Source organism: Heptranchias perlo, chromosome 26 (genome assembly GCF_035084215.1).
Source record: "Heptranchias perlo isolate sHepPer1 chromosome 26, sHepPer1.hap1, whole genome shotgun sequence".
NCBI classification, from domain to species: domain Eukaryota; kingdom Metazoa; phylum Chordata; class Chondrichthyes; order Hexanchiformes; family Hexanchidae; genus Heptranchias; species Heptranchias perlo.
In genome coordinates, this window is record NC_090350.1 from 37,246,911 (window position 1) to 37,318,999 (window position 72,089).

Here is a 72,089-nt window from a genome sequence, read left to right on the forward strand (position 1 = left end):
TTATTTTCTCCCCTCCCTTTCTCCTAAAGGCGAGGTGATGGGGGGAGGGAGGAGGGGGCAGAAGTCCTGTCCTAACCCCCCCCACTCTGTTGGCAAAACCACTCAGAGGAGAATTAAGTCCATCATCACTCGCTGGGGTACAGTTCCATGGGATTCAATCACCCTCTGGTACCTCCCTAAGTAACCATTCTTCACATGTGGACCTAGACAGGGACAAATGATTCGACCTTGGGGAAACAATACAGCCAATCTTAATCCTGTCCTTACCCAATACCACACAAATGCACTGACTAGCATGGGTCACTGGACAACGAATGGGAACCCTGGCTAATTTTCCTCTCCTTAGCCCAGGAACATCAAGACCAATTGAAAAGCATCCCTGCTGTTGCCCTGGCTGGTATCAGTTAACCCATCACAGAGTGGGAATTGAAGCTGGGACCTTGTGTGGTTTTTATAACTCAGCAACATGCTGCCTTTACCAATTGAGTCATTGAGGAAGATATGAAGATATCTCTGACATTTCTTTCATTTAAAGTCAACCAAGCTGTGGCTGAAGCATTGTGCTTGACAGCACCACCAATTAGATCAAGTTTGAGACTCGAATTCTTATATCCAAGTGATCAGCTAAAATGATAGGCTACCCCTACAAAGATCTTCTAGAGTTAATGTAATTGTGTCCAAAATAACTCCATAGTTAAAGAGCACATGGCATCCAACCAGTGATTTGTGGCGCCTGCATTGTGCATTATACAGCCAAGACATCATTTTATGGCATTTTTCATGGTGTAGACTAAATGAGACAGAATCAATAGTGGAGGATTTCTGGCACATCCTCATATTGGGAAGTTTAGAAATATTGTGTGACTTAAAGGCCTCAAATTTGAAATTATATCATTTTAATTTTGGAGCTAAAGGACTGATTCTGTGTTGGGTCCTCTCAGCGCAGAATGACTCTCACAGGGAGCGCTCGCTGGGGAAATTAATGGATAGAAAATCAAGCCCTGCGGCCTTGCAGTTTCCCAGCCCGTGTTCCCTGCAAGTGCTGTTTCATGCCAGGATACTAAGCCACCATGCATGTCTTGATTTCTAAATTAAAGAAACACTCACACTATCAATACCTCTTTTGAAAACCAAACAGTTGCAAAGAATTATGAGCAGCTTTTTATTTCCTTTGTTCTATTTTTGTTTATGTTTTGATTATTTTTGCTTAAAACAGTGACTTTTGAGGACATTAGCGGTGGAAGTAGTTTGGAATTACTGAACGCACAGTATGAAATATATATAAGTTGGCACCAGAGGAAATACATTCATTAACTCAGAGTGCTTCAGTAAGCATGTAATTTTGACCAAGTATGTTAATTCAGTCAGCAAAATTAAAAAGTGATCAACATTTGATTGATTTTAAAATCATGAAATGACCTGGACTTGCAAATATATTGCTTGAAAAGAAACAATGCAGCTTTCAGCTGAGTAAAAAGGAAACAAACAATGCTTCTTTTTCACAAATGTAGAAATATCAAGCACATCCAGTGTGATACTGAGCCACATAAACCAGATCTCAGCCAGTGCAACAGTTAGGATGCTACAACTGGCAAAATCAGTTAGAGTTCCTGCATGTAAACAATGTCCAGTTATGCTTGCTGGACAACTAACTTTTGTGGATGTCAGTGAGAACAGGATCGAGGTCTGCTGTGATGCCCTCCACTGTCAAATAGCCAGACAACATTGCTGACACATGGGGCGGGATACCAGACAACTGCCAGGACCTATGGAACTGGCTTCAGCAAAAGTTAGGGAGGGAATTCTAGCTAGTGTGATGATATGGTATAATTTTACACCCCAAAGCACTAGTCATGATAGTTCTTGCAGTAATTATATTGAGATTCTATCTATTGTGCAGGAAAAGAGTTAAAGGCAACGGCCTGTGTACAGTGTAGCAGATCTATTGTAACTGTATTAAGTTTGGCTAAATTTCACCTTACAGAAGAAATGTAAATTGAGAAAGGGTGAAATATATAATCAGGACAAACTGTTTTATTTAAAACAAATACTCATTTAGATGCAGCAGGCATGTTTTGTTATTCGGAACACAAACCAATGGTTTGCTGGTATTTTGCTTGCTTCTATTAAATAAATGGAATAATCTGTACTGCACACAGAACATTCAAGTTAGCTGAGTCATTGGGCTGGGACTCCATCTGTTACTAGTGCCTCTCTACTCAACGGTATAAAATGCAGCCAAGCACACTTAAAAAAAAGAGTACAAAATACATCGCACGTACAAAGAAATATGTTTATAAAAGATCAAGTGCAATGATGTTTTTTAAAAAAGGGTACAGATTGGATTAACTATCCAGGCATTCAAAAGTAAGTCAGTTAAAGCCAAAGTATTGTCTATCTTGAAACATTAACTGTTGTTTCCATCTTCATGTCAGGACGTTATCTGAAATGTTTTTTAAAAATGTCAGTTACTACAATTGATGTTATACAGTTTTATAAGCTGTACATGAACGCTGTTGGTTTACTCATCATATGGACTTGAAACATTGCCAGAATTTTAAAACACTGGGAGGAAATGTTTTTTTTACATCTTGCCTTATCTACACACTGCAGAAGCAAATATTTAATGAGTACAAGGGGCTTTCTGACTCCTTTTTTAAAGGAAACTCTTGCAATGTTTAAAAAAGAAACACATGAAACAGCTTAAAGAGGAACCATCTGCTACAGTTTTAAAATATGGATGAAAAAAGCAAATAGCTTCTCATCTTCTTTCTAATTTATTTATTCAGGACAGCCTAGCTAATACATGTTAGAATGATCTGACTCAAACATATGTAATGAAAATACAAAGAACAAATGGCAATATATATAATATCCCACATTAAAACGCTAGGGGCTAAATGTTCCTGTTGCTGGTAATTTTACCACTGATGTCCCAATTGTTTTACCTGGTGGTAATAGTGTACACTAGGAAGAATCATTTTCTCAATGGTGCACACACTAGTGTTGATGAGATATGGCAGCATGTGTAGAACTTTCCTCTCATTCTTGCTAAGGTCCAAATACACCATCCTACGCCCTGGTCCTTCTTGCTGCGTTTGCACTGTGTTGAAATCAAGGCTAACTGTACTGTCTTCTACTCTGACTTATTGGGGATGATTTTAAACTAACTCACTGGGCAGGAAACCTGTGGGATTGAGTGGAACTCCAGTTTTACACCTAGCCCATTGACTTCAATGGAGAGTAAAATCGAGCCGCGTGTAAAACCAGCGTTGCACCCGACTCCGTCAGTTTCCCAACAGGTGGGTTAGGTTAAAATTGCCCCCATTCTTTCTGTGAACCTCAAAATTCACTTTATTTGGGAGGAGTGGAGAAAAAATCGTAAAACCACCAGCAGGTTATTTGACTATTTAAGTGTTAGCTTTAGCTCAGTGTCACTTTCGCCCCTGAGTCAGAAGGTGGTCGGTTCATGTCCCACTCCAGAGACTTGAGTGCTGTACTGTCAGAGGTGCTGTCTTTCAGATGAGTCATTAATCTGAGGTCTGCCCTCTCAGGTGGATGTAAAAGATCCCAAGTCGGTACTCGGAGAAGAGCAGGGGAATTCTCCTGCTGTCCTGGCCAACATTTAATTCCTCAACCTACATCACTAAAAAACAGCTAATTTGGTCGTTATCTCATTGCTGTTTGTGGGGCCTTGCTGTGTGCAAATTGGATGCTGCATTTCTCCACATTACGGCAGTGAGTACACTTTAAAAGTACTTCAACGGCTGTAAAGTGGTTTGGGACATCCTTAGGTAGTGAAAGGCGCTATATAAATGCAAGTTTTCTTTCTTTCTTAAATCAGAGGCTCACTGGTAGCAGTGGCACCTGAAATGTTTACCACAGGCAGTAGCTTTTACAGAGCTCGTAGTAAGATTACAAGCCAAATCTTTGCAAATTCAATCCATTGTGCCTGCTTCTTTTGGAAGAGTTTCTTGAATTTTCTGCTGGCCAAATAGGTGCAGTTTTAGGTAGAAGCAGGGAGATGGGAAAAACTAATATAACAGTGCCCATTTCAACCTTGCTGGCCAGGTACAGTGGAGTATTTGTGACACTCATGAAGTTTGTTCCCCTGGTCACTGGCGACAGATAGAGAGGGAATTTTTTTTTAGCAAGACTCAGTTCAGTTAAAATTGAATAAACTAAATAATTTAAACATGCCTTAAAGGGATAAAAAATGACAGGAAAATTATTTTGAAGAAACTGTATATGACTTAAGCAAGGTTAGACATGAGAAAAAAAGATTCGCCCGATAGTTAATTGGCACCAATATCCATTGAGGGCAATGATGACATTCAAAATTTTTAACATGGCTTGGGAAGGTAGGGTAAGGAAATTGGTGTTTCCCAAAGTAGGAGATCTACAGGGATGTGGTAGGGAAGTCCTTGATAGAATCACACAGGGACTCTGGATACAGTGGGCTCAATAGACTGAACGTTCTTAACTTTCTCTGGATTTTCTTACGTTCTAGTTTTCAGTGATAGTGAAGTACGAAGGGTATTTTGTTCCTACTCCATCAATTTCTTTCACTAACTTGATACTTAGTACAGATACTGCGTGCCATTTGTTGGAAAGTTTGAGTTGAATTTTCAAAAGAAAAAAAGTGGGAAAACTGGATGATGGGCTAACTCCCATGGCATAGAACACCATTAAAATTGAAAAGAGTAAGACGGAAGATGCAGTAAATCAGGAAGTCTTGATTAGGTGACGCCAAGTTTGGATTTTGAAGGATTGTAGGAGGAAGGAAGGAAAGACAGAGGAAGGGAAGGAATTCTACAGTTTTGAGCTCCTGGGAAAGCACAAGTTGCAGAAGGATATAGAGTGACAGGTCTTTGAATAGTGCGGAGTTATTTATTCTAACTGCACTTTGAAGTAAAACCTGAATTTGATGCAGATCTGGGTTAAAATATTGTTCCATTGTTACTTAAATTCCAATCATCGCTGCCTTTCTCATACACTTGTATTAAACATTTACTGTTTAGATCTTTCAAAACAAACTTCTTTAACACTGCCGATCTCAGAATTCACTACCTGAATTCCACGTAATGTTACGCTCAATTTGAAATGTCTACTTTTCATCTGAGCAACATTTACAGCAGTTATTGACCACTATTACAGTGATAGTAATACTTAAATGCATGGATAGTGAAGCTTAGAGTTGAGTCTTTCCAGGCCTCATTAAAAATACAGTGCAGCATTGTATATATTAAGGATGAATTAAAGGGGCATTGTCTTCATGAAAATAAGTGTTCGGTAATTTTTTCCCCCTCTGTTTGAATAGGGAAAAAAATAACAGAGTTATACTTTTGTCATGATAACAACACCCTGAAGTGATGGAATTAAATAATTAGGTGTGATTTATAACAGCACATTATGGTGCAGATTATCCTCTGCTGGATGCAAAGCAGAGAAAAATAGGGGTGGAAACTCTTAAAATCGGGTTTTGGCCCCCTTTGCGCTTCATGCACACTTCCAGGGGTTTTCCTGAGGGCTGGGCTGACCTTCTGCTTGGAGCAGGCAGAAGCATGTGAATATTATGGTAATGAATCTGGAGTGACGTAAAAAGCTCTTGCTTCATTTTCCTGGGTCTTTGCATGGCGGAGCTCCAAGTGGCAGAAGGACTAAAAGTAGACCTTAGTGGTTGTCAACAGCTACCTCAGATTGGAGATCTTTGAAGGGGCTACCCAGCAACCTTCTTGAATCTCCCATCAGGTAAGTGTTATTTTTGGCAAAAGGAGCAGGGGGAGCCAGAAGGCCCTGAAGCTGCCGCCCCTTAGGCTTTCCTCTTCTGCTTCTGGTCACAAGATCTTTTCAAGGGGTGTTCTTGCACTGGGGAAATGTTGAGGCCATGATAATGACCTGATAACACAAATACAGGTGGATTCAGCTCCTATCAAGCAGAGAGCATTTTTATGTGCTCTTCCTAGGCCCAACGGATGGGCAGGGAGAGGGGAAAGGGAGGAAAATCAGCCTCTATGTGCTTGTGAATAAATTTTTTTAAAAGATTGTCAAATGCTTTTTCATGAGGCCAATTTCCATTTAAAAGCTAGACATGGTTTTTGGAGAGTTAACCTAGGTTACTCTTGTGCACCTCCATGCAGAGAGTTATTATATGCCATTGTCAGAAATCTGTCCTGGGGTTACCCAGCCATGCTCTCAATGATAGAATAGTGTATGATGGCAGACAACTCAAAGAGGGTGGAGGCAAAGTAAATTAAAGGGCAAGGGGAAGCGTTTTTAAATCCTAACATGGCCAAATTGGATCATTTTGAGTTTGTCAGCATATGAAGTTTGCCAGATACAGTAATTTCAAATTTAAGTAGGTTCAATGGTAGCTAGATGGAGGTGCAGAGTTACATGGAGCAGAAAGCCTGCTGAAGACCATAATTGGTCCCTTGGGGAGCAAGTGGTAAGAAAGAAAAGAAAAAAGAAAAAAAAAGTCTTGCATTTATATAGCACCTTTCACAACCTCAGGACATCCCAAAGCACTTTACAGCCAATTAATTACATTTTTAAGTGTAGGCACTGTTGTAATGTAGGAAATGTAGCAGCCAATTTGTGCACAACAAGGTCTCACAAATAGCAATGAGATAATGACCAGATAATCTGTTTTAGGTTTTGCTTGAGGGATAAATGTTGGACACTGGGAGAACTCCCTTGCTCTTCTTCAAATAGGGCCATAGGATCTTTTACATCCACTTGAGAGGGCGGACGTTTAACATCTCGTCCGAAAGACTGCACCTCCGACAGTGCAGCACTCCCTCAGTACTGCATTGGAGTGTCAGCCTGGCTTATGTGCTCAAGTCTCTGGAGTGGGACTTGAACCCATATCAACAACAACATCAACTTGCATTTATATAGTGCTTTTAACGTAGTAAAACATCCCAAGGTGCTTCTCGGAAGCGTTATCAAACAAAATTTGACACCGAGCCACGTATGGAGATATTAGGACAGGTGATCAAAAGCTTGGTCAAAAAGATAGGTTTTAAGGAGCGTCTTAAGGGAAGAGAGTTTGGGGACAGATTTCCAGAGATTAGGGCCTAGGCAGCTGAAGGCATGGCCGCCGATTTAAATCGGGGATGCGCAAGAGGCAACAATTGGAGGAGCTCAGAGATCGCAGAGGGTTGTAGGGCTGGAGGAGGTTATAGAGATAGGGAGTGGTGAGGTCATGGAGGGATTTGAAAATAAGGATGAGAATTTTAAAATCGAGTCGTTCCCGGACGGGGAACCAATGTAAGTCAGCCAGCACAGGGGTGATGGGTGAACGGGACTTGGTGTGGGTTAGGATATGGGCAGCAGAATTTTGGATGAGCTCAAGTTTATGGAGGATGGAAGATGGAAGATGGGAGGCCAGCCAGAACAGCATTGGAATACTGAAGTCTAGAGGTAACAAAAGCATGGATGAAGGTTTTAGCAGCAGATGAGCTGAGGCAGGGGCGGAGACAGGCGACGTTATGGAGGTGGAAGTATCAGTCTCGGTGACGGAGCGGATATGTGGTCAGAAGCTCATCTCAGGGTCAAAGAGGACGCCAAGGTTGCGAACGGTCTGGTTCAGCCTGAGAGAGAGGACAGGGAGAGGGATGGAGTCGGTAGCTAGGGAACGGAGTTTGTAGTGGGGACCGAAGACAATGGCTTTGGTCTTCTCAATATTTAGCTGGAGGAAATTTTTGCTCATCTAGTACTGACAAATGAGAGACAGTGGAGGGGTTGACAGAGGTGAGAGTGCTACCACTGAGCCATGGCTAACATATGATGACTCCTAATATTTTACTATTTAGTGCAACAAGTCATGTTCCCCCAAAAATAAGCACAGATAAGTGCAGAAAGAGTATAAATATAAAGTTGCCATTATATCATACTGACCACCCACACACACACATCTGGATAACAATCCTGCAGCCAGCCTAAGGATAATGTGCAAGATATTATTGATCGCAATGAAATGCTTCAGACTACTAGTCAACTCATGACAATTATGCATCTCTCAACCAGCTCACATACAGGCTGAATGAGGCTATGATTATACACTGCACATGGTGTGTGGGCAAGTGTATTCATAATATTTTCCCTTATTATACTTGATTTCTGTCCATAATTATATCCTTGGATCAGAAGAAAGCATTATTACTATACTCTACACGAAAGGAAATTACATGTAATTGGTGCTACACACACACAGTCATACCGTAACATGAAGTGCCTTTTAGCTCACTTCATTATTTTAATTAGAGTTAAGTTCCTGCTTAACACTTTGAGGACTACTGTACCACTACCGCTTCTCAAACACTGCCAATTATCACAAGAATGTTCTGGGATAGTTGCCAGACTCTACTATAAAACCATCTCTGCCTCTCCCATTCTGTCTCATTCTTCTAATCACTCTTAAACTTTAAAATCTAACTGTGGCATCATTAAGCATTACTTCCCAATTTACCTGGCCTTCCCTTTTACTCTTTTAACCTCGGTGATGTTGCACCCTTGGGCTTTCACCTTGGTTTCTCGGTAGAAATAAACATAGCATTCCTGCTTTAAAATAATTAAAAACATTAATTGAATTACAACAACAACAACGTGCACCTTTAATGTAGAAAATGTCCCAAAGCACTTCAAGGAGATGTAATCAGGGCCTTCTAGCTCCTCCTGCTGAGCCCACGAAGATATTAAGAGGAATGACCAGAGGCTTGGTGGAGAAGTAGAGTTAGGTGTTGTCAGCATACATGTGGAAACTAACCCCATGTCTGCAGATGACGTCGCCAAAGGGCAGCATGCAGATGAGAACCAGGAAAGAGCCAAGGACAGATTGTTGGGAGACTCCAGAGGTAACAGTGCAGGGACAGGAATAGAAGCCATTGCTGGAGATGCTCTGGCTACGATTGGATAGGTAAGAACAGAACCAAGTGACAGCAGCCTCATGGAGCTGGACGATGGAGGAGAGGTGTTGGAGGAGGATGGTGTAGTCGACTATGTCAAAGGCTGCAGAGAGGTTGAGGAAAACTAGAAGGGATAATGCGCCATTGTCACAATTACAGAGAACGTCATTTGTGACTTTGGCCAGGCCATTTAGGTGCTGTAGCTGGGTGGAAACCTAATTGGAGAGATTCAAACATGGAGTTGCGGGAAAGATAGGCATGGATTTGAGAGATGAGAACATTGTCAAGAATGACAAAATATCCTTTGGTTTTGTGCGTTTCTTTAATGTATTGCATAAAATTTATTACAAACATTAGACCATTTATTACTAATGTTGTTTGAAAGAAACACCTGGACCTCCACTGTGGCATTAGAGAATCTGGAGGCCCATGCAGTGCCAGCTGTTGTTGACACTTTGACTGCCAAATCCAGTTGCCTGCAGCCAAAGAACCACTCCCATTTAAGAGATACAGGCTGCCTTTAAATCGCGTCAAGGAGGCCCGATTTCCCCACCCCCAATTAGATGTACTGGCAATGAGCAGCGCGAGTAATGCTGGCAGCTTGCCTGCTTTAACCAAATGAAGCACAAGCATGAAGGTTGCTTGCGCCTCTCACCCACCTGATCGGGCGCACGGAGCAATTGGGCTCCCGTGCATCGAAAACGGACCAAATTCAATTTTACTAAATGTAGTGTTACTTCTTTATGTGTTTCTTTCAAATGTGGCCTTTTCAGATCTCGAGGAATTTGGCTGTTGCTTTGTGCAGGGGAAAGATTTCTGTTGCAGTGATAAGTAGGATCTCCTCTGTTCCTTTTTTCAGCTCTGCTATGTTGATTTTCTTACGTCATTTCACTTTTTATTGCTGAATCTTCCTTCGTCTGGCAGGCTCCATTTGACTTTTAGTTTCTTTGCCATGAATAATAGCCCTTCACATACAATAAATTACTTAGAAGTGCAATGACCATTTTTATGTAAATACATTAGCAATTCTGTGTACAGCAAGATTCCACATGCAGCAATGAGGTGAATAACTAGGTAATCTGTTTTTGCTAGTATTGTTGATGGGAAGAATGTTGGCCAGGACATTAAAAGAACTCAATGTTCTTATTCAAATAGTGCCACTGGCTATTTAACACTCACCCTAATAAAATTGAAGCCAATGGGAATCAGGGGGAAAACTCTCCAGTAGCTGGAGTCATACCTAGCACAAAGGAAGATGGTAGTGGTTGTTGGAGGCCAATCATCTCAGCCCCAGGGCATTGCTGCAGGAGTCCCTCAGGGCAGTGTCCTAGGCCCAACCATCTTCAGCTGCTTCATCAATGACCTTCCCTCCATCATAAGGTCAGAAATGGGGATGTTCGCTGATGACTGCACAGTGTTCAGTTCCATTCGCAACCCCTCAAATAATGAAGCAGTCCGAGCCCGCATGCAGCAAGACCTGGACAACATCCAGGCTTGGGCTGATAAGTGGCAAGTAACGTTCGTGCCAGACAATGACCACCTCCAACAAGAGAGTGTCTAACCACCTCCCGTTGACACTCAACGGCATTACCATCACCAAATCCCCCACCATCAACATCCTGGGGGTACCACTGACCAGAAACTTAACTGGACCAGCCACTTAAATACTGTGGCTACAAGAGCAGGTCAGAGGCTGGGTATTCTGCAGCGAGTGACTCACCTCCTGACTCCCCAAAGCCTTTCCACCATCTACAAGGCTCAAGTCAGGAGCGTGATGGAATACTCTCCACTTGCCTGGATGAGTGCAGCTCCAACACTCAACAAGCTCCACACCATCCAGGACAAAGCAGCCCGCTTGATTGGCACCCCATCCACCACCCTAAACATTCACTCCCTTCACCACTGGCGCACCGTGGCTGCAGTGTGTACCATCCACAGGATGCACTGCAGCAACTCGCAAGGCTTCTTCGACAGCACCTCCCAAACCCTCAACCTCTACCTCCTAGAAGGACAAGGGCAGCAGGCACATGGGAGCAACACCACCTGCACTTTCCCCTCCAAGTCACACCATCCCGACTTGGAAATATATTGCCGTTCCTTCATCGTCGCTGGGTCAAAATCCTGGAACTCCCTTCCTAACAGCACTGTGGGAGAACCTTCACCACACGGACTGCAGCCTTCAAGAAGGCAGCTCACCACCACCTTCAAGGGCAATTAGGGATAGGCAATAAATGCTGGCCTCGCCAGCAATGTCCACATCCCATGAATGAGGAGTGGTCAATCTATGGAACAGACATCTTGGGGAGACGATGGAAGCAGTTAGTATTGATTTATTCAAATGCAACTTACATAGATTTCTTTCAGAAAATAATATTTTGGGATACAGTATATGAGTAATTTGAGAAATGACATGTGGTAAGTATAGCATGCTTGGGAGGAACTGATGACTTGAGATCCATGATTCCCAAAGCTCTCCACCACTGGGGTTTTCCTTGCCTCATGTCTGTGTCCATTGGAGACTAATTGATAGAGATTGTTTGCTATTATTAGTCAACAACTCCTTTATCATTGTATCATGCGACTACCAGGATGGTAGAAGGTGAACTAGATGGACCTTAGTCTTTATTTGTTTAGCAATTCCTATGTTCCTATAATGACCCCCCTGACAATGCAACACTCCTCAGTACTGCACTATAGTGACTTTAAGCCATGAATAATGTTGTTTTTCAGAAACTGAAAAAAGCACATGCAATTTCCTTTTCCCAAGGAACTAATGTTTATACTACTGTCTTTCAGTTTCCATATGACAATTCTAGATATATTCCATTGTGAAAACAAATACCACTCCAGTGATGAAGGAATTTCAGAAAAACAGTTTTTAAAAGTCACTTCCTTAATGCAAAGTGGACCCAGAAGTTAGCTTCATTCAATCTATCAAACTACAACAAAAGCTACTCACACAACAAGCTTCTTCAGAAAAATAACTGGAAAAGATCTTGCTTAATCACTTATTTGCTTAAGGAAAACACTGGGCTTTGGTTGCCTAGGAAATACTTTGGATATTCTGCCTCATGCATTCCAAACAGGCTTTATAGCTGATGATACCCAATGCAACATACAGCAAATGGGTTGGTTATGGTCAATGAGAACATTTAGCAGGGCTTGATGGTGAGCCTGAGGTTAGTACAGCTATGTTTTATGGATGGAAAATTGTGGGGAGGATGCCTGTGATTTCCCAAAATGTGCTCCAGCAGGCAAGGCTCCATGTTAGGAGCTCACACTCGTGAAGTCAGCCCTAATCTCTAAAGTGGCACTGACGTTCCTTAAAATATTTCCTTAATGCACAGTTTGGAGTATCATGATGCTCTATGTAGCTGGTAAAGTTCAAGAGATTACCACATATCTGCTTATTTACATAATGTAGTGCTCCAGTGTTGTAGGATTTCTTTGACCAATCAGATCACAGAACCAAAGGACACTGTCCCTTCAAGTGATGACAACGCACTGAGCCCTGCCCATCCACAGATTGGCAGAAACAGTCAAAGGGTTTTTTCCTTCCTCCCCCCCCACCCCGAGATAAGTGCTGAGCCTGATTGAGGCTTCTCATTGGTATTTAGTGTGTCTGTTTCAAACCAGCATATCCCCCAACTCACTATGAGCAGAACCACAAAACCACAGCACAAAACAAATACAAATGAGGAAAGCCATTCAGACATCTAAACTCATCCATCCTGAAAGAACTTACAATCCCCACCATCATGGCAACTGATTGATTCTTAAATAGTTCCAGGCTTTGCCCTCTACTGCTGTACCTGGAAGTCCATTCCATATGTCGATCACTAAAATTTGCCTTTTGTTAGTTTGAACTTGTGTCCCTTTGTCCTACTCTAATGCTTTAGTTTAGTTTAAAGTAATTTTGAAGATCGACCTTTTCCACACTATTTACTGTCTCAATAGGATAATTTCAGTCACCTCCTTCCGAGTCAAATAGGCCAGGACTCTCCAGCCTTTCCTCTCATGTAAAGGATCAGCCGCTTGGCTTTTCTCTGAATAGGGCCTGAATGTCTAACTTGTATTTTGATCCAGAACTGGACACTGTGCTCAAGGTGATGCCTGACCAGAGCAGAGCATTGTACAGTTTGAGCAAGACTTCTTACCTCTGATTTGTACTTTATTGCTTTGGCTATATAGTTCAGTTCTCTTTGCTTTCATTGGTGTTAAGTGAACAACTAGGCTATGGAGTACATTGTGAATAGGATCCATCATTACAGACTTTTATTTTTTATCAAGCTATGATGATGCACCAACTTGCTCTGCTGTTTTATTGCACCACTTGTATCAGTTAAATGCTGGATTCACATGCAGTTGACTGGTATATTGATCAGATTAGACTGCAATGTGCTGGTACCCATTTAGCATCTGGGTAGATCATAAAAAGCACTTTTAACCCAACCATGAAAAATCATTACAAAGCCACCCCAAAACTAATATATTAGGACTGTCCAGATAAAATTAGGCTCAGTTTCATTAGTGCAAGTAAAGAATAGATGCTGTTTAGTGGGTACGGTAGTGTAGTGGCTTTATTACTAGATCAATAATCCCAGAGAATGTGAGTTCAAATCCCACCATGGCAATTTGAATTCGGTTTATAAAAAAAAAATCTGTAAATTAGAAGCTGATAAAAGTAACCATGAAGTTGTCTGATTGTCACAAAAACCCAACTGGTTCACTAATGTCCTTTAGGAAGGAAACTTGCTGTCCTTACCGGGTCTGGCCTATATGTGACTCCAGTCCCATGCCAATGTGGTTGACTCTTAATGAAGTGGCCTAGCAAGCCACTCAGTTGTCCCAGAGGTTCAAGGAGAAGGCCCACCACCACCTTTGCAGGGCAATTAGGGATGGGCAATAAATGCTGGCCTTGCCAGTGACTTCTACATCAAGAATGATTTTTTTTTTAAAAAGTAAAAGGATAGATGCTTTTTAAGTTAAGTAAGTGGGCCAATGTTTAGGTCTGGGGAATGTCTGATTTGAATTCACATAGACTCAAAATGTTCCTTCTGCAAGTAATCCCTTGAGTGGGGACTCATCTTAATTGGGCTCCAATTTATCCAATTGCTAAGAGTATAGCATTGCTGAGAAGTCACCAGGAGTCCTGTGTGAAAAGCCTGGTCCCGGTCCATGGGGATTGCCCGCTTGGCAGCCCTAGGCCAGTGAATGGCAACTCTCCCTAGTATGAACCACCTTTGATTAATGATTAGCTGAAAGCAACTCAGAAATATACAACACTCTGCAGTAAAGAGTTAATAGGCTTCAGATGGAATCTATCCAACACAACAGATTCTGACACACTCTCGTTTGGCTTGAGTTCTCTGTATACTATGTAGATTTTACTTACTGCCTCAGGGACATTTTCAATTAAGTGGGGTCGATAAGCAGCTTGTGACTACTGGAGTCACATTGCGTTCATGTGCTGGACATGCTTTCCTTTGACCAGAATGGTCTGCTTTATTGCTGCATTCCATGTACAAATAGGTTACATTTTAAACAAATTTGCTATTTGTAACGCCCAGTAACACTTAATAATTGCACTAACTCACAAAAGAGATCTCTCAATCCTTTACAGAAATTGATATTTTACTCATAAAAATTTGAATATTTTAATTTGCCTCTGGCCTTACTGAGACAGTGGGCAGGTGACCTGCTCTCAGGCCTATGCCACTGTTTTTATGCATTCAATACAACATGTGTAAGAGTAGTCTGGAAGGAAAGAAGTTGGGAGAAGATACTGAATTGGCAGCCCATGACACACCCCATCTGATTTTCATTTCCATTGAAGTCAATGGAAAGTAAAACCTGACGGAAACCCAGCAGAGGTCCTGTAAGGTAAGTGTAGAACTTATTTTTAAATGGGTCCCAGAGGAGCAGAACCCACAAAGAAAATTTGTGTAGCAGCCATCCCGTGCCCTTTCCACCCGTGAAACCCTCCTGAAACTCCCCCCCCCCCTCCCCCCTCCCCCCTCCCCCCTCCCCCTCCCCCTCCCCCCCACTGCATCTTACCAGCCTGGCAGCCTCCTGATCATCATAAGCTCTTCCTCTGGATGGCTGTTAAAATGGATTGGGCCTTCCACTGCAGCTGCTGAGGTGGCAGCCCTCTTGTGTCCTGCTAGCTTCTTGTCTGGGAGTTTAAATTCCCCCTACATCTCAAAGCACTTCCACAAAATTAGACACTTTTTGAAGCACAGTATCTGTAGAAATTAGATAAAAGACAGTTTAATTAGTTTTTAGCATTGATTGAGGGAGGAATTTTAGCCAGGACAACATTGCTGGCTCATAGCACTGGGATGAAGGGTCATCTCTCTCACAGTCAGACCCAAGAAAATAGGTCTGGCAAAAATGTCACCACCAACAACAGTTCTTGCTGTCAGAGGCAAATGTGTAAAGTTAATGGGGTAATATTAAGTGTCAGCCTTGGCTCAGTGGTAGCATGGTCACCCAAATTGTGGGTTCAAGTTTCACTTCAGAGACTTGAGCACATAATCTAGGCTGACAATTCAATGCACCACTGAGGGAGCGCTGCACTGTTGGAGGTGCTGTCTTTTGGATGAGATGTTAGATGGTAGACAGGGTCTCGGTTTAAGGTAGATGTAAAAGACACCATGGCACTAATCAAAGAAGAGCAGGTGAGTTCTTCCTGGGGACCTGGCCAATAATTTATTCCACAACCAACATCACTAAAAAAAGCAGATTATTTGGTCATTGTTTCATTGCTGTTAGTGGGACCTTGCTATGTGCAAATTGGCTGCTGTGTTTCACTACATTACAACAGTGACTACACTTCAAAAGTACTTCATTGCATGTAAAGTACTTTGGGATATCCTGAGGTTGTGAAAGGAGTTATATAAACACAAGCTTTCTTTAATGGCTGTCTGATAGCAGGATTAGTGGAGCCTTGAAAGCCGATTACTTGTCTATCCTTTTGGCTAAAGCTGAACTGCAACCCATGAAGAAAAAGAGAACTGGGAGTTTACAGGGACTTCATATCCTCAAAACAAACAGAAGTGGATCATTTTCAAAAATTACATTTTATTATGAGGACACTAAATGGAAGATAATAGAATATAGAAACTACTTTGCAGAATCTATCCTTGAATCCTTGACTGCGTATCATCTATTTAGGTTTAATTGCATGGGGTTCTCGATTGGCAAGTGAAGGATGTCTGATTGACGTTTACTTTGCAGTTAAATCTTTGTAGATTTATTGTGGGTAATTTCCTGAATTTTGGTTACTTGAATATTACATGGTTCAAAAACTCCACAGTTGCTTGAGGGTTATATTGATTAATAACCACATACATACACAGTATATATGGATAAAATCAAAAAGTTCCATCTCGCACACATCTGTGTCTGTCACACATGCAAATTTTTGTCTTACACTTAAAAAGTATTAAAAAAGGCAATCTGATCTCTAATTGACAAGGATTTGGTAAAACTAATTACTCTCTAATTGACCTGAGGATTTGGTAAAATCAATCTTCAATTGACCTGAAGAAAGCATAGCAATTACACCTGTGGCACACAGCTACACTTTGATAGCATAATAATAATTGTGCTCCATATAGTATAAACTCCTGTTCATATAAAGCAGTGTATCTGATGACATACCTTGGAGTGCCATGGAAGATTCGATTATATAAATATGTCAATTAGCACATAATTGTGATTTAACAGGAAGTCAGACATTTCAAACTGAAAACTTCAGTGCAGTACTGTCGGAAGTGCTGTCTTTCAGATGAGATGTTAAACCAAGGCCCCTTCTGCTCTCTCAGGTGAATGTAACAGATCCCATGGCACTATTTCAAGAGTAGAGGAGTTCTCCCTGGTGTCCTGACCAATATTTATCCCTCAACCAACATTACTAAAACAGACTATCTGGTCATTATCACATTGCTGTTTGTTGAACCTTGCTATGTGCAAATTGGCTGCTGCGTTTCCTACATTACAACAGTGGCTACACTTTAAAAGTACTTTGGGGTGTCCTGAGTCATGAGAGGCACCGTATAAATGCAAGTCTTTCTTTCTGAAATCTCTGTTTTGGTGCAGAAATTTTATAATATGCTAGATTTAATAGAGGTGTTCAAAATTTGGAGGGGCTTTAATAGAGTACATAGGGAGGAGGGTTGGTAACCTAAGGATACAGGTTTAAGGTAATTGGCAAAAGAACCAGAGGGGAGATGATGAGAAATTTTTTTAATGCAGTGAGTTGTTATGATCTGGAATGCACTGCCTGAAAGGGTGGTGGAAGCAAATTCAATCGTAACTTTTAAAAGGGAATTGGATAAATACTTGAACGGAAAAATTTGCAGGTCTATGGGGAAGGAGGAGGGGGAGTAGGACTAATCGGATAGCTCTTTCAAAGAGCCACCACAGGCACGATGGGCTGAATGGCCTTCTTCCGTGCTGTATGATTCAATGACCTAACAGAATAAATCTGTTAAGTATTAAGAGGCATTGACATAATGAAAACTGTTTGGCAAACTGTTTTTTGTATTTACAAAATGCTTTGACATAATGACGCGTTGAAGTGAGTCACTGTGTCATGACAACATCATGGCGTCCTTTGTGTGGGATTTCAGCGTAATGACACATGGTTCTTCCACCGGGGACAACAGCTCTGCCTCAGATTGGTTGATTGGGCATCTTCTGTTCATGTATCCATTATACTAACTACATCTATGTAGTTAATCTTTTATTCACCTCTCAAGCTATGTGTTAGTGCACCTGATGGCAAAGGTAGCAGTGAACCTATTTCCTGGAATCTTTTCAATAAGAGAAAGTATAATTGTTTAAAAAAAAAATCACAACCAGATTCGAAGGCTAAATTCACTGCAAAAGCTATTGATGTGAAATGTAATAAACCTAGTTTTACTGAATATTAAGTAATACTCTCCATGTTCTGCTTATCATATTAAAGGGCTGAAGCAGAAAGACAGCCAACAAGGCATCAAGCCAAGTGTTATTTGTTACGTACCCTTTCATGGGTTCTGGGAACGCAACAGGATCTACATTCACCAACAGGATGTTTCGTTCCAAAAATACATTTAGTGGCATTAAATCTTTCTCCTCCAATCTGAAAGGTAGCAGACTGGAAAACAGAAATGCATTCAGAAAATGATTGGATTGTCGTTTAATTCTCTTCAACCTGCCCATAGGCTTTCAGCAATTTCCTATTGTAGTCAGATTTCTGTCGGTTTACCATCAGATTTCGATGTTGGTTGGCTTACTAGCATAATTTTCTGTTGCTGTATTCTAAGAAAAAAAGCATTTTCTGTAGTGACGACACTCTTTGTTTTGGGTGGTTGACATTTCAGATCTTCAGCACCTATAGGGTTTTTTTCTTTTAAGTTCTCCTTCTTTGTTTTGGTGTGTATCTTTCCCTTGCTCGTTCACCACCTTGCTAGTTATTTTCATGGCACCAATGTCTTTCAATTGCCTCACTGAGGTGATCTTTGTATATCATTCACCAGTTTTCCCGTTCCTCCAGTTTTTCGAAAAATATGCCTGCTGGCTGTCCGAACCATTAACTCCTTTCCGTGACCAGAGTCTGCAAGTCCTGATTCTTAGCTTCTACCTGTTCTGTGCCCTTCCCTTCCCTCCCGCTTTGTTCATTCCAACTAATGTCTCACTTATCTTCCAATTTTAAATTCTCATTAGCATCTAACATCCAAAATGCTAACCCATCTATTCTCTTTTCAGGTGCCAATGGACCTGTTGTATATTTCCACCGTTTTTATTTCAGTTTTCCAACATTTGCAGTTTTTTTTTACTTTTTATTAGGCAAACCTACAAAGTGATGGTAGAGTCTGACCCTTCAGAATTAATTGGCTGAAACTGTGGGAAGACATAAACCATTCAAATACCAAATTATTTGCCTGGAAGCTTTTTTTTAAAAAACAAAAATTCGTTCATGGGATGTGGGCATCGCTGGCAAGGCCAGCATTTATTGCCCATCCCTAAGTGCCCTTGAGAAGGTGGTGGTGAGCCGCCTTCTTGAACAACTGAGTGGCTTGCTAGGCCATTTCAGAGGGTGATTAAGAATCAACCACATTGCTGTGGGTCTGGAGTCACATATAGGCCAGACCAGGTAGGGACAGCAGGTTTCCTTCCGTGAAGGGCATTAGTGAACCAGACTGGTTTTTAATGACAATCTGGTAGTTTCATGGCCACCATTACTGATACTAGTTTTTTTTTTTCCAGATTTTTAAAAATTTAATTATTTGAATTTAAATTCCCCAGCTGCCGTGGTAGCATTTGAACGCATGACTCCGGATTATTAGGCCAGGCCTCTGGATTACTAGTCCAGTAACATAACCACTATGCTACCGTACCCGTTACTATTTAATCAGTATTATTAACTGACAAAGTTCCTTATTGTCACCGAACAAGATTAACCGTGAATATTTACTCTGCTAATAAAACCATAATTTTAGTGATATCTCTAATCTGTCTCTCTTAGCATTGCTACATGAAATGTTAAATGCATATTTCTCATGAAACATGTTTTGCATATTCCCGGAACAAGGGAAATAGAATTTTGCAAAGGGCATAGTTCATACCTATAACAAGGAATATGAATAAGAGCCACAGAATATGAATTTATCATACATGGGAACATGAAAAGTGACACTGTAATGATACATGTGGAATAGTGTAACTAGTTAGTGCACAGTTCCCAGAATTCAATCAAAAATACATATTTTAGCACCTTTGGCATCAAGCTTTTTCAGGTTCGGTACAGCAGGAGCAGGAGGTAGAGCAAAGCACCCTCACTCCATCCCAATATGTCTTCATCTCAGTTTCAAGAAAAACACCTACACACTGTCCCTGTGTGATTTTCTTCTATTTCCCACAGAAGCCATCCTTGTAGCCTCTCTGAGTGAGACTATTAATTCAGTGCCAATTCATCCCAAGCTACAGGCAGTGCTGTTGAGTGGACTCATGCTACTGGGAATTAGGTTGAGACTTTCCAGACTTGCATCTAGCAAAGAGAGGCGACTTTATCCTGGTAGATTTGAACCAAAGTCCCAGAGGTGAGTGGATGGTGTTCAAACCACTCCACCATCCAGTCCACTTAATTATGATTTATGTGTGCAGTTAACACCAGAAGAAAGTTTTAAGTAAATGTGGTGCTTCCTATCTGAATAGTTTGTGCAGAATAAAAACCCTCTCTGCAGTACTACAGGCCCAGTTGTCATTTAAAAAAGAATCATTGGCATCCAGGCAAATGCGTCTCCAGGGACTGGACAAACTTACTCCAAAATAAATTGTCTACCAAGCCACTCTCTTACCTCTGTCATCTTGCACGGGTTCAAGAAGGGTCTAGTAATGTTTTCATTCCCAAAACACATGTTTGCACCACAATAAATACCTGCGATCTTCTGTAAGTGAAAAAAAAAAATCAATGCTACAACTAGTTCTCCCCCCCCCCCCCCCCCCCCCCAATATAGAAACACATGATTTAGGCAAAGGATGAGTTTTGAAGTTACCCTTGAGTTCTGTGTCCCACTGAGGGCACCATTAAAAATATTGACGGGCTGAACAAAAAGCAGCAAAGGGTTGCTCTACTCTTGCCTCCGAGTCAGAAAATTGTGGGTTCAAGTCCCACTCCAGAGACTTGAGCAACAAGTTGGGTTGCTTAAAGGCTTTGAAAAATAAAGTTGGATCTTCCTGGTCCTTCCTCTAGGGCAAGAGTTTGGAAGGAGGGCTATATTAGAGACTGACGGTCAGGTTAAAAAAAGGTAGGTTTTGAAGAGGCTTTTGAAAGTGGGGAGGTGTAGCCCCTGCCCTGGGGAAGGTCCAACTTTGTTTTTCAATGCCTTTAACCAACTCGACTTTTATGATTCACTCTAGCCCAGGGAAGCTGCGGCTATAAACCACCTCCACCATAGCCTGACTCAGCATCACATGGTACAGGGACCAACGTAATAAATTCACGGTCACATCTGCCACCCACTGCACCTGGACAAATATAAAAGCATATGACATTGGTGAATTAATAGTATGTTGCATTTAAACAGAAAATTGGCACAGTTAGAAGAGAAGGGGACAAAACTAGACTAAAAACTAAATTTTCTTTTAAAAAGACTGACACTAAAAGAAAGATACAAAAGGAGGAAGATTTTTTTTTGTATTATTTTCAATATCCTACAAATTCTCCCTTTGATAACAGGCTGTGTTTTTTCTCCTGTTAGTAAGAGGAAACAGCTCACCCTTCACCATGACTTCTGACAACTATGGCACTTTTATCTTGGCCAGTCAGAAATGGTGAGAAAATTGTCCAGTCCTGTCATTCTGTTGGTGGGCAGCGTGGAGCTGAATGACCTTCGTTCTTCCAGGACGGCGCACAACATTAGTGCAAAACATGCTGCCCTAAAGCATGTCAAAAGCTGTACATTCCAACAAAGCAGCATCTAGAAGTAAAAGGTCAGCATTAAAAGTAGCAGGGCTGATTCTAATCAGCCTTAGCTGCCCTAAACTGTGCTTTCCCACTGAAAACAAAAATTGATGGCCAGGGGGGAAAATTAATGAGACACATGATAAAATGTCAACTTTTCAACTGTGATGAAAAGCTTCAGTGACCTGGCGAAGAAGCAGCAAGATTCATTAAATGAGTAAAATTGAAATTAAAATTCTGGAAATACACAGCAGGTCTGTTAGCCTCTGGAAAAAAAAAGATTAATATTTTGGGTGGGACCTTTCACAAGAACTGTTGCCTGTTCTTGGAAACATACCTACAAGTATGGCTGTGTAAGGAGAGTATATTAATCATTTGTTTGTGCTAAGCTGAACACAAATTGAACATTACATTTTATTTTCATTTGATCTCAGATGAAGGCTGCATGTATTGCCCATCCCTAGTTGCACTGAAAAGGTGGTAGCATGGCTTCTTGAACATTATAATAGTTTGATAACTCAGTAGCTTCAAGGGTATTAGGAGTCAATTAAATAGTGCAGGACTGGAGTCACAGGAAGGGGTAACAAGTTCCCTTATTAGTGAAGCAGTTGGAAGAACAAACTTTTATTTAGAGCGCCTTTAACAACCTCAGAACGTCCCAAAGTGCTTTACAGCCAACAAAGTACTTTTGAAGTGTCGGCACTGTTGTCATGTCGGAAACGCAGCAGCCAATTTGGGCACAGCAAGGTCCCACAAACAATGTGATAATGATCAAATAATTTTTTTTTAGTAATGTTGGTTGAGGGATAAATATTGGCCAGGACACCAGGGAGAACTCCCCTGTTCCTCTTCAAAATAGTGCCATGGAATCTTATGTCCACCTGATGGGGGAAGACTAGGCCTCGGTTTAACGTTTCATTTGAAAGACAGCATCTCCGACACTGCAGCACTCCCTCAGTACTACACTGGGGTGTCAGCCTAGGTTTTGTGCTTAGGTCTCTGGAGTGGGACTTGAACCCACATCGTTCTGACTCAGAAGCGACAGTGCTCCCCACAGAGCCGAGCTGACACCAGTTAAGTTTTTAAAAGGACAAGCTGGCAGCTTCCACGGTCATTTTTCACCCTAGTGCTAGCCCACGAATGACCAAATTTATTAATAATTTGCTGTGGTAGAGTTTGTACCCGTAACCTCTAGGGTTTCTAGCCCAGTGCTATAACCACTACACTACGATAACCAGATCAACAAAAAGGGATTCTATCACTCTGGTCTAATCTAGGATATAAGTAAATGCTAGGGCCTTAAATAATAAACACCGTCAGTCAACAATGTATCAACACTATAAATAGATTTATCCGCAACCATCAGTTTCTCGGTGATGGGATGGTTTTGGCCAGCTTCGTTTAGGGATTATCAGATTATGTTTGTTTATGAGATGGAATTTTCTGGCTGAAAGTTGTAGTTCTGAATCACTACAATTAACAAGTGAGAGAATGTGAGCTGGCAATGGATCAGTTTACCACATTGTGCTGAATAGTAAGTAGGACAGCTGTTCTTGTTGATGCAACAAGAGCATTCTCGAGCCCTGTGGACTCAGTATGGTTCAGCATTTTCCATTTAGCTGCACCACATTTATTATCTACAGTGCAATTTACAAGTACATTTTGTTTTAGTAACACATCCCTGCCTGTGATTCTAGCAATAAAGAGAGAAACAGCACGCGAGGGGGAAGCAGAAATCAGCATCACGCAGCATTACTTTTACCCAGGCTTTATGCAGTCACATCTGCACAGTCACTCATGCTCCTGCTGTTTTCAATGGAAGTAAAAGTGCCATCATTGGTCATCTTACTGTCTTACAGTTCAGTTTACCAGTCACACAGAACAAGCTAACTGAATGCAAATAAAATCATTCCCTTTTAGAAACCCCCCCCAGAAAATGTGTAAAACACTACTCCACACGTAACAGTATGGAGAGTGTAGGCAGACCAAAGAACCTTGCACGAAACCCATATCTAGGGCAGCTCTTCAGATATCTCTTGTATCCTTGAATAGGATACAAGAAACTGTTTGCTGTGTGAGGAGTGATCCTTCTCACCTCCAACCTTTCTTGTCTTTCTCCTTACACTCCTGTGAAGCGCCTTGGGATGTTCTACTGCGATAAAGGCTCTATATAACTGCAGGTTGTTGTTCTCTACTGATACTACTACGGTCAGTGCTCCTCTGCATTGTCCTTATTTGTTTCTTCTAAGCTGAAAATACCCTGCCCTAATCCGCCCTTACTCCTACAATCTTTGAAAACACCAGCTTGATATTGCCAGGTCATTATTTCACGATTTACCTCATTGTCTCTCCTACACTTTCCAATGTCAGTGGTGTCTATGGACTGTAAAATTACTGGGAATAGTATGGTGAGAAAACAGTGAAGACATATACATAGATGAAGTGAAATATGATTTTTAATTCAGAGAAAGACTGCAATTGTCACATGTAAGTGAAGATATACAAGGTGGAGGCAACATGACATGGACGAAAGGGTAACAAAAATCATAGTTGCACATGGTCTGAAGGTATGAAGCATCTTGCAACAGAATTGGAAGGTAGTTTCAGCACCAAATTACAAAGAAACAAACTACACTGTGTTGTTCTTGTGTTCATATGGGTTTGAGAGTTCCTAATATCACAGCATTAAGCGAGAAAGGAGTAATAAATGTATTTATTACAGCTTTAAACAACTTCAAATTTAGCAGCTCACTGTTAGCTTGCAGATTGACTCACTTTTCTTGTCTGGATCTAACTGGTTGCTTAATGGAACATTGATATGATACTTACTGGTGTTAAGGCAACATCTATAAATGATCAAATTCAGATACTTCAATGCACACCATATATCATCAATGGATGCTTCAATTCAAGTAAAAAAGTTGATTTTCAATATTCCCATTATAAAATTAATTTATATGTTTTCATGATATCATCTATGAAATAAATTCTGCAATTAAAAAACTGGATAAAACAATTCTGAACATTTATGTAGATGATAACTGTCAACCTTCATCTATAATGAAACATTACTGTGCTCCAATCTCAGGCTGGTCTAGTAGTTGCAGTAGTTCTGCAAGAGCTGCCATTGAATCAAGAACACTGATGTGATTAATAATTCCATTGTACTTGTCGCTATGTCCGACTCCACCCTTGAGACTGGAAAATTGTAGCAGCTGTGACACTTGAATTTATTAGCTACTTGGAAAACATTCCTTTTTCTTATTAAAAAACCAAGGTCATAGTACAAGCATCATAAAGGCAGAGAAGAAGAAGAAAGATGATTAGTAAATCAGGAGATAGTCAAGCTTGGTTTGAAAAGCCTGTAGTAGGAAGATTGAGGGAGGTACGGAGTTCCAACATTTGAGGTCCTGGAAAAGAATGAATTAATGTGATGAATCTAAATTTCAACACAGTGAGGATGTGAGCAGTGGAGGAGTACGTAGGGCGATGTGTTTGGAGCTTAGAAAGAAGAGAGGAAAGTTCAGAGGAACATTGCACCCCTCAAAATCTGACCCAGCATCAACTAGAGGGAACGAGGTGGAGAAATGTGAAACATTAAAATGTCCTCATTTCGCAGCACAGAACGATACGTCAAAGTGTTCGATCTGATCTGAAAAGATGGAAAGATGTTCACACAATAGATCATTAATCCGTGGAGAAATGTGAGGGAATGACAGTGTTCAGGGTAATTCGGAAGTTATGGACTGGCTTCCTAATGGCAGTGAAAGAGAGAACTTATTCTACTCAAAAAACACAACAAAGGTTACACTAAAAAGAGAGAGGTTGAAGGCTAAAGATGAGAAAGGGATTGCTTATCTGATCACAATCCTGTCCAGAAGTGCAAGTGAGGTGCTGAAAGTGTCCTCAGATTTTGGAACAATATTCTAATCTTGGACAGACTTGGGCTTTATTGGAGAATCAAATATTGCTGAAGGAAGTAGTGTCTGGCAAGAAAAAAAATAAACTGTTTAATACCTCCATTAAAGTAGCAGACAAAATAATTTCATATGAATACATCAAGCATTTGTATCCTAATATTACACAACATAATTTCTAGGTTATGGCATTCTGAAGGCAGCTTTAACTGGAGGAAAAATTATAACCTATGAATTACAATGCTGCATTGGGGGGGGGGGGGGGGTGGGGGGGGGGAAAATTATTTTTGAAAAACAAAATCAGTGGGTTCATATTTATGATTTCCCACAAAGCAAACTCCCAATCTTAGCTGGGTCTGAGGAGACCAAGCATTTCCCCATATATGGTCAGTCACCCCAGGCTGGTTTACTAGTGTTTCACACCAACCAGAAACACTAAGACAGGTGTGAGAACAAGGGTTGGTGTGTGGGATAGAAAGACCCGAAGGAAAAATAAAATAATTTCCAAATGGAGATGGGACATAAACCATAAAAAGTCATAAAAGTTGTCATAATTTATTCAGTGGGTATATTTATGCTGTATTTCTTTAGTTATAGGAGCCAAGTGGCTAGGAGCCAGGGTGAAGTATGCTTTAAATCTATTCTGTCTGGATCTTATAACATATATCATACAGCTAGTGGCTAAATGTATGTAATTTAATACATAAAATGCACTCTGTTTTATGTGCAAACTTGAAAGTACTTCTAGTAGGGAATCACAGTTTTAAACAAGCAGCAACTCCATCTTCAAAGGCACTTCCTCGGGCGCTACGTTGATCCGTACATATGTAATTCAAGAACTTTATTCAGCCTACACATGCCAAATGACGCTCCAAGTTTCGAAGAAAACCCAGTGTGTATGGCTATTATTACTGGGCCTACAAATGTAAAACCCAGCTATTGGAACATTGTTGGACAAGTCAGATACACCCTAGTCCAGCGCCACTAAGGCCAATTGTAAGATCCTGACTACTGCCCCAGCTCAGATCAGCTAACTCAGTACAGACTGGGATCAAACCTGGGACCTTCTGGTCTTCACATCCATTTAGGGAAGCTAGAAAGATCTGCCAGTCAATGAGCATAAACTCCACTGTTGATGCTTCTAGTGTCCTCATTGATTCTGATGCACTTGTGTTAGGCTCTCTGTGTCAGACTGTAGCCACACAAGGCGAACCCACCAGAAAGTCAACCTTTATACTCCTACTGGTACAGTGAAAAGTGTTAGGCTGGTGTACACTCAATTCCTATTGCTGACTGCACATTTTTTTTCTCTTCCTATGTGCATGAATGGTGTTAAAATAGCTATGGATGAAGCTGAAAGATACATAGGAGTCTTAATAGACTCAACACACCCAATCAATGCAGAGCAGTAAATCAGCAAAGCCAATAGAACTACATAGCCAAAACAATACAAGTCAGAGGCAATTTTAACCAAACTCTACACTGCTCTGGTCAGAGTGCACCTTAAGTCCTGAATCCAGGTTCTGGTTGCTGAGAAACAAAGGAAACATTCAAGTGCAGTGTAGAGAAGAGGCATAACATTGATCCCCAGTGTCAGAGGTCTGAGTTATGAGGAAAGACTAGATAGACTTGGGGTTTTGGAGTCTGAAAAAGAGGCATCTGAGAGGTGATCTTAAGAGATGTGCAAGAGTGTTGAGGGAATAGAAAAGATAAATCCAGATATTACTCCAAATTAAATTGTGGGAGGGGAATAAGGGGATGCAGTTTCAAAATACAGCAAGTACTTTTAGGACCAATATCAGGAAACGTTTCTTCATACAAAGATACAAGTTAATCAGGAACAATGCAACAAAGACTTCAGGGTTCTGAGTAGCTAGTTAAACCACCCATTGTAATACTAGAGTGGGGGCAGAAGAATTTTACTAGAATAGTACCACAGATAAGGGACTTCAGTTATGTGGGGAGACTGGAGATAATGGGATTGTTCTCCTTAGAGCAGAGAAGGGTAAGAATAGATTTGATAGAGATGTTCAAAATCATGAAGGGTTTTGATAGAGTAAATAAGGAGAAACTGTTTCCAGTGGCAGAAGAGTCAGTAACCAGAGGACACAGATTTAAGGTGATTGGCAAAAAAGAACCAGAGGTGACATGAGGAAACATTTTTTACGCAGCAAGTTGTAGTGATCTGGAATGCACTGCCTGAAAGGATGGTGGAAACAGATTCAATGGTAACTTTCAAAAGAGAATTGGATAAATACTTGAAGGGAAAAAAATTAAAGGGCTATGGGGAAAGAGCAGGGGAGTGGGACTAATTGGATAGCTCTTGCAAAGAGCCAGCAGAGGCACAATGGGCTGAATGGCCTCCTTCTGTGCTGTACGATACTATGACATGTTCACCTCAAGCAATGTGCTGTTAATTTTCCAGCACTGGCACCGTAATAAAAATAAAAACTATCACAAGAGCCTGGAGAAACTTTTTTAAAAAAAAACCAATGCTCAGTACAAATGGTATTATTCTAAGCACCAGTAGCAGTGCCACAGATTTAAATTGGAGCCACTATTTTACTTAATGACAGGCTGGCTGCATGTTTAAACCTTTGAGGACTGCAGTAGTACTTTTGAACCAAATCCAAAAGATAACATTAGAATTTTCCATCTGCTTTCAAGTAAATTGTGACTACAAGGAAGTGCAACACACTTTAGCATTTGCATGCAGTTTTTTTTAGTAATATATGTTGCCTTGTTAAAATGTTTCGAATAATTGAGCTAGCAATGACAGGTCCTTTTGCGGGTATGATATGATCATTAACTTAACCTTCTGACATTTAGTGCTTTGGTAAGATGTCAGGATAAACATGGTTTATCCTTTCACTGCATGTGCTTGGAGGAGCTGCTGGAAAATGCAATCCGAGATCATCTCTAATCTCTCACGCAGGCAGAAAGCCAGAGCAGGGAGAGATAGCAAAGCAAGCAGAGCCTTTACCAAGATGGATGACTTTGACATTACATTTCAAAGCAGCCTGCAGTTGCAATTCCTATTGGTCTTCTGGCAGGTTTTATCTACTTACCTACAGAAAGCACTTAAAAACCTTCAGTCATAATTAGGAGGCCGAAATCCATTCGATAACTGCTGCTTTTCCTCAGTAGTACCGTCAAAACCAGACAGAATATGAACAGTTAATGGAGCTGATCACAAAGACTATCATTTGCTATCTATTTTCTTACTTACACAAGCAAAAAAACACAGATCTTGGCATCTGTGTAAGCCACCAGTTCCTTGTTAATAAGCAGGTTCGGTTAACAGTAAAAAGGGGGCAGTGGAGGAATTGAATTCAGCATAATTTTACAATCTGTGTGGACAATCATCGAACCTTTATCTCAGCAGCCTGTTAGAATGATTCCATCAGTTTGTCGAAATGCCTCTCCTGCCAACGCAGACTCTTGCTGGGCTGCCAGTCTATGGGTATTGGCAGCCCACCTCACTCAAGTGGTCATCTGATTCCTTATGTTTGAACATGGACAATGAATGTTGTCAGGATATTCAATACAGGAGGTCATCACAGTGAAGCCCGATCCTGTCTACACATGGCCACTTTCCAGCAGGGGTGACTTGATAGGAATCAGGAGCAGGAATGGTTTTCCTGTCCAGAGGAACTAGTACCAATTGTGGTATCCCAGCTGCTTCCCCAACTGAGACCAGTCGACTGAAGGGCAGACCAGGGTTCAAACCAGTGATCTTCGGATCTGTATGCTTTAGTGCTTTAATGCACTATTCCATTAGAAGCATGAGAAAGACCTGCAACCACCATTACTACAAATTACTGAATGTATTACATTATTGTAAACAATTTTACAACACCAAGTTATAGTCCAGCAATTTTATTTTAAATTCACAAGCTTTCGGAGATTTCCTCCTTCCTCAGGCAAATGTTTCAAGAGCTCCTTGAAGCCTACGCATTTATACATATAGAACAATACATGGTGTTTACATTTGCCTGAGGAAGGAGGAAATCTCCGAAAGCTTGTGAATTTAAAATAAAATTGCTGGACTATAACTTGGTGTTGTAAAATTGTTTACAGTATTACATTATCAGTGAGGAACTGACATGCAGCTCCATTTCTCAATGGGATAACCTTGTTTCACATAATGCTCTATAATAAGCATTAATCTGGATCTGAGTTTTAAGCAAGACACTTACGTAGAACATTTATATAGAAGCTTCATTGGGTTACTTATAGTGTAATATTCCCTGACTCTGACCTCTGGTTTGTCTCTCTAGAACTTTCAGTATTTGATAATTCAATCACAATGTCTAAATTGTGTATGTGTCAGCTCATGAGTTTGTTTTGTTGTACATTATGAATTTGCTTTCAGTTTGTTTAGAAGCCTTCACAATGCAAATGGTGGCCAAAGACTGAAAAAGTGAGCATGGAGAAGGTTTCTGAAATGATGCTGAGGGAAGAATTGGTAGGACTTTTTAAAAAACAAAAAAGAAAAGCAAATGGAAGGATAATATAGATAATGAGAGCGCTGAATTGGCATCTGTACCAGCAGAGTGAATAAATAATTCAGTTCAATCAGACAGAGTAGACACAGTAAGAAGATAGACGCTAGTAAGAGTGGTAATATGGGAGAATAAAGAGGGCAAAACTGCAAATGCTTCAAATCCTAAACAAAAACAAAAAAAATGCTGGAATTACAGAGTAGATCAGTCAGCATAAGGGGCGTATGTTTCATCAGAACCTGTTTTGATGAAGGGTAAACACCTAAAAATGTCATAACCTGTATTTTATGTTTTATAAAATTATGGGCGATCTATTTGAAAAAAAAGTGAAGACTGGTGGCAGAGAGCGAGCTAATGAAGAAACAAAAAAAGACATTCAACACCAAGGAGACATCAGAAACAGGAGCAGATGGATATCGGTGCAGAGAGTGAGAAGGCAATTAGCACAACCTGGAAACAGAAGCAAACAGCAGCTGCTGGAAGAATCGACAATGAATTTGTACGGGCGTGCCTGGGACAGATACGACGACAGGGGCAGAACAAGAGCTGAATTGAAATGTTAAGTGCTTTTAAACTTGTTTGATGAGGCAAGTCTTTCCCTGGACTTTCAAGGGAATACCTCTCTGGTACGTAATACATTCTAGAAGTTGGTAACTTGCAGCATGGGCAGTGTAGATAAACAAGCATTTGGTTTAATCAGGACAGTGCACTCAGTACCGAACACTGGAAAACTGATAGGAGGATCTAACACAGCCAGTGAACAAGAGGGCGTGACAAACACTTTTCTGCTGCTCATTGAGATGGAAATTTCAAGCGTTACATCTTAGTGATGCTTTAATTGAATGGCAGTAAAATAATAGTGCATTAAGCTCACCATCCTAACACATTACAAACAATTAAAAGTAAAACTTTTTGCCTAAGCGAAATGAGTGCCCAAATTTCCAATTCCATTAAATATTATATTTTGGGACTGGAAAAAACATTGTCTTTTTTGTGATGTGCTCTGCTTGTTTGGGCACTGAGACCTAGACTGGAATCTTTTGTAAAACTCAAAATTAATTTTATGCACCTTTCTTCTCGTTCTGTTTTTCTCTTCACTATTCCCTATGTTTTACATTTCTTCACCTCCTGATTTTCCCCTCTGCTCCCGAAGATACTCATCGCATGTAAACAGTAGATTCTGCTGCACCTCTGGCAAAGTTACGAAGGCAGAGCAGGATCAGCTCTGAGGAAACTCCCAGCAGCGCTATACTGCTCCGCGATTCCTGACCACTCTGGTACCTCACGCACGTGGCCGTTCTTCATGCATGAGCGGAGACAATGAATGTCAGTGGGCTGTTCCACCATGAGGTCCAATGCAGCTGCACCCAATGCAGGTCTCGCACAATGTCGGCACTTGCACACTTTCCAGGACGAGTCACTGGATAGCAATCTGGAGAGGGAACCCCGGCAGATTTGTCCTCCTCCTTAGGAGGTTAATGGAATGTTGGTCTTTATCTTAATGGGGCCTGGATTACAAAGGGGAGGAAATTACGCTTCAGTTGTATAGATCCTTGGTCAGGGCCCATCTGGTGTTTTGGCACCGCCACCTCTGGAAGGATATATTGGCCTTGGGATGGGTGCAGCACAGATTCATCAGAATTATACCGGAGCTTAGAGAGTTAAATTGTGAGGACGGGTTGCATAAACTTGGCTTGTATTCCCTTGAGGTATAGAAGATTGAAGGGTGATCTGATCAAGGTGTTTAAAATGTTAAAAAGGATTCAATAAAGTTTATAGAGAAACTATTGCCTCGGATGGGGGATAGCAGGAATGAGGGGACATAATCTTAAAATTAGAGAGAGGCCATTTAGAAGGGAAATCAAGAAGCGTTTTTTCACACAAAGGGAAATCTGGAATTCTCTCCAAGAGGCTGTGGATGCTGGGACAATTGGAGCTTTTAAGACTGAGATTGATAGATTTTTGATGAGCAAGGGTATCAAGGGATATGGAGCTAAGGTGGGTAAATAGAGTTGAGGTACAGATCAGCCATGATCTAATCGAATAACAGAGCCGCTCAAAGGGCCGAATGGCCTACTCCTGCTGCTATGTTAAGGCTAATTATGGTGGTCCAAAAGCTACTTTGCTGAGATCAAAGAAGGGAGAAAATGGGCAAAAACAAAATTGGACTACTCAATTAAAAGCTTAAATAATCTTAAGATTTAAGACTCACCATGTGTAAGTAAAAAAAAAATCTATTGCTGACAGCACCCTCACATGGTGAAATCAAATATGCTGTTTAAAGCTTAAAAAATATAATTTTATCTGTCCACTACTTTTAGCACACAGGTTAACATGTTTGCATTAAACTCCTGCCTGTGCTACTTTATTGCAGTCATTAAAATAAAGGTTAAAACAGCAAAGACAGAAATGTGAGCAAGTTAAGCAGTGTGATAAGACATGGCACACAGAGGGAGTATTTTTTGACTGTGCACTAATGTAAAACGGGTGATAGCACGTTGGCAGCCTGTTTTACATCTTTCCTGATGGAAATTCCATCCTTACCCAGTCTGGCCTATCTGTAACTCCAGTCCCACACCAATGTGGTTGACTCTTAAATGCCCTCTAAAGTGTTGTAGGAGGAAGGTCACCCAGTTGTAACAAATCACCCAGAGTAACTAGGGCAATAAATGTTGGCCTTGCTGGCGACACCTACAACCCAAGTTTTTGTCAATAAAAGTATAGCCTTCTGTTAATTTTTAAAAAAAATCAATTTTGCTTAAGAGAATCTTTTTTTCTATCTTCTGAAGAATGTTCCTGTGAAACTGAAATTAGTCGAATATTGTCTGCTAACTCACAGCAAAACTGACGGTAATATTGAAACATTTACCAGACTTTATCAGAACAGGGGGAAAAAAAAGGGAACATGAAAAGGAACTTTTTCAATACAAACTTACACAGGAGCATGAACACTCCCTGACAGTCAACAAGTTCAGTGCGGTGATTGGCATTGGTTTTGAAGTGCCCCATTGGCAATAATTCATCACTGAAGTGGTAGAATTGGAAGTAGGCATACTAGGGAAATGAGCTGGCATCAGAGCTGGACTGCCCTCACCCCGTCCAACTACTCATTATTTCACCAACTGTATCTGCAGACCATTGTACATCTACGTGGGAATGACCGTAAGGAGCTGGCTCCAACAGGCTCTGGGTCATCACAGAACCAGTTGCAGATCTGCACCGTCCGACCTGGACGACAGGGACCCGTGACTGTCAAAGGCACCTCCTCCCTCAGCGTTCTGCTGCCACCTTCTGCTGAGTGTGCTGCACTGCTAACTGAGGAGAGAGAGTGCCCAAGAGTGACAAACAACAACAACTTGCATTTATATAGCGGCTTTAATGTAGTAAAATGTCCCAAGGCGCTTCACAGGAGCGATTATCAAACAAAATTTAACACTGAGCCACATAAGGAGATGTTAGGACAGGTGACCAAAAGCTTGGTCAAAGAGGTAGGTTTTAAGGAGCATTTTACTGGAGGGGGATAGGTTTAGGGAGGGAATGCTAAAGCTTAGGACCTAGGCTGCTGAAGTGGAGAAAAGAAAATCAGGGACATGCAAGAGGCCTGAATTGGAGGAGTGCAGAGATCTCAGAGGGTTGTGGGAGGTTACAGAGATAGGGAGAGCAACCCTCCTTACACCCACCTTCACTTTTTCCAGCCATCAGTCAGGGGGTGGGTTGGGGGCTTTGAATACTGCCCCATCACTTGCTTGCAGACTATCTCCTGCCTTCAAGTTTATTGCACCAGTCACTGGGTTTTGCCAGTCATTTATTCCCCAAACAGAAAGAATGAAATATCCTTTTAAAATATTTACAGCTTTTTAAAAAAAAATAGCTAGTAAAAAAATGTTGTCCCATCTGCAGCCACCTCATTGAACTTTCCTAGCAGCTGTTTACAGGCTACTAACCTTCCCTTTCTTCCAAGCTTCCAGCACAGATTCTTCCCAGCTGTATTCACACTACACCAGTTATTGGGATTGCTGCCGTCTTGTTTTGCTGCCATCTATTGGGGTGAATTTCATTGGGCAGATTAACTTTTTTTTTGTTGTCGTGTGCCTTTTTTCAAGTTACAAACATCCGTATGTGACTCAGGGACAAAAGTAATTGCCTCAATTCAGGTTTTCCATTTAGTTTGACCTCCCTCCTCCTCCCCCAGTCCATCAAACTTGAAGCCAGTTCCAAAACCACTGAAAAGCTTGTGTTTAACTCGATGGTGCAATGGAAAATGGGCACAGCTCCCGGCTTTTCATCAGTTTAGACTCATATTTCACGAACAGGGAAAAGGACCACTTTGCCAGCAATTCAACATTAAACCAATGGGACAGTTAAAGACCAGTTGTGACCTGAACTGTTGGAAGCATCTAGGTTTTAATGTGTTTCATTTTTGAGCCAGTATTGTGATCATCCTGATGCAAATAAACACAGTTAAAGGTTGAAAAATATTTTCCTGGTGGACAGACAATAACAGTATTGTCTAAGACACTATTTTAATAAAATGGAATTTTGTATTTTTAAATTTTTCCCTTTTATTCCTCTTTTCACCTGAAGATGTTGGCGCTACTGAGCTACACTCGAGTGGCTGCTCTTCATGTGGGAAGCTAGATAGCCACCTGGCTATTCAACCATGGAGGCACCACAGCCAAACCTGATCTTGCTCTCCACCAATATCCACTGACTCACTGTTAATGATTTACAGCCAGTGAAGTACTTTTGAAGTGTAGTCACTGTTGTAATGTAGGAAACGCAGCAGCCAATTTACACACAGCAAGGTCCCATACACAGCAATGAGATAAACGAACAGATAATCTGTTTTAGTGATGTTGGTTGAGGGATAAATATTGGCCAGGACATTGGGGAGAACTCCCCTGCTCTTCTTCAAAATAGTCCTATGGGATCTTTTACATCCACTTGAGGGGGCAGACAGGGCCTCGATTTAATTTCTCATCCAAAAGACAGCACCTCCAATAGTGCAGCACTCCCTCAGTATTGCACTGGGGTGTCAGCCTAGATTTTGTGCTCAAGTCTCTGGAATGGGACTTTGAACTTACAACCTTTTAACTCAGAGGGAAGAGTGCTACCCACTGAGCCAAGGTGAACACCAGACTTAAAGCCCAGTAACATCTTTGTAGTGGGATAAAGGACGATTATTTTCTGCTGTTTAATTCACAAGACTATAACTTACACAAAACAGTGCACCTTTAAAGTATTAAGCTGTGTACCCTTACAGTACTATATACAAGATAAAGGATCAAAGATTGACGTTTTGCTCAAACAGAGCCGAAAAGCATAGAAGTAGGCCATTCAGCCACTCGAGCCTGTTCTGACATTCATTTAGATCATGGCTGATCTGTATCTTAACTCCATTTACCTGCCTTGGTTCTGTAACCTTTAAAAACCTTGCCTAACAAAAATCTATCAATCTCATTTTTGACATTTTCAATTAACTCCCAGTCTCAACAGATTTTTGGGGGAAGAGTGTTCCAGATTTCCACCATCCTTTGTGTGAAGAAGTGCTTCCTGACATCACCCCCTGAACAGCCTAGCTCTAATTTTAAGGTTATGCCCCCTTGCTCTGGACGCCCCCCACCAGAGGGGATGGTTTCTCTCTATCTACCCTATCAACTCCTTTAATCATCTTAAACACCTCAATTAGATCTCCCCTTAATCATCTATACTCAAGGGAATACAAGCCCAGTCTGTGCAACCTGTGCTCATAATGTAACCCTTTTAGCCCTGGTATCATTCTTGTGAATCTGCACTGCACCCCTTCAAAGGCCAATATTTTACGTCCAAGGTGCAGTGCCCAGAACCGATTGCAGTCTCTAAATGGGGTCTTACTTCTATAGAACACAACAGAATGGAAGTAATATTGAGGCAATAGGAGTATATTACATTGAAAGTTTAGCATTGCTTATGAAATCATTTCCACTTTGCACCAATGCTAAATTTGCAGTATAAGGGCTTAACCTGATTGCAGCAAAGCCTCATGGGATTCTCTGGAGGATAGCCTCACACTGCTCGAATCTGACATTGCATGGGGTGTAAATCCTGCACGGTGTCAAACCTGGTTCACCCAGAGTGCTCGGGGGGCGGGGCTGGGGTCCTTAAACCTGTCTGGAGATAAAAGCCAACATTCCATTAGCTCTTTAAATTATTTTTTTTACCTGTCCACTTTCCAGCTGGGTGGGACTGCGCTCACCTGGTTCCATTCTATCCAGTCATAGCCAGAGAATCACCTACAATGGCTTCTCTTCCCATTCTATTACCTCTGGAGACCTCCCTCCTATTCCTCATCGATATGCTGCCCCTCGGCGACATCATCCAAAAACACAACGTCAGATTCCACATGTACGCTGACGACACCCAGCTCTACCTCACCATCACTTCCCTCTACCCCTCCACTGTCATTTGTCACATTGCTTGTCCAAGTACTGGATAAGCAAAAATTTCCTCTAACTAAATATTGGGAAGACCAAAGCCATTGTCTTCGGTCCCCACCGCAATCTCCACTCCCTAGCCACTATTTAAGGCTGAACCAGACCTTTCACAACCTTGGCATCCTATTTGACCCTGAGATGAGCTTCCGACCACCTATCCGCTCCATCATCAAGATAAATATAGTGAAAAGCTGAGGCCCCATTACAGATGGGGGACAGCACTAATCACATCCTGCCAATTGGAATACACACCCATTATCCTTACTCTCTACCTCCTAACCAATTTCCTACCCATGTCAATAGGTTGCCTACAATTCCATGCACTCTCATTTTTGTTAAGTCTTTTATGTGGAATCTAATGGAATAACTTCTGGAAGTCCATAATAAAGAATACCCATAGACACTCCCTTATCTACCACATTTGTTACTGCCTCAAAAAATTCAACTAAGTTCATTGGACATGACTTATCCTTTACAAACTCTGATCAGTTCATGTTTGTCCAAGTGCTCAATCACTCTGTCCCTAATAATAGATTCTAGTAACTTCCCCACAACAGACATTAGACTAATGGGCTTATAATTCCCTAGTTTACCCTTCTTAAATAGAAGCCTTAATTGGCATCAAATTAGCTAATCACCACAAGTCTACAGGATACATTTAACCCTCTCATCATTTAATGTGTCTTATTCACAAGTCTGGTGACCAAAGCTGAACACAAGTGTGGTCTCATCAATGCTTCTTAGGTAATAAAATTTTAATTTGAACACTTGGTTTTGGTTTGTTTGGTTTTAGTATTTAAGCACACCCCACACCCCCCTTCTTATAAAAGGGGGGCCTAATACACACAAAAAAAAATGCTTCTTAGGGTATATTTATACTATATGAAGTTCAAATTCCACCAGGCTGCACCGTGCTTACATTGCTTGGGTCCTTTCTGGCTGGAAGAGGGCTCTGTGTTTGTGGCTAAAGCATTGGGTAGATCTCTCATCCAACAGTCAAAAAATGTAAATGTTTTGCAGCATAGGCAGAGTAGAGTCCTGCTCTCCAAAAGGCTTAAGTTAAGATCGGGCAGGTTTAAGGTCCCCCCCCCGAACACTCGGTGAACCAGGTTTGACACCGTGCTGGATTTACACCCCATGCAATGTCAGACTCAAGCAGTGTGAGACTGTCCTCCAGAGAATCCCACGAGGCTTTGCTGCAGTCAGGTTAGGCCCTGATACAGCGAATTTAGCATTGGCGCAAAGTGGAAATGATTTCACAAGCAATGCTAAACTTGCAATGTAATATACTCCTAGAGTCTTAATATTACTTCCATTCTGTTGCGTTCTATGGATCTACTTACACATACTAATATGCCTTGGCAATTGATATTACACAATATAACAACACTAACCTGGGCACTGATATGTTCCCCACCTTATGCAATGTACAACTACTTGCAATTTTTAGCAGTGATATACATTGCTTTATGTTTCTCAATATTCAAGGCCATGTTATTTTTACAGCCAATTAAGTACTATTGAAGTGTAGTCACTGGTGTAATGTAGGAAATGTGGCAGCCAATTTGCGCACAGCAAGGTCCCACATACAGCAATGAAATAAATGGCCAGATCATCTGTTTTAGGTGTTGTTTGTGGTACAAGTTAAGTGCACCCACGTGATAGGAATAAATAATATTGATTAACTGATTGGCAATTGCCTATTTAACATTTGTATTTTTCTAGGACTTTGCAGAGAAATGTTTGTAAGAACAAGGGGCTCTGTTTACCAGCGTTCCAGATTACTTTGCTTAAAAGGTCCCATTTCAATTCATGGAGAGTGAGTGGTTTCTGTAGAAGTGACATTTGTGTTGGGCATGAGGAAAAAAACATCTGACATGAACACAAATCCAAACACTGCTCCTTTAAGGATCGAGAGTGAGTCTGAGTCAGAAGGCCTTGGGTTGAAGCCTCACTCCAGAGGTTTAAGCACCCAATCTAGACTAACACTTCAGTGAGAGAGTGCTACACTTTTGGAGGTGCTGTTTTTCAGGCAAAAAGTTAAGCCAAAGCCCCATCTACCCTCTCATCCCATTGCACTGTTTGAAGATGAGCAGGAGAGTTCTCCTGGTGTCCTGGCCAACAATTATCACTCAACCAATCTCACTGAAACAGATTGGGGTAGAAATTAACGGGACCAGACTCACCTTGCAAGCACCAGAACAGAGAGGCCTGAGACCATCCCAAGCTTGGGCCTCAGGCCGCATTTACATCTTTGGGTGAGCTGCTGGTGTCTGTCGCGCCTCCACAGGCTGCTCGTCCCACGAGAGAAAACAATTTCTGGCTGCCAGCGCGGTCTTCAGGTAAATTCCGGGAAGTCGGTGGGGGAGGTCAGGGAGAAACGTCTATTCCTCCTGGACACCAGGAGAACTCTCCTGCTCGTCTTCAAATAGTGCCATGGGATGAGAGGGTAGATGGGGCTTTGGCTCAACTTCTTGCCTGAAAGACAGCACCTCCGAAAGTGTGGCACTCCCTCACTGAAGTGTTGGCCTAGATTAGGTGCTTCTACTCCTCCTGGATCCACAGAAAGGACTTTTAAAATAAAAAATTACTCGGACTTGATCACAGAGGCCGCTGAAGAATTCCGAGCGATGCAAGCCCGAACCTACCCTGCCCATCAGGAACACATTTTGTACAGGGGTCCTTCAACTGGGACGCTTAAAAAATTGTCCCTGTATATTTAACAGTGGGACCACACCTGTGCAGACTGGGCGCAGGCTGTCCCAATGCTAAACTGGTATCATTTGTGCCTGAAAAACGGTCATAATGCATATCAATTTCTGCCCCATTATCTGGTCATTTAGCTTACTACTAAAGTGTTATATAAATGCAAGATTGTACCTTAAGGATCTGGAGTGAGTGTGAATTGTAACACTGGTCTCAAATTTATAGCTGAAAAAAACTTGACATTCTATTTATAGCCTTTATATTGAGGTCGCTAATAGATGTTATGACAAAGTAGGGATCCCACAATCAATATCTATGGGACACCGCTGGTCACAGCTGCCTAATTAGACTATAAACATTGCAAATCACCCCATTTCCCATTATCTTGTTAATTAATATTCCTGTTTGTCACCGTGCATGCCATCTTCATATTGAACACTATGCTCAGTGTTTGGCAGAAAGTTCCTTATATGGCAAAGTGCTGTCACTTGTATATATTGACCCTCACCCCACCCCACCCTCTTCAACACCATCATTACCCATTCATAAAAACTGGGAGTACTCTGGGTCAAGAAAAAGAACAAACCATTTGTATAAAAAATAGAATTTTTATTATTATTCTAAAGTGCAACAAATATTTACTTCTTTTCCAACCTTACAGAAACAGCTTCTATAAAAAAAGGACTACAATTCAAAACAGTAAGTGTTTGTGATAATATAAATTATAGTATAAAACTGTACATTTATATTTACAGTATTTACACTAATCATATGATTATGACATTGCAATCTTAAAATAATGGTTTCTTGAGAGATGACATTTTGGAATTCACGAGACAGATTCCATCGTATGGTGTCCCAGCTGGTTCATAATTTAAAAGGATCTAAACTGAAACAGATTCAACGTAAAGTTCTTAACAATGACTCCAACTGGTTCACTAACGCACTGCTCTGCACAGTAAAACCCATCTATGACGATCACCTCAGGGACTAATGTCAGTGGTCTTTGATTTTATGAATGTGAGCTAGAGGAGGGGGGGAAGGGTAAGCCTCAGTCACTGACTGCACATATTGGACAATCATGGGTAATACATCCACCATTTTCCGTTATGTACCACAGCAGGCAAGGCTCACCATCAATAGCACAGCTTTGTAAAATTGGTCCTCTGGTCTCACAATGCTTGCTGAAGTCAGAACTGTTCATTCATTATTAGGACTTACGACACATGAGCCTCGTCACTGCACTGTGCGATATTAGTGTACAATGCTTAACAGATATGGTATGAAATTACTTTGTCCAATAGCTCCTAGTAGTTTGGGTCAGGCAATTTACATCAACAGAATGGATACCAGTTCTTTACTCTTTCAGTTCAGATTCAGATGCTGTCGGATAATTGCTCAAGTACAGCTTCAGCATTACAACTGCAGTTTATATTCCAAAAATGTAACACTGCACAATGCAGGCTACAGAAGGGAGGAATTCAGAAACAATCAAGATTGGGAACATTTTTCACAATTTGGATCAATTCAAATCAGGTGAAACTTCAAAGCTCAAGTCTGCTTCTTTGGTGCAAAAACTTGTCTTCAACAAGACCACGTTTTCAAACAATTTTGATTTTCACACAAGGTTAATGATCATAACAACGTATTATGGATAAAAAGGGCTTGTATATATTCATCTCTCCTTGTGAACCGAGAAAAAGTATTCTAATCACTGCAAATATCATTTGACTCTAGAAGATGTTTATACAGGGCTCTTATAGCCAGTCAATAATAAGAGGTCGCTGCTTTTATGCAGCATAGTCGCCAATCATTCTCTTGTAATACGTCGACAGAAATATGTCATTGTCGGAGGGGCAATCATAGTGACACGAACAGGTCTTGATAAACATCATCTTCTTCTTGATGAGGTCTCCCTCTGGACATTTGAACTCTACGCGTAGGGTGGTGGTGGAGTGGGGGGTGCAGCACCTGCCGTCGGTGCAGACTCCACAGAACTTGGGCCGATAGGATCTCATGCTGGTACAGCCAGAAAACTCAAATTTCATCGACTTGGATGGCTTTGGAGTGCGGACACACTTTTTGCCTTTCTGCGAAGCAAGAATGAGTAAGAAAAAATTAGAAATAGCCGGGAAACTTTTTATAGGGACGTTAACAAGGCAATACCAGTTGGTTCATTTGAAGACAGTGAATGCTACATCCATTTTTCTTTTAAAAAAAATATATCTTTCCCCTTTCTCTCCTGAAAGCACTGACTCCCGGCTGGGGTACGAGTTCACCAACTGTGCCCTAGTACCTCATCCAAATGGTTGCTCTTCGGGTGTGAGCTGATTTTTCACCTCCACAACCTGGGAACACGGAGGTCAAATGTCGTTCCACAACTGCAGCACTGGCTGAGAACGATTAACTCAGCACGACCTGGGATCTAACCTGGCACCGTCCTGATTTGTGTGGTTCAGCACCACATCAGTTGGTGCATTTTACTGAGTTACTAGAGTGTTAGAACTCAGCAGTCATCATATTTTTGCAGAGGACTTAGTATTTGATTCTAGAGGTAATCATGTAAAAACTAAAACAAGTCATTGAAGCTTAGTGCAGGGAATAAATCACATACAAGTAACTGGTAGTTCCCTCCCTAGCCTCAGGTCCAATTGTTGCACTATCACTGCCACTCCAGATGAGATCAGGTATCTCAGCACAGATCAGGAACAGACCTGGGACCTTCCAGGTCTGTATGGCTGAGCGCCATATCAGGTGGCAATTTTCTGAGTGAGAGGGGAGCCAAAACACCAGCTCTAAATCTCTACGTGAAATTGTATTAGTATTTAAGTGTATCAGCGGTTTCTATGAAATCTGTAATGATTAAAACATCGACACTGGTAAAAACAGAGGATATTCCTCTGTCACAGCAGGATAAGATGAGCTGTTACATAGAACATAGAGCACAGAAACAGGCCATTTGGCCCAACAGGTCCATGCTGGTATTTATGCTCCAGACGAGCTTCCTCCCTCCCTGCTTCATCTAACCCGGTCAGCATATCCCTTTATTTCTTTCTACCTCATGCGTTTATCTAGCTTCCCCTTAGATGTTACACTGGAATGATTTATTTTGAGGAGCTTAATACCTTGATACTTTTCTCGAGACGAGCGTTACACGGCCGGACCATGCAGAGCCTGCTTTGTTTCTCCAGGCGACATTTCTTGTTGTCGTTAGTCACCCTGGTGGAAAGTCCCATTCCGCAAGTCTTTGAGCAGGCACTCCAGTCCGTGGTTTGGACAATACAGTTGTCACGGACCTGACTTGAATCAGGCCCAAAAATAGCTTCTTGTCTGTAAACTGAAATTTTAAAAAAAGCATTATAAGTAAGAAAAACTCTATGTACTGATTTCATAATGTCGGACAATAAAAATACATTAATAGATTGTCGTAAGAAAAGATTTTTGCACCTGTAAAAATGTAAAATTACTCAATACAAGATCTATAAGTTAATTTATTTTCTTACATTAATCACTCTAATTAGCTGGTTGCCTGATTAATTTTACTAATGCAATATCAGTAAAGAACATTCTAGAAGGTTTCCTATCCTTGGCTGCTCCAGTTTTTTTCCAAATCTGCTGAGCTTGCTCAATAAATATCTGTGGTCTCGCTAAGGGACTACATTTCCATGACACAGTGTGGCAAGTGAAGATGCTCAGTTGATTAATGATAATCCCGTTTCGGAGCCCAGCAAGGATTAACCCTTACCTGCCATGGCAGCATTGAAGACGGAGTGATCTCGAGGCTTGCCGCACACCCACTCCTCACAGCACTTTCCAGGGATCTTAACCCGTTTGGGGGCTGGACAATCTGGGCTTGGCAGGCGCACGTCATCAGTACAGAAAGGGACACAGCCAATTGCTCCGTCCATGCAGGTGCACTGGTATTTACAGCTGGGCTGGAATGTCTCCCCACTCCTGTATAGCATTCCTCCCAAGTCACAGGTAGCTCCCTCCCTGGCTAAAAGACATAAAACCCAAGAATTAAAAGATGAACTCTTTAAAAAAAAAACATTTCTGATGAAAGGTCATCGACCTGAAACCTTAACTCTTGTTTCTCTCTCCAAAAGGTCCTGCTGAGTGTTTCCAGCATTTTCAGTTTTTATTATTCATTCCTATTACAGTTGAATCCCAAATCAATATCAGTCTGTTTCTTGCAATGTTCTGACGAATGATCATAAGATCTGAGATGTTAACCCTACCTTCCTCTCCCCACAGTGACTGCCTGACCTGCTGAGTGTTTCCAGCATTTTATTTTTGGTTTTTTATTTAATGGATTGTGACACTGCTGACAACATTGGCTCAGTGGATAGCATGCTCACCTCGGAGTCAGAAGGTCATGGGTCAAGTCCCACTCCAGACACATGAGCACATAATCCAGGTTGACACTGAAAACAATTACAGGGCTATGGGGAAAGAACAAGGGAGTGGGACTAATTGGATAGCTCTTTCAAAGTGGTGTTCACAGACCCGATGGGCCAAATGGTCTCCTCCTGTGCTGTCCCATACTATGGTACTTCAGTGCAGTACTGAGGGAATGCAGCACTGTCGGAGGGTGCCACCTTTCAGTTGAGAGGTTAAACTGAGGCCCCATCTGCCCTCTCAGGTGGACGTAAAAGATCCCATGGCACTATTCGAACAAGAGAACGCTGTCCTGGTGAGTATTCATCCCTCAATCAACATTGCTAAAACAGATTATCTGGTCATTACCACATTGCTGTTTGTGGGATCTTGCTGTGTGCAAATTGGCTGCTGCATTTCCTACATTACAACAGTGACTACACTTGAAAAGTACCTCATTGGCTGGAAAGTGATGTGGGACCTTCCTGAGGTTATGCAAGGCGCCATATTAATGCAAGCCCTTTCTTTCTAACAGGACAATGCAACAAACAGCACTATGGTCTATCCCCCTCTTTTAGTCACGCTGCGAGATCCAGGAGTGGCTTACCCAAGCAGATGCCTGATTGCTTGTTCGTGTGCGTGGACAGGTCGCAGTAAAGCCCCTTGTGTTGGTCGCACGGCTGTTTGGGGCTGCACACGTCGCCCAGCTGCCGGGCGCAGACCTTGCAACAGCCGCAGCCGTCAGTCAGCAGGCTGACCCCGGCGGGGCAGCGTACGGGCCCCGGGGAGCAACGGCAGGGGAACAGGCACTCGTCAGCCCCCTCTCCAGTCTGAATAGAAACATTAAAAAAAAACACATACACATTAAAACGGGCATCCTGCAAACACCAGGCAATGAAACAACAGCATGGAGAAACAATCTTTCACCTCTCACTTTATTATACTTTAAAATCGAGATGAATTTGAAATATATTTCAGTAGAATCAACAGAAGTGGATCTGGGAACATATTTCTGTACAGAATTCTAGGAGGGGAACTATTAAACACACTTACATTCAAATGAAGCATTTCTGCCCTTTGTACATTTAATGATATGCATTTAGTGATTGTTTTTAAATATCTTTGTAAGAAATTTGCAAATTCGTCTATTTCAGGTGATTTTTTTTTACAATTTACTTGTTTCCACCGTATCTTTAACCCATTAAACCCCCGATGAAACTTACACAATTCACCCAGAGTACCAGTAAGTAGTGTTTACCTTTTTTTTTGACAGTAAGTAAAAATGATACCATTTTACCGCCAATGCAAACTAAACATCTGAGTTATAGTAAAATCTGATCAACTTAATCCGAGTTTTCAACTTCCCTAAACGCCTACAATCTACTTTTAAACAAACACACGAGGTGATATAAAAGTGTTGGGGGGTGGTGGGATTGGATGGGGGATGATCTGGCCCACTGGTCCAAATTAATAAGAAGCTTCCCCCCATGGCCGATCAACCGGGGCTTGCACGAACACCCGAGGTCTTAGTGAGAATCCTGCACAGCGTTAAAATAAAAAGTGAACATACCCAAGAAAGGGCGAAGATCAGCACCAAACACCGGGCCACCGTCGCTTCAACCTCACCAGACATATTGCCGATGATTATTTTTTTTACTCCAAGTAACCGAGCGCTTCAGATTTCTTCAACTGACCGAGCTATTTTCAACTGAGCTCTTGCAACTCTGCTGAAAGTCGGGGCAGCGCCTCTTTAAATAGCCGCAGAGAGGGCGGGTCACCCGCCTGAATGACATTCCAGAGCGGCCAGATGTGTACAAATTCCTCTCGAAATGCTTCCCATTCCTGATTTCCAAAGTGGTTTCAGATCGACCCGCTGACAGATCCGACCTGAGAATAATTACCTGAAATGTTTTTATTTTTGTTTTCTTTTTTACCCACCAATAGATTTGGAACAATTTTTTTTTAAAAAATGCATCTTTAGCTTGCAAAGCAATTGCAATTTTGGTTCAAGAAAACTGTGGTGGAAACAGAATCCATAATAGCTTTTAAAGGGGAAATGGATAAATATTTGAAAAAGACCAATTTAAAAGGTATAGGGAAAGGGACTTAGAGGATGTCTCTTTCAAAGAGTCAGCACAGGTGGGATGGGCCGAATGGTTTCCTTCTGTGCTGTACAATTCTATAGATCTATGCTTCTATAAAGTTTTGCTGCCCAATTATATTTTAATTCACCCATAACAAAAATACTTTGTTAACCATTCTGAGATTCTCCTACACTTAGATCCTTACTGCTTATACTTATTAATTAAAAAATAATTGTGACATATACTATGTTAAGACATTAATATATTCATTTAGGGTTGCCTATTCATTGGCCGTACATTAGTTTATACTTAAGCATCTCTAAAGATCTCTGATGATGTGCTCTGCTAATATGATTTTTTATTAATAGGTGTAAATCACTATTTAAGAGCAGTCTGGGTTGGTTCATGATCTGGGTATTTTTTTTTATCTTCCTCCTATCAGGGGCAGCATTCGGTCCATGCAACCCGTGAAACTGCAGGATCCGCAAGCAAATCAGAGTCCCCCAGCCAATCAGGAGCCCCCGAGCCAATTGGGAGCCCCCAAGTGGATCCAGTGATATGTTTATAACGGTCTGAACTTTATCGATGTAGGGGCCCCAAGACGAACATTTGCCCCTCAAGGCTTCCTATGGTTGACCTCTACTGGGGTTCGACTGTACATGCACCATATCTGTCATCCTCGCTTAAATCTGACATTAACTAAAGTGACTTTTAAAATAAGTTTGCTTCAACCTTTTTTAAAAAATATTATTGCTTCAGTCTTAAACAGCCTAAACCTGTTCCTTTAGTTGTTCCCTAGTTCTAAATCAGATTATCTGGTCATTATCACAGGTTTGTGGGACCTTGCTGTCTGAAAATTGGCTTCTGCGTTTCCCTACATTACAACAGTGACTACACTTCAAATAAAGTACTTCATTGGCTGTAAAGCATTTTGGGATGTCCTGAGGTCATATCAATGCAAGTCTGTCTTTCTTTCTAACCTGCAGTGAGTTTGTTTGGTTTAAGGCACATTTCTTTTTGATTTGTCTCTTTTCCTACCAATGTCCTCCTCCCCTGAACAATTGCCTATTTGGCCTACATTTACCACTGTGCTGGTCACCCTCCAACACCTCACCAAAGTGGCAGTTGTTCACGTGGGAGCCTCGACAATTGCCTATTTGACCGCATGTGGCATCACAGCTGAACTTGGTTCTGTCCTCACCAGATGTACACACATGTTTTTTTTTTGCTGGACAATGATCAGGAGTGGGAACCCGACTCATTTTCCTTTTGCCAAAATGGAGCCTCAGAGGTCAGTTACAGCACCTCTTCCCCCAAGTCCGTTAAGATCAGCTAACTCGGCGCAGACCAGGGAATTCCACCTGGTACCTTTCCGGTCTGTCTGGGTCAACGTTTCATTACCTTAACCGGCTCAGCTGTCATGGGAATCTAGATATATTTATTTAATTTGTTTATTTGCCTTACAGTTTTTTTCTTCTTAAAAAGTAGGAGAGAAGATAATTACAGGAAGGGAGGGTTGGTTTGTGTTTGTTTATTGACAGACACCAGACCACATTTTAAGAGGTTTTTACATTTTATGAAAGTAAAGGAAATGACTATATTTGTTCTACTACACACCAGTGGGTGCAAGAACAACAAAATAATTGGCAGAACACAAGAGCTATTGTAAACCAGCGCCAGATAGTCTTCAGGCCTCTTTTTGTTTTGGAAAACACAGATTAAAGGGATAGACAATATTCCGAAGGAATTTACCACTTGAGTTGTTTAGTGTTTAGTGCTGCTGTATTGTATTTAGTGATTAGCATTATGTTCTGATTGATGAAACTATATTTGGAGCACCAGTTCACTTTTTTACAGATGTGTTTTTGTTTTGTTTAGTTTAAATATCTTACTATCTTAGAAACAAGCCAGAGGCAGTGCTGATGGAGGAGTGCTGCAGTTTAACTTTCTTACCACATTCTGAACATTCCACATATTTCTGTGGTTTTGAGTATTTTCCAGTAGTTGCTTCCTCACAGACAGAAGCCAGCTCACGGTTCCCTGGGCTCAGTACTGTACGCACAACACGGGAAATCTCAATATTTACAAAGCACCCATTTTTGCAAAGACTCAATAATATTTACTTGGTGTATATACCTTTTTAGTTCAAAAAAATGTTAGCTCATATTTTTCCTTCTCATGTGTTGGTTTAAGAAGTACCACTAGAGGGCGCATGAATTTGCAACAGGTCAATACTGCACAGGAATGCAAAAAAACTGACAGCGACTGTTTGCCTAAATAGAATTACATAGAATTACATAGAATTTACAGCATAGAAACAGGTCATTCGGCCCAAGTGGTCTGTACTGGTGTTTATGCTCCACACGAGCCTGCTCCCACCCTGTTTCATCTCACTCGATCGACATATCCTTCTGTTCCTATCTCCCTCATGTGTTTATCCAGCTTCCCCTTAAGTGCATCTATGCTATTCACCTCAACTACTCCATGTGGTAGCAAGTTCCACATTCTAATCAATCTCTGGGTAAAGAAGTTTCTCCTGAATTCCTTATTGGATTTATTAGTGACTATCATATATTTATGGCCCCTAGTTTTACTGTTCAATTAGTTTCCTGCATTTTATTTAACTACTTAGGACTTTTAAAAAAATTTACGTGCATCCATGTTTTTTTTTTAAAAAAAAGATTGACTTCAAATCTCAGGTATGGCAATTGCCTCAGTGTCAGCAGCTGAAACCCAGTCAGGGTTCCTGCTTCTGACCTCTATGCAGTGACTCCTGCTGAAAATGTGTGGATGTTAGTTGGGGAAAGGATTGGGATCAGTTGTGATGCCCCCCACGATTAAATGGCTTGTTGCTACTATCTAACTTACATGTGAAAAATGCTTATTGGGGGGAGCTCCCAAAGGCTGCTGCCTGCAAAAGGTATCCCAGCACAAATCAATACCTTCAGGAGGGGAGTGGAAAAGGAACCAAAATTGATTAATATCTTTATTATTGTCACTGTTGAAGCTAACTTCAGTGACATAGAATCATAGAATCTTACGGCAATAAGGGAGGCCATTCAGCCCATTGTGCCTGTGCCAGCTCTTTGAAAGAGCTATCCAATTAGTCACACTCCTCTGTTCTTTCTCCAAAGCTCTGCAAATTTTTCCTTTTCAAATATATATCCAATTCCCTTTTGAATGTTATTATTGAATCTGATTCCACCAACCTTTCAGGCAGTGCACTCTAGATCATAACAACTCACTGCAAAAAAAAATCTTCTCATCTTCCCACTAGTTCTTTTGCCAATTATCTTAAATCTGTGTCCACCCACCAGTGGAAACAGTTACGCCTTATTTACTCTATCAATGCCTCTTCATGGTTTTGAATGCCTCTATTAAATCTCCCTTTAACCTTCATTACTCTAAGAAGAACAATCCCAGCTTCTCTAATCTCTCCCTCAATTCTTTCACAACGCCTAACAGCAAGACAGGACAAGGAGAGGCAGACCTAGCTAGGTAGAGAGAATGCTAACTGAACTATTCAATAATAAAATAGCTTCAGAAGGCATGAGGGTACATTCAGATAACATTTAATAAATACCAATGAATCTCACATGGCTTTTGCTCATACTTAGTCAGAAGAAATAGTAGTGGGGATTTTAATTCAATGGAAACTGTGGCTACAGTATAGCTGGATGGATTTATGCTAATCAGGGTCTTGTTATCTAGAAAGGACCCCAAAACCATTTTTACGGTTTACTATGCTCAGTGTCTGATGTGGAGCACCCGACGTGGGGGGCCTGAGATGGATGCTCCACTCAGTAGAAGCTGTCGGACCAGAAGCGGAAGCCTCCAAGGTAGAGGAAGGAAGAAGAACAGCCATTACTGTTATGGCATCACCCACTCACTTCAACAGACGTCACGATCATGACAAACTAAAAAAAAACAACAGTTTTTATTATATTAAAGATACATAACTGCTCCTTTAATTAAACAAACTCAACGTGATAATTTATCAGTATCTTTGGTAATACCACCTTCACAGCATTTTATCATCTTGAAGCAGCATTACCTCTAACCAATGGGGCTGGTGGAAGTTGCTTTCAGATTTTGTCTTGGTATTTAAGATTTCCTCTATAATATTTTTATTGAGAAACTTCAGTGAAGGGCCAAGGCCCCTAATGCAGGACACCACCAAAGTTGAAAGAAGTAGGAGAGAAGCTGAGGTCAAAATAATGAGGGTTCAAAGAGGAGGAATAGTGGAACAACATATTTGGAGCTTAGGAGGAGGAAGAGAAGGAAATACAGAGCAGCCATATTCAAACACCTCTGCCCCACTGTTCAGCCCGAGGGGGTTTTACTTGGGTTCCAGCCCCTGGTGTACAATGGCTGGTGGGTCCTAAACTATAGCCTTTCCCCATTGAGCCTTTGCGGTGGCTGCACCGAGCTTCAGCGTATCCCTCAGCACGTAGTCCTGGACCTTGGAATGTGCCAGTCTGCAATACTCGGTCGAGGACAGCTCCTTGCTCTGGAAGACCAGCAAGTTTCGGGCAGACCAAAGGGCGCCTTTCACCGAGTTGATGGTCCCACCCTTGTGTGCTATACACTGGTTTATTGGAATGTATTGTGTGCTACTAATCTCCTCAGACAGCAAAGATCCTGCTCCCTATGCTAACCCTTAACATAAGACTGACCCTTAAAACATGGTTCCTTTATTTCTTATGTTATCCATTACTGCGGAGTACTCCAACCAGTGTGGTGACCCAACGGCCTTAAACTGACACCAGTCTTCACGTAGGACCATCCAAGACAAAACTTCAAATTCCTTTGAAGGTATTCCAGAGGGAAGGTCATTATAACTATATTTCTCATAACTACCTTTAGGCAATCAGACATTCCCAGCATTCAGAACGGTGTAGGTCCAGACAAGTACAGCTGCCAAACAAACAGGTATAGTAAGCAGCCCGACAGGATGCTTGTAATTGAATGAATCATAGAATCATAGAAGTTACAACATGGAAACAGGCCCTTCGGCCCAACATGTCCATGTCGCCCAGTTTATACCACCAAGCTAGTCCCAATTGCCTGCACTTGGCCCATATCCCTCGATACCCATCTTCCCCATGTAACTGTCCAAATGCTTTTTAAAAGACAAAATTGTACCCGCCTCTACTACTGCCTCTGGCAGCTCGTTCCAGACACTCACCACCCTTTGAGTGAAAAAATTGCCCCTCTGGATCCTTTTGTATCTCTCCCCTCTCACCTTAAATCTGTGCCCCCTCGTTATAGACTCCCCTACCTTTGGGAAAAGATTTTGACTATCGACCTTATCTATGCCCCTCATTATTTTATAGACTTCTATAAGATCACCCCTTAACCTCCTACTCTCCAGGGAATAAAGTCCCAGTCTGTCTAACCTCTCCCTGTAAGTCAAACCATCAAGTCCCGGTAGCATCCTAGTAAATCTTTTCTGCACTCTTTCTAGTTTAATAATATCCTTTCTATAATAGGGTGACCAGAACTGTACACAGTACTCCAAGTGTGGCCTCACCAATGCCCTGTACAACTTCAACAAGACATCCCAACTCCTGCATTCAATGTTCTGACCAATGAAACCAAGCATGCTGAATGCCTTCTTCACCACCCTATCCACCTGTGACTCCACTTTCAAGGAGCTATGAATCTGTACTCCTAGATCTCTTTGTTCTATAACTCTCCCCAACGCCCTACCATTAACGGAGTAGGTCCTGGCCCGATTCGATCTACCAAAATGCATCACCTCACATTTATCTAAATTAAACTCCATCTGCCATTCATCGGCCCACTGGCCCAATTTATCAAGATCCCGCTGCAATCCTAGATAACCTTCTTCACTGTCCACAATGCCACCAATCTTGGTGTCATCTGCAAACTTACTAACCATGCCTCCTAAATTCTCATCCAAATCATTAATATAAATAACAAATAACAGCGGACCCAGCACCGATCCCTGAGGCACACCGCTGGACACAGGCATCCAGTTTGAAAAACAACCCTCGACAACCACCCTCTGTCTTCTGTCGTCAATCCAATTTTGTATCCAATTGGCTACCTCACCTTGGATCCCATGAGATTTAACCTTATGTAACAACCTACCATGCGGTACCTTGTCAAATGCTTTGCTGAAGTCCATGTAGACCACGTCTACTGCACAGCCCTCATCTATCTTCTTGGTTACCCCTTCAAAAAACTCAATCAAATTCGTGAGACATGATTTTCCTCTCACAAAACCATGCTGACTGTTCCTAATTAGTCCCTGCCTCTCCAAATGCCTGTAGATTCTGTCCCTCAGAATACCCTCTAACAACTTACCCACTACAGATGTCAGGCTCACTGGTCTGTAGTTCCCAGGCTTTTCCCTGCCGCCCTTCTTAAACAAAGGCACAACATTTGCTACCCTCCAATCTTCAGGCACCTCACCTGTAGCGGTGGATGATTCAAATATCTCTGCTAGGGGACCCGCAATTTCCTCCCTAACCTCCCATAACGTCCTGGGATACATTTCATCAGGTCCCGGAGATTTATCTACCTTGATGCGCGTTAAGACTTCCAGCACCTCCCTCTCTGTAATATGTACACTCCTCAAGACATCACTATTTATTTCCCCAAGTTCCCTAACATCCATGCCTTTCTCAACCGTAAATACCGATGTGAAATATTCATTCAGGATCTCACCCATCTCTTGTGGTTCCGCACATAGATGACCTTGTTGATCCTTAAGAGGCCCTACTCTCTCCCTAGTTACCCTTTTGCCCTTTATGTATTTGTAGAAGCTCTTTGGATTCACCTTTGCCTGATCTGCCAAAGCAATCTCATATCCCCTTTTTGCCCTCCTGATTTCTCTCTTAACTCTACTCCGGCAATCTCTATACTCTTCAAGGGATCCACTTGATCCCAGCTGCCTATGCATGTCATATGCCTCCTTCTTATTTTTGACTAGTGCCTCAATCTCCCGAGTCATCCAAGGTTCCCTACTTCTACCAGCCTTGCCCTTCACTTTATAAGGAATGTGCTTACACTGAACCCTGATTAACACACTTTTGAAAGCCTCCCACTTACCAGACGTCCCTTTGCCTGCCAACAGACTCTCCCAATCAACTTCTGAAAGTTCCTGTCTAATACCATCAAAATTGGCCTTTCCCCAATTTAGAATTTTAACTTTTGGGCCAGACCTATCCTTCTCCATAGCTATCTTAAAACTAATGGAATTATGATCACTGGTCCCAAAGTGATCCCTCACTAACACTTCTGTCACCTGCCCTTCCTTATTTCCCAAGAGGAGGTCAAGTTTTGCCCCCTCTCTAGTCGGGCCATCCACATACTGAATGAGAAATTCCTCCTGAATACACTCAACAAATTTCTCTCCATCCAAGCCCCTAATGCTATGGCTGTCCCAGTCAATGTTGGGAAAGTTAAAGTCCCCTACTATTACCACCCTATTTTTCTTGCAGCTGTCTGTAATCTCCTTACATATTTGTTCCTCAATTTCCCGTTGACTATTTGGGGGTCTGTAGTACAATCCTATCAAAGTGATCTCTCCCTTCTTATTTTTCAGTTCTACCCATATGGACTCAGTGGGCGAACCCTCGGATATATCCCCTCTCACTACTGCCGTGATGTTCTCCCTAATCAAGAACGCAACTCCCCCTCCTCTCTTACCTCCTGCTCTATCTTTCCTATAGCATCTGTACCCTGGAACATTGAGCTGCCAGTCCTGCCCCTCCCTTAGCCATGTTTCAGTAATAGCTATAACATCCCAGTCCCATGTACCCATCCATGCCCTGAGTTCATCTGCCTTGCCCATCAGACTTCTTGCATTGAAATAAATGCAGTTTAATCTAGTCTTCCCTTGGTCTTTGCCCTGCTTTCTCAGACCATCTGTCCGGTCATGTTCTGTACACTCTCCCTTACTGCCTTTTGTTTCTGTCACCACTTTATTTCCCACTGACTTCCTGCATCGGTTCCCATCCCCCTGCCACATTAGTTTAAACCCTCCCCAACAGCACTAGCAAACACTCCCCCTAGGACATTGGTTCCAGTCCTGCCCAGATGCAGACCGTCCAATTTGTACTGGTCCCACCTCCCCCAGAACCGGTTCCAATGGCCCAGGAATTTGAATCCCTCCCTCTTGCACCATCTCTCAAGCCACGTATTCATCTTAGCTATCCTGTCATTCCTACTCTGACTAGCCCGTGGCACTGGTAGCAATCCTGAGATTACTACCTTTGAGGTCCTACTCTTTAGTTTAACTCCTAACTCCCTAAATTCAGCTTGTAGGACCTCATCCTGTTTTTTACCTATATCGTTGGTGCCTATATGCACCACGACAACTGGCTGTTCACCCTCCCCCTCCAGAATGTCCTGCAGCCGCTCCGAGACATCCTTGACCCTTGCACCAGGGAGGCAACATACCATCCTGGAGTCTCGGTTGCGTCCGCAGAAACGCCTGTCTATTCCCCTTACAATCGAGTCCCCTATCACTATAGCTCTGCCACTCTTTTTCCTGCCCTCCTGTGCAGCAGAGCCAGCCACGGTGCCATGAACCTGGCCACTGCCACCTTCCCCTGGTGAGCCATCTCCGCCAACAGTATCCAAAACGGTATACCTGTTTTGGAGGGAGATGACCGCAGGGGACCCCTGCACTGCCTTCCTACTCTTCCTCTGTCTGTTGGTCACCCATTCACTATCTCCCTCAGTAATTTTTATCTGCGGTGTGACCAACTCACTGAACGTGCTATCCACGACTTTCTCAGCATCGCGGATGCTCCAAAGTGAGTCCATCCGCAGCTCCAGAGCCGTCAAGCGGTCAAACAATAGCTGCAGCTGGACACACTTCCCGCAGGTGAAGGAATCAGGGATACAGGAAGGAGCCCTGAATTCCCACATCCCACAAGAGGAACATGACACGGCGCTGGGATCTCCTGCCATGACTTAACCCTTAAATTAGCTTAAGAACAACTACAATGTCAAGAGAGAAAAAAAGGAAAGAAAAACTACTTACCACTCCCTTTAAGGAGTTTACTCCTTTAAATTGTTCTCAATTTAGAGAATGTTAACTACACTAGGGACCTTGATTCACTAAAAAATAAACGCTACTTCCTATAAGACCTGCAGACCTTCCCTTTCCTTTTACTTCAGTTACTGCAGATAAGGAGAAATACTCACCTGAACCTACTCACCAATCAGGTGCCTCCCCTGTGTCGCGTCCCGATCTGATTCCTGTCGTCACTTCGAACTCGGTCGCAGCTCCGCTCGGCTCCTCTCAGCGCTCTGAAATCCCGCCTTTTATCGGACGCTCCCTCCGCTCCGCTCGGCTCCTCTCGGAATGGCTTGGCCCATTGATCACTCCCAAACACGTTGAATGATTTGTGAGATGAGTCCCCCTATTCAAGGACAATAGCAACAACTGATTGACGCATATCTAGGCCATCGTCGTATCGGAGTGTAATGTATATTCTCTGCAGCTTGCAGAAACAGTTAGCAGTAAATAATATCAACTCTGTGCCCAGACCAGTTAGAAAGAATCCAACACATATTCCAACATTGGCAAAAAAATGTCCTCACATCCCCTCGAAATGCTGTCTCTCTTTAATACACAAGGTCACAGTGACCTGTTAAGACACACAATGACACATCGTTTCAGAAAGTGAAGCCACTTTCTCAGTAACAGAATATCCTTTCCATTGACTTGTTGACATAGTAACCACAAATACCTTTTACAAAATGTCACAGTTTGGCACCATGCACGGTTAGGTAGCAAGATGGAACAAATCCTTTACTGAATGGACTGATGTTTATTTAAATGAAACGTAAATTTTTTGAACAAGAAAAAAGTTATAGGAAAGTTCCAAACCAGACTTGAAGAACAGCCATAGCTATAGTTATGTAAAACTTTACATCCCCACAGTGAAAACCACAGTGCCTGTTCTAGAAATGATGTCATAAGTGAGGCTTTAAATTAAATTGGATTCAATTAAAGACAAGTCACAATATTTTAATTACCCTTGAGACAATAAACATACACAGTTCTGGACGAGTCATAAAATATTTAAGGTTACATGGTGCCCACATATATTTTACATATCCGAATGAGTCATGGTATTTTTTTTTAAAGCCAGAGTTGGCTGTTGTTTCTTGATGGGAGAAAAGAAAGAAAGAACTTGCATTTATATAGCGTCTTTTACGACCCCAGGACGTCCCAAAGTGCTTCACAGCCAATTAAATACTTTTTGAAGTGTAGTCACTGTTGTAATGTAGGGAAACGCGTCAGTCAGTTTGCACACAGCAAGGTCCCACAAACAGCAATGAAATAAATTACCAGATTCTTTTAGTGATGTTGGCTGAGGGATAAATATTGGTCCAGGACATCAGGGGAACTCCCTTACTCTTCTTCGAAATAGTACAATGGGATCTTTTACATCCACCCAAGAGGACAGACATTTCGTCCGAAAGATGGTACCTGCGAAACTGTAGCACCCCCCTCAGTACTGAGAGACTATTTCGTGATTCACAATGCTCCACTGCACTGACCAGTGGAACCTCCCTCCTCCTCCCTCCCGCCCTTCCTCTCCTCCATCTCTGACTGAATATTCGGAGTTGTTGGAGCTTGGAAATGAACTCTTAAGTATCCTCAATACAATATGCTCGCCTGTCTCTGAACCTCTTGCGATAGGTAGAGGGCTGGTGCATAAGACTTGGGCTAAAATGCAGAGCAAACAGTTGTCACCATCGGCATTAAGTACCTGGTGAGGATAATGTCACCCTTCCCACCCTTACCCCCTTACACCAATGATTCCAGTAGCGACTTAAAAAAAAAAGCAACGCTGCCAGATTTTTTAACAGGTTGATTGTTCCCTTTCTTTGCACAGGGAACAAAGCTACTGATTTATCTTTGTTTTCAGCATTATGCCAGCCTCACAAAAGCCTCCCTGATCCATGTGAGAGATGTCAAACGAGGCAATTTCTGCCATGGAATGTCTGCAACTAAACGAAGGCGAATCGGTATGAGAGAGATTTGTAGCCACTTTCACACTCATGAAGTCTTTAACCGCCCGCAACTATTGTGTTACTCAAATTCCTCTTTACAGACGGTACTTTGTTCATTGTGGATGCTCCAATACTGATGGGAATCGTGAAATGCTTTACAAGAATAACCTTAGCCTACTGAAAATAACACTGTTCTCCTTCTTTTCACTGAAAAGAAATTAGATTCGTTTGGGATCTTTTGTTCCAAATCTTTGTTGTGACTCCGTCTGTTAGTTTTGACCCAGTTGCTGAATGGTGATATTGTTCCATTTGCAGCACATTAGAATCATACGAAGAGACCGATCAACACAGATCTACTGATAGTCAGGGGTGTAACCCGACTTGTAGAAATGGGAGAAAGATGGGGGCACGGTTAGCCTATTTAATGAAGGGCATTCTAATGAACATTTTGTTAAGGCCGCAATGATCTACTTGTTCGTCTCAGGTCAATGACATTTATCCAACCTGTGACTTTCAGTAAAAGGACAGGACAACCACGTCCAATGTGATGAAATAAAGCTGTGAAATGATCAATAACACATATTGGACACTAGCTCTGTAAGTGATTTCAGCAAAGAGGTGCCAAAAGGGCTAATCCCACCTGGGCGCAGTTTTTCTCCCAATGAGTACTCAAGTACCTGCCTTGAACCGAAGAGGCGTGTCATGCATTCATTACCAGCAATGTACCTGGTGCATATCTCTTCTTGTTTTGCATACATACACTCATTCAACAACAACAGCAACCTGCATTTATATAGCACCTTTAATGTAGTAAAAATGTCCCAGGGCTCTTCACAGGAGCATTATCTGACAAAATTTGACACCAAGCCACATAAGGAGATATTAGGACAGGTGACCAAAAGCTTGGTCAAAGAGGTAAGTTTTAAGGAGCGACTTAGAGGAGAGAGAGGTAGAGAGGCGGAGAGGTTTAGGGAGGGAATTCCAGAGCTTAGGGCCTAGGCACGGCCGCCAATGGTGGAGCGAAGGAAATCAGGGACGCGCAAGAGGCCAGAGTTGGAGAAGCGCAGAGATCTCGGAGGGTTGTAGGGCTGGAGGAGGTTACAGAGATAGGGAAGGGGAGAGGCCTCAATCGATGTCAGATGAAATTGGGTGTGTTCAGGGTAGTGTGACCAGAGACTGGTTTTCCCTTAAAGAGCTTGCCGTGCTGGTAGTGTGACCAGAGACTGGTTTTCCCTTAAAGAGCTTGCCGTGCTGGTAGTGTGACCAGCTGACTGGTTTTCCCTTAAAGAGCTTGCCGTGCTGTCGCTCTTTTTTGTTTGCTAGCTTATAATTCTTTTTTCTTCCTTTTCCCCCCTGCCCCGACCTTCCTCTCTTGGGCTCTCAGCCTCCCGCACACCCAAACCCCAAGGCCTTGAAGTTGTGCAACTCATAGTTTAGTAAATATTTCAATCAATGTTACCACTTCATTGCATTAGTAATGAATGTACATGCTTCTTCCACAGTTGGCTGTAGTGTTCATAATTGCTGCAACTCTTGTTCCATTTCCACTCCTCATCTCAAACCCCAGAAAATTAGAAAGGGCTGAATGCTTGGAAACTTCAGCCAAGCTCTGACTAAATGGATGATTTTTGTGAGAGGGTTTATGATGGTCTCTCCCATCGGCTGAATACAAGTGATAGTTTGTGACTTCTAAAATTGGTATTATATTCTAACAGATGCCTCTCACATGCAGTGACACTTCAATACTGCAATCCAAGTCTATCAGAGATGGAAGATTTTTTTCCCACAATATTCTAGGGTCTGGATGGAGAAGTTGGAGGAGAGCTGTCTGGTTCAGTTTGCTTATGGTGTGCCTTGCCTGCATTACCGTGAGTGGTTACAGTCTTCAGCTATTCTGAGAAACTGAAAGGCTTCCTATCATCACTCAGTCACTTCTTCTGGAGCATAAGTGAGAGAGCACTCTCCTAAAATGAATGATCTTTGTGTCTCGCACAGGTGCTGGCCCTCTATGGAAAGAAAGATCTGACTGGCATCAAGGCAGCTCCAGAATGCCCATTCCTGCACTTAGGGTTGCCAACTCTGGTTTGATGCATTCCTGGAGGTTTCATCACATGACCTCTCCCCTCCAACCACCCTCCCTAGTCAAACAGCCCTCTTTTCCCCCCATCTCCAATACTTTTATAACTAATAAACAAAAGTGTTCAAAGAAATTTTTTTTTTAAAATGCCCCAATGATTTTTCTCCCGGGTGTTGCTCTCAGCAGTGTCCAGGAGATGAATGTTTAATTCCTGGAGACTCCAGGGCAATCCTGGAGGGATGGCAACCCTACCTGCACCCGATTCACCAATGCTCTCAAGGCTCATTACTTATTCAAGCAACAGTCCACTAGCTGACTACTGAGCCACAGCCCTCCACCTTCATCTATATCTGGCTCAGGGTCGGGAGATGGTCACCAGTTTGTCTAACCGCCAGTGGATTTCACCAAAAATAAAATCATTAAAAAGGGGACAATGTTGCGAGCAAAAAGTCACTGCTATACTTTCCTTTGGTGTTTGTCAAGAGACAATGTGATGTATTTCCTGGTTTGCAGCTCTTTTGGATAGTTTCCTTCTTGAAAGTTTGCTGGGCCTCTTTAACAGAATTGTTTAGCTGGAATGTCTGCTTATTGTATTTTTTTTATAGTTTGTCCACATTTTGCCACTGATCTTTTTAAAATTCATTCATGGGATGCGGGCGTCGCTGGCAAGGCTGGCATTTACTGCCCATCCCTAATTGCCCTTGAGAAGGTGGTGGTGAGCCGCCTTCTTGAACTGCTGCAGTCCGTGTGGTGAAGATTCTCCCACAGTACTGTTAGGAAGGGAGTTCCAGGATTTTGACCCAGCGACAATGAAGGAACGGCGATATATTTCCAAGTCAGGATGATGTGTGACTTGGAGGGGAACGTGCAGGTGGTGTTGTTCCCATGTGCCTGCTGCCCTTGTCCTTCTAGGTGGTAGAGGTCGCGGATTTGGGAGGTGCTGTTGAAGAAGCCTTGGTGAGTTGCTGCGGTGCATCCTGTGGATGGTACACACTGCAGCCACAGTGTGCCGGTGGTGAAGGAAGTGAATGTTTAGGGTGGTGGATGGGGTGCCAATCAAGCGGGCTGCTTTGTCGTGGATGGTGTCGAGCTTCTTGAGTGTTGTTGGAGCTGCACTCATCCAGGCAAGTGGAGAGTATTCCATCACACTCCTGACCTGTGCCTTGTAGATGGTGGAAAGGCTTTGGGGAGTCAGGAGGTGAGTCACTCGCCGCAGAATACCCAGCCTCTGACCTGCTCTTGGCCCTGTGTCCCTGTCACTAATAGTGCAAGTGCGCGCTTTGCCCCCAGATCACAACCAGTGTCAGCCGCTAGGGTCGCACAACAATGGCCTACTGAGCGTTCACTGCTGATGTTCCCTTTCCCTTTGACCCTGCTCAGTAGCTCCCTGTGAAAGGTAATTCAAATGGCCAGTGGATAGAGAGGAGGGAGGAGGGCTGAATCTGCATCCGTCCATTCTGGAGCGGGTATTGTTATTCAATCACTGTCCTGACATTGACACTGATGGAATGAAATTCCTCTTAATGAAAAGTGGGAGAATGTTTTTTCCTCTGTGACATTAGAAATGCAATCAGCAATCATACATTTCATTGTTGGATTGTTAATTGTGGAAAAGTGGCATGCTCCAATTTCTCATTAAAAGAGGAGTTTCCCTATGAGTGTCTAAAATTGGGAAAATTTTCCATCCTCAACACTAATATACAAAAGTTCATCCCTCCCCAAAAAAAGGAATTATGGATAACTTAAAATTATTTTTCTCTATCTGTTTTGGTTGATATTTTGACTTTTGTCAATGACCACACTGGAGGTACTAATATTTAATTCAAATGACAAGTTCACTGAAGCACTCTGAGTTAATGACTCAAAGTTAATGACTATACAACATGGTGGAAGCTGTTGGAACAAGACAACTGATGAATAATTATACAATATTACTGATGTGATGTATTACAATACAAACACACACTTAGAATATAGTCATATCTAGCAAATAAATGAAAAACTAAATTGATGCAAAATGGGGCTTAATGGTGCAATATGATTATAGAGGAATAGACTAACACAAGTTCAAAATTACAGTGGTGTCAAGTTGAGAGTAATTAGATAGAATGCCCATGGATAAAATTATTTTAAATCAAAACAAGAGAGCTTGGAAGTAATTTGTAAATGTCATTTTTTTCCCCAAAAATGTTGAAATACTGCCGCTGTCAAAAGAACACTTGAAATCTTTTCTCAAATGGTGAAAATTGATTTGCAAAGTCAGCTTTATCATGCTCTCCCCTCAACTGCTGGGTTTTCTGTGCATTCTGTAAAATGATAGCTAGATGACCCCTTAAAGAAACCAAACCCAATAAGTCTGTGATAAAGACCTCAGTTCTACTTTGAAAACTGAATAAAACTTCCATAATATTTAAATAAGGCTGAGCAAAGAACTCAAAGACAATAATTTAATTTTGAATATTAGTCAATAGTCAAGAACTATCATCTTTTAAGGCAACATTGTCCTCAGGGATTTATCAATAAGCCTGTTGACAATGTCCCTTTAAGTCTGAATTGCCTCCTTTCCTCCCCATGTGCATTAATGTATCCAGCAGCTGAGGGATATCAAGCAATTTATAGGCACCCTCGATGTCAACTACTAGTTTGTGAAAGATTGCAAGTGATCATGAGGCTAATCTCCCTCACGCAGGCACATATGCACACGTGCATACATACACACAGGCTTGCAAATTTCTGCCTTACACCAGCTAGCAGCTCAGTTGTTCCTTTGCTTAAGCTTTCATCAAACAATAAAATCCTAGGCTTCACATTTGACAATATCAACCAATAGGCAAAGTGAGCCTATTGCACCCTTGACTTGGAGAGGAACAAATCAGTTCCACTTTAAACTACAACTGTGAAATATTTTGTTGATTTTCAGGATGGCCTATCCTCCAGATAATCCATTTTTATGGTTTTCCACAATGTCAGAAAATTCCTGCAATAAATGAAGGATACCTTTAATGTATTTTATTTTCCCTCTTTCTAAAGCGTACAACATACACCGAACTTGTTTTTGAGATGTCACCAATTAAAAAGGCACCTTTTTGAGGATCCCAAGATTATTTTTTATCTAAGACTGTTAATTCATGTAGTACTTAAATGCACTTACCGTCATCAAACATTCAATTGACTGTCAAAATGATTAGTTTGGGGAATTCTAGTATCCAGTTCCTGATAGGCATGGGCCAACAGCACAAAACTGCTCCTAACTCAGCACTAATTTGCAATCTCACTTAGGATGGCTGGTATGGGAAGTGGAAAAGTGCCCCATTAGTGCAGTGGGACAGATGTGTTGAAGAGGAGGCCCACGGTCTGCAAGCTCCTTTGATCGCAAAGCTCTTGCCGGTTCCTGACTTCTTTGTGCTAGTGCGCAAAACCGTCTTTAGCAACTTTGGACTTCAGCTCTTCAAAGCTGCTGGGCTTTGAATTTCCTGTTTTCTCATGGGTCCCACCATCAATTTTGGAGTTGGGGAGCAAAACCATCAAAACAAGTGGTCTTTCATTGGTTGAAAACCAGCTTCAAGGTTGTTCTTGTCAGCCAGTTGAAAACCTAAAGTCTGAAGATTGACAGTCAGGCCATATTACTTGCTAAACTTGCAATGATCAGTCACAATGATTAACCCTTCAGTGTGGACATTGCTGTGCATTAACTGCATGGATCACATCAGCCATTAAGCTGGTACCAACAAAAAACTGATCCTCACTGAATAAGTCTCACTCCATGAACTTTACAATCACAGCTGCAGGTTGAGGAAAATAACTATATATATATATATAAATAATAAATAATAATCAATATCCTGTAGTGACATCAAGGATGTAATCTAGTGTCTGGGTTTTAGATGCTGGTTATAAAAAACTCGAAATTTGCTCTTTTGGTCAAAGTTATCATTTAAACCCTTTATTAAATTAATGCTTTGTAATCATGGCCCAGGAGTGTGTTGTTATATTAAGTGTAATTTTATTTATTTAGCACTATGTTAAAGAGGAGCACTCTGATATCTGTAAACTGGTCTTCATATTAATTCAATCCACATTATGATTAACGGGTTGTGAAGATTTTGTGTTTAAGATGTTAAAAAGATTTGATAGAGTAGTTATGGAGAAACTATTTCCTCTGGTGGGCACATCAAGAACAAAGGAACGTAATGGGAAAAGGGGAACATAAGGGGTAAGGTTTGCAGGGCTATGGGAAAAGGGTAGGGGAATGGAACTAATTGGATAGCTCTTTCAAAGAGTCGGCACAGGCACGATGGGCCGAACGGCCTCCTTCTGTGCTGTATCATTCTATGATTCTATGATAATCTTAAAATCCCACATTTGAAGTGATTTTACATTGAATTCATAATCCTAATTGCAGTACAGAAAGTAGTCTAAGCAATGAACTCAGTATGGGTCCCTGGGTTTACAGTTTGGGGATTTGTAAATGGAGCTGCACACAGAAAAACTTTAGGTGAAATTTTCCTTTTACTCTTCATGCATGAAGAGAATATTCCACCTGGAGTTGGAAAGGGTCACCAAAGGACACATACAACTGGACTGACTCACAAAGCCACAATAACAAGTAGATTGCATTCATTTAAACCTCTAAAGGGCTGTGATTCAGCCTTTGGTCGATGGATAAAATGTTAAAATTTCCATGGCCCTGAGAGGGTTTTTTCTGTGGTTCTCATTATGTGATGTGCACTATGAATGTAAACATCACCCTCCGTGACATTTTTCCTGTCTGTAGAGGAAAGAGGCACTATTCACAAATACGGTGCACTCTATGACCAGTGATACCGCCAGGGATTGGCCTTATCAGCTGGAAAATATTACAGCTGTTAAGTCTTTTATTACAAGAGGAGCGATTCATAGACATGAATGAAGTCACATTCATATCTGAGATGTGAATGGCCTCTAGTGTTCCACCAGGCACTCTTCCCAAAACGGTCTCAGGGAGGGGGGAGAAAAGTGGACACAGAGCAGAAGGGAAAAAGGAGAAGCAGAAAAGTTTGGGTGTGGGGCTGAAAGCACAATTGAAGTGAAGGGGTTTTCAGGAGAGTTCTCAAAGCAGGGAAGGGGGGTGGCAAGGTTGGAGCGACTTAAGGAAGGACTTTCGGAGGACGGCGGCACTGTGGGTGAAAGAGTGGCCACTGATGGTGGAGTAGAGGCAGAAGTGAGTGAAGAATATACCATGGTTAGAGAGACAGAGGGTGCGTGTGGGTCATACGCCTAAAGCAGTGTTGCCTAATACATTAGCCGCTAGCCACATGTGGCTAATTGGGAAACCAGATGTGGCTAATTGCATTTCTGATTCGTAAATAAACAATGAGTAACAGACACTGTCATTGGGCATGTGATCTCAATACTCATATTCGTATGGCGTGTGCATGTGGACTATAACCTTTTTGTGCGTTTGTTGGTAAAATGGTAAGAGCATGTTGAGAGCATGGAGAACTAATGAAATTTGTCAAGTACACAGGCAATAAGAGTGCAGGACTTTGTGCGGGGGAAGGACATGGATTTTGGTTTAGTGTTTCACTTGAAGGACGGCACCTCTGACAATGCTGGACTGTAATGGAGTGTCGGCCTAGATTATGATCTCAACACCTGCAAATGGGGCACAAACACACACCTGGGAGGGATCAGTCCACACTGCCTTTATCCCATATATAACCCTCTGCTGCTCTGATCAGTCATATGCAAATATGTACATGTTTTTTATGTAAATAAATGTGTATCTTTCGCAGCCTTAATACCTCAAAAATTGCTAAAGACATGTTCTGTCAAAATTCTACATTCGTATTAATTGTAATATATGTCTGTCGTTGCTCCAATGTATTTAAATAGACTTGTATTAATTTCAACCATGAGGTGTGTATCTCACTAAAATCAATCCTTTTGATTTTTTTTATTAACACACACACAACGGATTATAAGATTATATCCTAAAAGTCCGCACTAAAAGTGGGGCAGGCTTGCTATCGGAGCAGAGTTGGGGGCAAGACATCTGCCCATCACCCCGACCCCTGCTCTTCTTCTTGTGTCTGGCCTTATTTCGCACGCAGAGTGGGATCCCAATGGGATCTCCTTCACCACCAAGGTGGAGCTCACTGCCAAAGGTCGACAGTGCTGCAGCCAAACACTCTCTACAGCACCCAAGGAGGGGGATGGCACGGCGAAATGGCTAGGAGGGCCCTGAAAATGTTTGTCAAAGGCCGTCTCTGAGCCTCAGGACCTCGATAAAGAGAAGCCTTTAGGGAAGTAGAGGAGCCAACTACTTGGCCCGCTCCTCTGACGTGCTCCCGGGCTCCCTCGCTAGCTCAGGGCCTGCCGCCGCCCCTCTCCTGAAAGTCCCCAAGGTTGGCGGCAGTAGAGGTGGGAGGCAGGGAAATCGGTCGGTTTCCCAGGCCTTGCCGTCGTTCAATTGCAGCGGGGTGATGAACTTGCCCGCAGTGGAGGAGGGAGAGAAATTGACAGCAGCGTTGGTAGGGATGGAGATGTGGCAGTAGGCCTTCCCACCCCGTTTACCTTCATTTTCCCCCAGCTCTGGCGCCCGATTTGGGACAGATATAGTGGAGGAAAATCCAGCCCAAAACTATAGCAGCAGTAGTTTACTGGTCCACTATGAGCTTCGACTAAACACAAAAGGCCAGCAAAAGGGTTAATGAACAGCAAAACTAGAACACTGTCCATAGTTTTTCAATAAGAAAGACTGTGCAACTGGCAGGAATGACCTAAGAAATTCTGGAACTGCATTGTAAAAATAAAAAATTAGCGATTAGCCCTCCAACCTCCGATTTAAGTTTTTTAAGTTTGAATTTGTGTTTAGAACATGATATATTCCTCTCACTGAATTGTACCCTGCCTTTGAAACCCAAGAAAGGGAGGGATCAGTTCAATTAGAAAACTTATTTACATCAGATGCATTAAATATATTTTGCAATCTTTTTTGTTTCATTTGTAAATCAGATTTGAGTTTTCCTTTGGAAATTAATATAATTTGGATTAAAGACAGAAAGTGGCACAGTTATGCCATTTATGCTGTTGCTTCATAAGAAATGCTGGATGAAAAAAGACCAAGGTCCATCTAGTTCGCCTTCTGCCATCCTGGTAGACGCGGGATACAACGATAATGGAGTTGTTGACTAATCGTTGCAATCAATCTCTTATCAATTAGGCTGCAACAGAGCCAGGCAACAGGCGAGGAAAACCCCAGTGGTGGAGAGCTTTGGGAACCATAGGTCCAAAGTCACCTGTTCCTCCCAAGCCTGCTGCACTTACCACATGTCATGTCTCAAGTTACAATTCTTCACTGACCGTCCGTTGCTATCTTTCTCAGCAGAGCGCAAACACTGCTTAGAATCTGATAAAAGTGAGAATCATTGTCACAGCAGACGTGCCCATTCATCATCACACAAACCAGAAGTATTGTTGTCTCCACAAACAATCCAGGTGCCAAGCAACCTCTCAGCCTATGATCCCCATGACAGCCCCTTCATAATGGGTGAGGAATTTCACTTGCTGCCCATTGAAGGATATCTTCTATGAAGAACAATGTGCATTGTTTGAGATGTCATTTAGGAGAGAGAGAGGCTAAGGCTACATAACACTGCGTACTTTGGCGGGTCTGACTGAATGAATTGTATAATACCTTGCCAGATGGAAACACAGAACGAGTACTTTCATATATCCAGTTCTGTCTAAGTATTAGGGTTATTAGTGAACAGTCTTTCTCATCAGTCAGTAAACACATCTGCCTTTTCAATCCTGCTGTGCTACTTCTGGAATATTCTCATCACCTCTCTTTGGTGCTCTGTTTACGGCAAAGTCTGAATAGATTTGGATTAACAGTACTCTTCGGACAACCTCCTTGGATAGGCAATTTTATTAATGTAAGATAATTGGGAGTCATACCTATATATAGCAATTAAAGTAAATGATAACACCAATGTGAGATAATTGATAGTGATGCTCTTTGCTCACCTTGGAATGAATAAGCAGCAAACAGTTGGTCAAATTGCTCACTTTTGTTTTCAAGCTACCAATCCCGAACTGGTAAGTAGCAAGAAGCAACCGACCAAATTGCTCCAAAGACCTTGTGACATTGGTTAGAGCCACCATCTTGAATTTTTCCTTAGACTGAATGTTTACCAGTAAGAAAACAACAGTTGTGGCATAAGAAGTCCATAAAAAGAAACGTTAAACATTCTGTACAAAATTGATTTTCTTACTCAGAGTTGCTCACACATCTTTTAACCCTGACCACCCGGCAGAAACTAGGTGCGCGGGCAGTTAAAATCGGCTGGGTGACTTACCCGCCTATGTCCCACCTGGATCCCGCCATCTTCCATTTTAATCTGCTCTTCTAAGCAGGCGGAAAAGACAGCCGCCTGAAGCCGGCGGGGTCCTTCTTCAAATGTGTGGATCGGGCTGAGATAACGTCATCGGGCCACGTCTGCTATTTTAACTCTGGCCTGAGCGGGGAAGCCAGGTGAAGACAGCGGGAAGAGGATCCAGGACTGGAAGATGCCATTTACGATAAGTTTTTTTTTTACTTTCCTTGTGGGGCCAGGAGGAGGGACACAGTGGGGCCTTGAGCAAGATGGGGGGTGCCTGGGCAACACCCGCTCCCCCCCCCCCCCCCCCAAAAGTGGGCGGCTGCTGGAACTTCCGACTTAATGGGGCGGGCGGGTGCTCGAGATGCACCCGCATTGTGCGAGTGCCCAGCCAGCCTCAAGGTGCCCTCCCACTGAATCCGAAAACTTCAGTGCAGTCAGCACCGGAGGGCGCCAGCGGGCATGATCCTGCAGCTATGCCGGGACCTGGGCCTGCGGAATTTCAGGGCCTATAACTTTTCGGCCCTTTAAGCTAGTTTTTTTAAAAAATCTCTTTATTTAGCCATTATGCTTTAGTTCTGGCTATCCTTCTCTTAGCAGATTGAAGCACCAGTTGACTCTCATTGTTCTGAGCAGACTAACATATAAATCCTTGGATCTGAAAACCTTTTAATCAGACTTGGAGCACCCATCCAATTGGGAGATGGCTGGGGCCCAGACAGTTTAGCTTCTTGAGACCTAATGCAGGCAACACGTAAACAGAACTCTGGTCAAAGAAAGGACATCAGTGTCAAAAAGACCTGGCCGGATCCCAATATTATATGTACAGAAAAGGTAATGGCCGCATTGATTTTTTAAAAATGAGTCATTTAACAAGTTCTCCAAAATATTTCTCATATTACTCAGTAGAGAAATTGGCTGGACATTCTTGTTATAAAATGGAGTGTTGTGTACTATTTCAGCTTTAGATCTCTGCTGAAGCAAAGCTGTGAACTTAGCTTTAGCTGCCGTACTTTTCAACCCATTTCTTTTCAATATGATGAAAACTAAATTCAATTGAAGTTTCTAACTTTCCTTCCAATTTAAGCAGATAATATTTCTCTGCTTTACTGCGGATCGGACATTGCGTAACTGTTGAGGCTGGGTTTTCTTTTAATTACAAGGCCAGAAGTACACTATCCTTTAACGTAGATTGGACTTCATAGTTTATAACGAGTAGGATTGGAAATATACAATCGAATATGACTGCATCGCAAGAAAGTAAAACTGGCATCAGGGCTATGGAGAAGGAGCACGGTTGCTTTATCAGCATAATCGAGAATGACTACCTATTGCGATCAGACAGGAAAGTTTCTGTTTATTTCCTTACAGAAGAGCACTGCAAAGCAGATGCTAACACTGGTGGTGGTCTGGCCACTTGAACACCAGACACCTGCTGTCACATTCCCTCCAAAAGGCACGCAGATGAGAATGGCACTTTTTTCCTTCATCACTGACCCCGATGAAATGACACCTCCATTTGGGAACAGTGGTCTGGCAATCCTTTGTGACCTTACCTATCACAGGCGTGACCCGTTGCTAAAAATAACCGCTCCTGGTCGCGATGCAGTGACCTGCATCAGTAACGTGTCAGTGATCAGGTACAAGCGTGAAATGTGATGTGCAAAGGGAGGGGAAATGGTGAAACTAGCTTCCAATTCAACAGAAGAGAATTCTGGGGTCATTCCACATGTGTGTTTCTAAATTTAACCTTTTTATTTGTTTTTTTTTCTCTTTTTGAAACACTCTCCTCTTATTTCCCGTCTTAAGATCTTTTCTCCAGTCTCTCTTCAGCCTGTGGAAGACACACTAAGAGGCCACCACCAGATGAGAGATATCCTTGGATGAGAAGCCCCAGTGAGTAGCTTAATAGGGATGGACAAATCACTATAAGGTTACAGTGGACAGGCCAGGATGTGGAGCTGCTGCATCATTCGTGCCCCAGAAATGCAATGGGAGTGATAACGCCATCATTACAACAACAACTTGCATTTATATAGCACCTTTATCATAGTGAAACATTCTAAGGTGCTTCACAGGAGCGTAATCAGACAAAAGTTGATTCCCTGGACAGGCCTGGGGTTAAAATTGCAGTTTGGCCCCAATTACGTCATCTGAGGCCAATCTGCATATTTGAAGCAGGGCCCCGATGTCTTCAGACGGGTGTCCCGGGCACCTGCTAAAAACAACAGATTAGAAAGAAGGCAGTGGGATTGGAGGGAGTAAGTCGTTGCCCCCGAGTTTAAGTGCCCGCCCGTGCCCGGTTTCTGATGGGATTGCAGGGTTAAAATCGGGACCAAAAGCCGATAAATCCCCTTGTCCTGATGGCCTACATCCAAGGGCTCTAAAAGAGGTGGCTGCAGAGACAGTGGATGCATTGGTTATGATCTTCAAAAATTCCCTAGATTCTAGAACGGTCCCAGCAAATGTAACCCCGCTATTCAAGAAAGGAGAGAGAGAGAAAACAGGGAACTACAGGCCAGTTAGCCTGACGTCAGTCATCGGGAAAATGCTGGAATCCATTATTAAGGAAGTGGTAACTGGGCACATAGAACATCATAATATGATTAGGCAGAATCAACATGGTTTTATGAAAGGGAAATCGTGTTTGACAAATTTATTAGAGTTTTTTGAGGATATAACTAGCAGGGTAGATAAAGGGGAACCAGTGGATGTAGTATATCTGGATTTTCAAAAGGCATTCGATAAGGTGCCACATAAAAAGTTTTTATGCAAGGTAGGGCTCATGGGGTTGGCGGTAACATATAAGCATGGATAGAGGATTGGTTAATGGACAGAAAACAGAGAGTAGGGATAAACGGGTCATTTTCAGGTTGGCAGGCTGTAACTTGTGGGCTGCCATAAGGATCAGTGCTTGGGTCTCAGCTATTTACAATCTATATTAATGACTTAGATGAAGGGGCCGAGTGTAATGTATCCAAGTTTGCTGATGATACAAAGCTAGGTGGGAAAGTAAGCTGTGAGGAGGACACAAAGAGTCTGCAAAGGGATACAGACAGGTTGAGTGAGTGGCCAAGAAGGTGGCAGATGGAGTATAATGTGGGGAAATGTGAGGTTATTCACTTTGGTAGGAAGAATAGAAAAATAGAACATTTTTTAAATGGTGAGAAACGAGTAAATGTTGATGTTCAGAGAGACTTGGGTGTCCTGGTACTAGAAACACAAAAAGTTAGCATGCACGTACAGCAAGCAATTAGGAAAGCAAATTGCATGTTGGCCTTTATTGCAAGGGGACCGGAGTACAAGAGTATGGAAGTCTTACTACAATTATACAGGGCTTTGGTGACTGCGTACAGTTTTGGTCTCCTTATCTAAGGAAGGATATACTTGCCTTAGAGGCGATGCAACGAAGGTTCACTAGATTAATTCCAGGGTTGAGAGGGTTGTCCTATGAGCAGAGGTTGAGTAGAATGGGCCTATACTCTCTGGAGTTTAGAAGAATGAGAGGTGATTGCATTGAAACACATAAGATTCTGAGGGGGCTTGACAGGGTAGATGCTGAGAGTTTGTTTCCCCTGGCTAGAGAGTCTAGAACTAGGGGACATTATCGCAGGATAAGGGGTCAGCCATTTAAGGCTGAGATGAGGAGGAATTTCTTCATTCAGAGGGTTGTGAATCTTTGGAATTTTCTGCCCCAGAGGGCTGTGGGTGCTGAGATGTTGGGTAGTTTCAAGGCTAAGATCGATAGATTTTTGGACTCTAGGGGAATCAAGGGATATGGGGATCGGGCAGGAAAGTGGAGTTAAGGTCGAAGATCAGCCATGATCTGATTGAATGGCGGAGCAGGCTCGAGGGGCCGTATGGCCTACACCTGCTCCTATTTCTTATGTTCTTATATTCTTATGTAGCAGCTGGAAGAGTGGGTCCAGAATGCTGGAGGGAAAGTGGTGGGAGACAAGGATTAAACCAGTATTGAGGAATGAAGGGTGTGTGATATTGAACTGAATATAATCACATATCTGCTTCTGCCCCTCACACATTTGCATGCACACCCCCACGCACACCAGCTCACATACCCACTCACTCACACACACATTCATGCACACATGGCCCACTATTAAGTTACTGCTGTCCTTAAGTTGCATTTTTCATTATTGCCCAGAATGTAACCTTTTGAAGACAGATTGTTTTGTTTAATTTCCATTTAGATGAAGCCAAAAACTGTGATCTGACTCTTTTATTGGAAATAAACAAGAGTAAAAAGTAAAAGTCACAGAGGAAGAGAAAGTGGAAGAATCTGAGAAAGAAGTGAAATAATCAGAGAGGTACAGGGAGCAGGTCACACAGTGAAAAGGTAAAAGTGTGAGACAAAGACTGGAATAAAGGAGTCACGAGCATCTCAAGGCAAAGTTTAAGAGGGAAATAAACAGAATCCAGGAGAACTAGACAATGTTGTGGATCAGCTTTATGTGAGCACCAATTTGGAACTCATAATTTGGCCAAATCCTAGTGGCAATGGAAACTGGATAATGGCCAGTTCCAGAACATATCAAATACCCACTTATTAGTACTTTGTAAACAGGTTACGGCCTCTGTCAAACTGGTAGATGAAGGAATTTCATACCAATGCCTAAACATTTAAGTACGCTACTATTTGCACAGCTTAATTTCAACGTCTGTACCTTGAAGCAAAATCCAACTCTAATTAAAACTATGTTTGATTTGTGAGGCTACCTGGCTAATTTTTCCGGTTCAGCTGCACATTTCGTTAGGAATTACCACATCACAAAAAGTAAATCAAAAACAACTTTTCTGTTAAAAAATGGTCTCATCATCGGAAAAATACAGCCTGGAGTTTTATTTTAAACTCATTGTTTGGTGGCTAGTCTCACGGTTGGTGCTGGAATTTCAACTACCATTCTCTGGTTAGCAGTCTGGCAATTCTAAAGTTTTGTCACCCAACCCCTTGGCTCCTGTTGCTCATAAGGCTGTTCCATTAATTCTCCTTGATCCTATTTGCCGTGGTTTGTCTTTTGGAATACCAATCTGTTCTCAGTGAAAGAGTACCTTGGTACGATCAAAAGTATCCATACAAAACATTACCGCCAAATGCGAATCAATTAACATTTTTATTTTTGGAGCGATGAGTTTCTAGTGGAACTTGAAGGGACCACAAAATGCACTTTGATTCTAATGCCAGACAGGAAAAGTTGTGGT

General features: G+C 42.1%; 1 protein-coding gene and 3 long non-coding RNA genes across 4 annotated transcripts in view; 1 reads left to right on the top strand and 3 right to left on the bottom strand.

Moving 5' to 3' along the window:
• Positions 1–9,243: 9,243 nt before the first annotated feature.
• LOC137342865 (uncharacterized) lies at positions 9,244–33,925 on the bottom strand. Its single transcript, XR_010967377.1, has 5 exons — positions 33,466–33,925; positions 20,258–20,347; positions 17,941–18,054; positions 14,967–15,154; positions 9,244–9,874 (listed from the first exon to the last, which is right to left on the bottom strand). It is a non-coding gene; the product is annotated as an uncharacterized lncRNA (long non-coding RNA).
• Positions 33,926–39,552: 5,627 nt separating this feature from the next.
• Positions 39,553–45,236, bottom strand: LOC137342700 (CCN family member 2-like). Its single transcript, XM_068006819.1, has 5 exons — positions 44,912–45,236; positions 43,949–44,171; positions 42,710–42,961; positions 42,090–42,301; positions 39,553–41,054 (listed from the first exon to the last, which is right to left on the bottom strand). The coding sequence occupies exons 1-5, from the start codon at positions 44,972–44,974 to the stop codon at positions 40,755–40,757; spliced, it is 1,050 nt and encodes a 349-aa protein (XP_067862920.1). The 5' UTR covers positions 44,975–45,236; the 3' UTR covers positions 39,553–40,754.
• A 3,745-nt stretch (positions 45,237–48,981) lies between these two features.
• LOC137342867 (uncharacterized) lies at positions 48,982–67,308 on the bottom strand. The gene is made up of 3 exons (XR_010967379.1): positions 66,852–67,308; positions 54,612–54,829; positions 48,982–49,342 (listed from the first exon to the last, which is right to left on the bottom strand). It is a non-coding gene; the product is annotated as an uncharacterized lncRNA (long non-coding RNA).
• Positions 67,212–72,089, top strand: part of LOC137342866 (uncharacterized) — a 7,977-nt gene continuing 3,099 nt past the window's right edge. Inside the window, exons 1-2 of the long non-coding RNA XR_010967378.1 lie at positions 67,212–67,706; positions 68,682–68,768. This is a non-coding gene — a long non-coding RNA (uncharacterized lncRNA). The remainder of the gene's footprint in view (positions 67,707–68,681; positions 68,769–72,089) is intronic.

What these genes read in the sequence shown, in the direction of transcription:
- LOC137342700 (XM_068006819.1), bottom strand. Translation starts at nt 44,974, where the DNA reads ATGTCTGGTGAGGTTGAAGCGACGGTGGCCCGGTGTTTGGTGCTGATC. An exon ending in TGATCTTCGCCCTTTCTTGG is followed by an intron (nt 44,172 to 44,911) that starts GTATGTTCACTT and finishes GTTTCTATTCAG; the next exon opens with ACTGGAGAGGGGGCTGACGA. An exon ending in GTCTCGAGAAAAGTATCAAG is followed by an intron (nt 41,055 to 42,089) that starts GTATTAAGCTCC and finishes CTTGCTTCGCAG; the next exon opens with AAAGGCAAAAAGTGTGTCCG.